Source organism: Lachnellula hyalina (genome assembly GCF_007821495.1).
Source record: "Lachnellula hyalina strain CBS 185.66 chromosome Unknown contig00181, whole genome shotgun sequence".
In the NCBI taxonomy this organism is placed as follows: Eukaryota; Fungi; Ascomycota; class Leotiomycetes; order Helotiales; family Lachnaceae; genus Lachnellula; species Lachnellula hyalina.
This window is the reverse complement of record NW_022157295.1, coordinates 1-60,137: the sequence shown is the minus strand read 5'-3', so window position 1 is coordinate 60,137 and position 60,137 is coordinate 1. Positions and strand designations below refer to the sequence as shown.

At 48.2% G+C, this 60,137-nt stretch overlaps 10 protein-coding genes across 10 annotated transcripts; 4 read left to right on the top strand and 6 right to left on the bottom strand.

The window, feature by feature from the left end:
• Positions 1-143: 143 nt before the first annotated feature.
• Positions 144-911, top strand: LHYA1_G008687 (uncharacterized protein; the record flags this gene model as incomplete). The annotated part of the gene is made up of 3 exons (XM_031153607.1): positions 144-342; positions 444-511; positions 582-911. Coding segments are annotated over 3 exons (597 nt in total), but the record flags the coding sequence as incomplete, so codon positions are not given.
• A 450-nt stretch (positions 912-1,361) lies between these two features.
• LHYA1_G008686 (uncharacterized protein) lies at positions 1,362-2,136 on the bottom strand (the record flags this gene model as incomplete). Its single annotated transcript, XM_031153606.1, has 2 exons — positions 1,362-1,848; positions 1,982-2,136. 2 exons carry the CDS (start codon positions 2,134-2,136, stop codon positions 1,362-1,364), a joined length of 642 nt encoding a protein of 213 aa, XP_031002220.1.
• A 4,416-nt stretch (positions 2,137-6,552) lies between these two features.
• PGA (Polygalacturonase) lies at positions 6,553-7,787 on the bottom strand (the record flags this gene model as incomplete). The annotated part of the gene is made up of 3 exons (XM_031153605.1): positions 6,553-6,915; positions 6,977-7,361; positions 7,411-7,787. The coding sequence occupies 3 exons, from the start codon at positions 7,785-7,787 to the stop codon at positions 6,553-6,555; spliced, it is 1,125 nt and encodes a 374-aa protein (XP_031002223.1).
• Positions 7,788-13,512: 5,725 nt separating this feature from the next.
• On the bottom strand, positions 13,513-14,498 carry ech-6 (putative enoyl-CoA hydratase, mitochondrial; the record flags this gene model as incomplete). Its single annotated transcript, XM_031153604.1, has 2 exons — positions 13,513-14,156; positions 14,288-14,498. 2 exons carry the CDS (start codon positions 14,496-14,498, stop codon positions 13,513-13,515), a joined length of 855 nt encoding a protein of 284 aa, XP_031002222.1.
• Positions 14,499-16,121: 1,623 nt separating this feature from the next.
• LHYA1_G008683 (uncharacterized protein) lies at positions 16,122-17,216 on the bottom strand (the record flags this gene model as incomplete). Its single annotated transcript, XM_031153603.1, has 2 exons — positions 16,122-16,198; positions 16,313-17,216. The coding sequence occupies 2 exons, from the start codon at positions 17,214-17,216 to the stop codon at positions 16,122-16,124; spliced, it is 981 nt and encodes a 326-aa protein (XP_031002225.1).
• A 3,517-nt stretch (positions 17,217-20,733) lies between these two features.
• Positions 20,734-21,978, top strand: ark1_1 (Serine/threonine-protein kinase; the record flags this gene model as incomplete). The annotated part of the gene is made up of 3 exons (XM_031153602.1): positions 20,734-20,823; positions 20,877-21,791; positions 21,856-21,978. 3 exons carry the CDS (start codon positions 20,734-20,736, stop codon positions 21,976-21,978), a joined length of 1,128 nt encoding a protein of 375 aa, XP_031002224.1.
• Positions 21,979-22,263: 285 nt separating this feature from the next.
• On the bottom strand, positions 22,264-23,974 carry LHYA1_G008681 (uncharacterized protein; the record flags this gene model as incomplete). Its single annotated transcript, XM_031153601.1, has 3 exons — positions 22,264-22,701; positions 22,789-23,121; positions 23,282-23,974. The coding sequence occupies 3 exons, from the start codon at positions 23,972-23,974 to the stop codon at positions 22,264-22,266; spliced, it is 1,464 nt and encodes a 487-aa protein (XP_031002227.1).
• Positions 23,975-50,073: 26,099 nt separating this feature from the next.
• On the bottom strand, positions 50,074-50,708 carry LHYA1_G008680 (uncharacterized protein; the record flags this gene model as incomplete). The annotated part of the gene is made up of 2 exons (XM_031153600.1): positions 50,074-50,581; positions 50,644-50,708. 2 exons carry the CDS (start codon positions 50,706-50,708, stop codon positions 50,074-50,076), a joined length of 573 nt encoding a protein of 190 aa, XP_031002226.1.
• A 1,657-nt stretch (positions 50,709-52,365) lies between these two features.
• LHYA1_G008679 (uncharacterized protein) lies at positions 52,366-53,211 on the top strand (the record flags this gene model as incomplete). The annotated part of the gene is made up of 1 exon (XM_031153599.1): positions 52,366-53,211. The coding sequence occupies one exon, from the start codon at positions 52,366-52,368 to the stop codon at positions 53,209-53,211; it is 846 nt and encodes a 281-aa protein (XP_031002218.1).
• A 1,036-nt stretch (positions 53,212-54,247) lies between these two features.
• Positions 54,248-58,865, top strand: rpn3 (putative 26S proteasome regulatory subunit; the record flags this gene model as incomplete). Its single annotated transcript, XM_031153598.1, has 5 exons — positions 54,248-55,870; positions 55,971-56,211; positions 56,975-57,298; positions 57,353-58,665; positions 58,722-58,865. 5 exons carry the CDS (start codon positions 54,248-54,250, stop codon positions 58,863-58,865), a joined length of 3,645 nt encoding a protein of 1,214 aa, XP_031002219.1.
• Positions 58,866-60,137: the final 1,272 nt, after the last annotated feature.

Here is a 60,137-nt window from a genome sequence, read left to right as displayed (position 1 = left end):
CCCAGCTCTCAATTCCCCCAAAACTCGTCGCCCAGCATTACATTACATCCTCCATGTCTCTTCAGCCTCATTACCACACTATGCCCGCACAAAACAGCCTCCCTCACCTCACAGCAAGCTAACCACGCACCGCCCCCACAGCGAAATTCGTCCCCCTCTCTCCTGCCGACGCAATCTTCACCTCCCCGGCCTACCTACGCAATAACCCCAACAAGAACCCCGCAAGCCAGGATCTGTGTGTGCGCCGGGTCCCATTATCAAAGATCAAGCCGCATCTGCTGGAGAAGGAGGCCGAGGGGAAGTTGACCGAGGCGTTTTGTCAGGGGCTTTGGAGTGGACTGGGTATGTATATACACAATCCTACACAATACGTCTGAGAGAGAAAGAGAAAGAGGGGGAGGACAGGAGAGAGGACACCAACGGCTAACACCCAACGCGCCTAGGCTACGCATACCAACGCCACTACCTATCCAAAAAATACCAAAACACCACCACAACAGCCCACCAACTCGTAAGTATAACTGGCTCTTTCATGTTACCCTACTCCCTTCTATCATGTAACTAACTCCCCCGTGATCTAGTGGACGCGCCCAGAGCTCGCCAGCTCCTCCTACGAGCCCGGCACACAGATAACAGACCATTTCGAAGTGGTATCCAAGACCCCCGAATCCATCGTCGTACGCTGCGGTGGGTCGCCGCTGGAACAGGGCGTGCGGGCCAGCGACGGCTTGTTTGAGATGGGCGTGCAGATTAAGAAGGATGAGGGTGTTGCGGAGTTCCGGTTGAAGAGTGTGTTTTACAAGGGCTTGGGGAAGGCGGATGGGCCGCCGATGCCGGCGCATGTGTTTTTTGCGCATAAGCTTTATACGAAGTTATGGATGGAGACGGCGGTTGGGAATGTGGTTATGTAAGTGAGGGAAGGAAGGAGATGCTGTGAAATAGATGCGTGAGGTGTGGTTGTATATGATGATTTTTATCTAGATACCCTTCTAAATCTACGAGTACGTCTTGACTCTGAATTTCAAACCTGACTCCTTGTCTGCTGATGCCATAAAGTGACCCGACTACTGTTTCTATCGCCTCTTGATGATTCCAACCCATATAATGCCATAACACCAAACGCCCCGCTCATCACTCGTATAATCTCAACACTTGAGCAGGTTTGAACAGATGCACCTACCATTTCAACTGCCGATGAGGCTCCATCGATAGCAGAAGAATGACCCTCGAGGTCTCAGGCCGTCAACGTTCTCTTTAAACCCAACCCCCCTGACCCCAAATTTTCCCCTGCTTTCTGAACGATCGTCGGTCTGCATTTCATTGCTATCAGTCCAAGTCCACTCATCTCATCCTAGGAAGACCTACGCTCTACTAAACCACTTATTCATCTCATTCACCGTATCCCCATCCCCATCCCCATCCCCACCCTCATCATCCGTCTCTTCCTCCCCAAACTGTTTCCCCGTACACCTACCCAACAGCCTATTCCACAGCGATTTGAAAATCCACCCCAGCGCCGCGAAAACCAGCACCGGCGTCCCCAACGCCACGCCCCACGGCGGCGTATCATGCTTCTGCATCACGATCCAGAACTGCACCATGACCCCCATAATCGCAATCAGGCTGCCCACCTGCACTACGGACCAGAAGCCCCAGTACAGCTGCATGAGGTCCTCGCCATCGCAGTACTGGATGTTGAAGAGCGCGAAGCATTCTAGCATGACGCAGGATATGGATATGAGGAAGCAGAGCGTTGCGATGCCGAGATAGCGACGTCGTAGGCGCTGCACGCCGTGGCGGTAGTGCCGTGCTGAGCAGCCGCGTTCTATGTCGGGGATAGTGTTTGATCTGTTGTTCAAGTGACGGATGTCAGTAGCTAGGTATGCTATCGTGATGTTTTGTCTTGGCTTACTGCGAACGAGATGAAAGGAAGGTAGGGGGAGGTAGTGGCTAAAGAGTATAAATGCGGAGGATATCTTACCTATGATGCTGGTACGCAGCGACGCACATCAAGACTAACACCACGATGAACAGTAGCCAGAAGACAATGTTTGCCTGGACTACCGTCAGATTCTGCATGAATCTAGCATAATGATGGCATCTCTGGATATCTTTGCTGGTGAAGTCGCTCGTCATGACGTCCGAATCTAAATACAAGACAAGTGGATCCAAAACATGTAGATATACGTATAAAACGAATTATATGACAGTGTAAAGGTGCCTATAACTACTGCTTACAGAAATATGCAAATATAGCACTGCAAATTTTCGAGGGTCTTGCTCCTTAAGACGTTATAAGATGTGTGGAGGAAACGGCATGACAGAATCAGCTAAACGCACCTGGTGATAGGGAGAAGTAGAAATCCGGGACCGAACACTCGCAAGTGTCCGCGACTCGAACACATCAAGCCCAAGTCCTACACTTGTTCGGAATCGCTCCCATCCTATTCTGCACCGCCGCGAAAAGCGCAACTACCAAGACGCTGTATAAATGCACTAGCCATCATATATCCCTCGTCGCTCACGCCAAGAAGATTCCAAGAGAAAAATCGCCTAAATTGCAAAACAAGAGCCAGCCCCGCCTGAAAGAATGACCGAAAGTGAGACTTCTAAGCTATTGCAACTCACGATAGCGGGACGGTGAGTAAATTCAAAGGTCGACGTCGTTGATGCCAAGGTGGATACCCGCAGGGCCAAGCAGATAGCCAAGGAGGGCGAAGTCACATGCCAAGAGACTTCATCTCATTGGGCGCTCAGCTCGGGAGTCCATTCCTCCTTATATCCCGTAGCCCTTCCTCTGGGAAGCTCCATTAGGAAACAGACACCCACTCAATTGAGGACTGATAACCTTGTGAGGCTTAGATAAACTCTAAATCGACGGACGGACCACACGAGCGCGGTAGTTGTAAGTCCGTAACTAGCGTTGCGGTACGGTACTGCCACACTTAGTGCCATGTGAGGTTCCCGTCGACCAGATTCCCCGCTGGGGTCTTGGAAGCCGGGGATCTGGGTCTGGAATTCAGGGGCCTACTCGCTACCGAAACTTTCTTTTCGTCATCCCGAAAGACCTGGACTTTAGACACGCGCAGTAGATCAAGCCTCAGCAGACCCTCTAAATGGTCATAATAGCAGGTAATTTGGAGCAAAAAGGGACCCAGTTTCAGACTCAAAAGAAATGCGAGTACTAGTGATGTAGTGCTTCCTTGGGTATATCTGTTATCTATTAACACAAAGGTAAGCACTAGTGCATTCAACTTCAAAAGAAATAATGAAATGTACTGCTTGATTGCCATGGCTTTCAGAACCGCATAGGCAGTAGGTAAGCAATCCAAATTCCCCTCCAAATGAAGGCTTGCAGTGTATTGTGTTAACGAAATCAGCTTTCGATGGCCACGAGAGATATGTGAAGACTCACGAGACCTGAAAGTTACCAGTCGGGTGAGTCTGACTCGGAATAATCCATCTGTAACGCAACTGCTATTTGAGTCCAGCTGAACCCGAAGTCGACGGGATCTTGAGAACTGAAGGTGGTACCAGATCGAATATCTGCAGTCATCTGAGACCAGCTAGTCTTGAAGAGCCAATGAGTTTCCACGTCCACATCAAGGGAGCAGTAAAAGTATGAAGACCGGATAACATTTCTTTTTCTGAAACTATCGACTCGAGGTAAGTATCTATTGATTTGGCAAGAGGCGCTCTATACTCGTACCGCCAAGATAAAGGCTTACGAAACTGCAGGGCATTTGCCACGGCATTGACAGGCAAGCCCATTCCACTCGTGTCTACGTTCCGTCTTTCCCCGGGAAACGCTGTCATAGCTCTTGCCCATAATAATCTTTCCCACTTGCTCTTCCTCTTTCGTCACCTGAAGTCTATATCCTTTATTTTGGATAGAAGGGTATCGAGGCCGATTGAAATGGAAGAATACGTCCTTCCAACCATGACCTGTCAAGGACTCACTCACTAGCCAAGCCACATTTCTCTCCTCTACACGTCTTTTTTTCGCTCGGTTTTGGGTCGAGAATGGATTATGCATGTAAAGGTTCGCAGAACTTCTCTGTGTCGAAGAGTCAATCGTAATGGTAAATTGTGATTTGTTCGGCTTCGAGCGTAGTATATTGACGACATTCAACCAATCGATATGTGCCTTGTTACTACAGACAAGGAGACTTTGCAGTGTTTCCAAGGGGATTAGCAGAGTTAGAGACCTACAAGACACAGCTAGTTAGCTTTACTTCTTCGTAAGCGCTTGAGAGTACGAATCAAAACACAGGGGCCGTAGAAAGATCTCATATCTCGCATAGCCTTCCGTTTAGCAGCGCCATGGCTCACGGACCCCAAGCCTGAAACATCCCCAAATAAAAGAAGTGGTAGGATCCCCATTGTTCATACCTGAGGTGTTGACGACCAAGCTCTGGTGTTCTTGTTAGGAATCGATATGTCTCCAAAGAGCTGTCTTGAGTTCGCATTCGCCCCATTTCTGGTTCAACTACAAAACTTTCTGGTATAACCACAAAAGTGTTCTTGGAGAAGAAGATTTCTGTTGCATACTTGCAAAATTGCTTGGAAACTAACAAGAATTCTGTGGGCAATCTCCAACATAAAGATGTTGTCGAGGCGGCAGCATATCGAGTCCAGCAACAACAAGCTTCCATGGTATCGGAACATGCCCGACAACAGAGAAACATGGTATCCGAAAATTGCTTCACAGCGTGGTATTCCACGACCCGACGTGCTATGGGAATACCCCGAGGAAGACAAGCGAGGTCCCGGAAACTGATAAGATCAGTATACATGAGAATCTGCAGTCGAATCTCTTCTGGAAGACCCATAAATCGAAATGGACGCTCAATGTGGCCGGTTGACTGTCTGGTAAATTTGTACACAGTTTCTGCAGCCAATTGCACCATTTCATGGTATTTGCGAGCTCCAAGACGAATGGAGCATTCCCTAAGTTGCGGAAGACTCATGAGAGGGCCAAGGAATTCTTTTGCAACAACATCGTCTGTGTTACATGCAACGCTTAACCTCAACCGATTCGGAACAATGGAGGCGGCGATGTGACTGCATAAGCATGACCACTCTGCCATAGTCCGTGTCTGCTCTTGATTGCGTGGATCTTTAGAATAATCGGAGGTCTGCAGAATGTCTTCACTGCGAGGAGCCTGACAAGTAGTGTAATCGCAAGCAGACCAATCATTTGTCAACATGGTATGCCCTATCTCTTTGTCCTCGGTGGGCGAGCAAATGTTAACACGGATAGTTAATGATGTTATCTGAGATAAAGCCTTCTTAGTAAACGAGAAAAGTCCCGACAGACCACCTAGTTCCGCTCGACAAGCGCAGAAGAAGCTCTCAGAGTAGAATAGCGATAGGACCTCATCGCGAATAACTTGAGAGATGAAAAGTAGCTGAAAAGGTAAGGGTTCGCAGCGACAATCCCAGGGATCGGCATGATTGATATAGTGGCACGCCGCGAGGAGCGGGATATGGAAATAGGCCCTCCAAGAAATATAACAAACTTTCGCTTCTCGAAAGCTTCCAAGGGGACGTGTCTGCGTAATCGTCTTCGTCGGGGTTGAGGTAGATTTTAGGACAATCATCCACAGAGGGCAAATAATTCAGACCATGGCGATATCCCCGAAGTGTTTGTGCGCATATATCTGTAGGTGGCCAGAAGTTGAGAGAGATGGAAAGTTCTTTCGGAAGACCTGCATATGTGTATATTCTCCTTCGAACATTGAAGGGGAGGTGGAGAAACGTGATCTGATAAGTGTCAGTATGCGATTCTGGTCATCTTGAAACCGTATCCTTCACCGGTTGTGGACTATTGTGATGGTGGAATTGGCGTTGCGAAGCGGATCTAAAGTACGTGTGGATTGTAGTCTGGACCATGGTGCATATCCAGCTGAGTGGGACTTTGGAGAGCGGTTGAAATGGGTTCGAGAACCAATATCAACGGGTGTTGCTGACTTCTAAGTTTGCCAAGGGAAGGCGCTGAGGGGGGAGGTACCCTTTGGCCTAAGGCCGCCCCCCACTCGTCTCCCCCTGACCACCATGGTAATCGTGTCCCTCTGCCCTATGTGAGTGGCGCTCCAAGTACTCCCCCCACTCTCTCCGGGAATGTCACTGTTCAGACTTTGACACGTATTTACAGTAGCAAAGTTTAACAGCTGACTAAGCATGCCGGTGTAGGTAGATAATGTCGTCGAATTGTTAGAGCATAATTACCCCTGACTTCGCTTACAGTAAATTCTTAAGCGGTCCACTTTCCACCCCTTTTACAACAAAGAAGGCTCCACTTTCTAGAGATACCACCTTTCGCTAGCCTTACTGCAATGTTTATATAAGATTCTTGAACTTCGAAGTTGTATACATCCTTCCCACGATCTTTGAAAGCGCTGTCCTTATTAGAACCTTCTTGGCTTAAGGATTGGAGATAGAGGGATAAGTGGAAGGAAGAGGCGTATTCCACAGCAGAAAAATACATCTGAACCCGACAAACCGGTCTTCATTTTGCATCACTCAAATCAAACTTACGCCCTCTATTTCTCAAACAGGACACCCACCAGCAGGAAAATTACAACTCGCCCCCTTCCCACCCCCCGTCACCTCCACCTCGTCGAAGACAAAATTCTCACAACTGCCACTGCCACACAACACATAATAATCATACGCGCTCTCCGTCGCCGTGCCCGTGACATTCTTGAACAGGACATTCTCAATACTCACACCATTGCTCGGATCGCCCGTTGGCCCGCCATTCAGATAATCTTGCTGTACGTCGATACCATAGCTCGAGATGTTGGAGAGGGAGATGGAGGAGTATGTTATGTTGGCGATGAAGCCAGTGGTGTTGTAGTTTGTTTTTATGCGCGCACCATTTTGCGAGTTTACTATTTGGCTGTTGCTGAACTTTGTGGCCCAGTTTATCAGTGATCTGTTCACGGGGGTGAGGGGGGAAAAGGAGACGTACGAGGACATTGGTCACGACGTTATTGGCCTTCCCGCCAACAGAACCGATACTCAACCCGTGTCCCCCGGAACAATACATACTATCCACGGTAACATTATTCCCGCTCGTGACAGCCACGCAGTCATCTTGATTGATGACCGTCGTGTTTGCGATGAGCGTGTTGTTGCAAGAACTGACATCGAAGCCATCTGAGTTGTGACCGGCTGCTAGACCGTTACTGCGGTTATTTGGCGCGTCGCCGGCGCTGTTGTCGAGGATCATGTCGCGCAGTGTGAGGTCTGAGGAGCCTGATATGCTGAAGAGATGGACGGGCCAGTTTTTGATGTGGAGGAGCTTGATAACTGAGCCTCCGGTCATCTTGCTGACGGTGATGAAATGGTTTGGTCTTTCGTTTTTAGCCCGAAGGCTATCTCAAATAGGAGGTTTAAGCTTACTTTGGCACTCCTCCATTTGAACCGAGTCCGTCCCAGTATGCCGGTCCATTACCATCAATTTGTGCTCCTTTAGCAGCCGTGATTGTCACGTTATCGCCACCGAAGATCATCGGCTCAAACGAGCTCGAGTTGGTGAACCCAAAAGTTGTGAGGCCCGAGAATGTAACTTTAGTATTATCTTTCAGTTTCGAGAGATCAATGCTGGAATTGTTTGGCGCTGCGATGTTTTCGAGTAGGATCTCAGTACATGATGCTACTGCGGTTGGAATCTGAGAATAATTGGTGCAATAACATGGTGAACCATATACTTGACGTTCAAGCTGGCCACCAGCCAGAGCCGTGGTTAGAAATGAAGAGATAAAGAATAAAGACAGCATGATGCCTATAGGAGAAAACAAATCCTCGTAACTCAGTTTATGATGTTGCTAAATAGAACCAAAGCCTCGCTTTTGATCTGAATAATTCGGAAGAACTTTTGATTAATCGTGGCAAATGCGGAGTAATCTGCATCGGGGAGATTTCGACTGCGGTAAACAAGCAGACTTACCCATCTGAAAACTTCTCCAGATTGTGTTTTTGGCAATTCTCCAGACTCCCAACAGGCTAGTGCAGGTCTGGCGTAGATGTTCTTGGGGATGTCCTCGGAGTGCTTCTCGGAATTGTCCACGAGTAATATTGCCCGGTGACAGAATAAACGAAAAGCCAAGACACACGATGTAATGAGGGGTATAATACATAGTTAAAGCAAAGAAAAAGACAATTTGGCCCTGTTTCTATTGAACGATAGACTGCCAGAGAGAAACCTGACACCAAGGGAGGACAATTGCATCACGTGAGATTCGCCTGAGACACCAAATCTCAACCTTTTAAGTTCTCACCCAAAGGATGTGTCTGGTTTGTTTGTCCGCATAATGCAACTTCACCCTCCACCACCAGCCGTGACTCAGATTCAAATGATTGGACATGTCGGACCTGATATTGACGCAGTGCAAGGGCACTTGCTGCACCTGCCGGAAACAAACACCTCCTTCCGTACCTCATATCTGACCCAAGGTGGTCGGATGCCTTGCTGTAGCAAACGGCGAATCCTCACCGTATCATCAAATCAATAGGTCTCTCGATGCCCATGGTGTTGTGGTCTTCATGTTGATTTTATACTTCTCGACGCCCTGAGAACTCGGTGAGCTTTTCAGCTCATGGGATGTGCATGTGCCCCCGCTTATTATGGGGGCGAAAGCACAACACCAATGTTACGGCAACTTCGGTTGGCAAAAAAGCAACGTTTGTAAGTTCAGGCTGGGATGCCTTCAGTAGCCTACAGCAAAGACCATTTGATTCGCTGAATGATGGCGCTGAGAAGCAGCCCTCAGACCGGTCTCGCGATCCTTTGCTTCTGCCTGTTTACCGCTGTCCCACCCCAGCACTGCGCCATCTCCGGTCCTTGCCATGCTGTCAGGCGGATCGGCGTACGAGCTGGGTACTACACTTGACTTCCAAGTAGTAGGCGAATCAGTGTTCGTTGTGCCTGCAACAACCCATTTCTATGTGGCACTCGCCCTTGTTAGAGTGACCTGAACCCTTGCTAAGTTCCCGGTGTTGCATTAACTCCACTTGTTTGAAGGAGATGGAAGAGAAAGGTATAAGTCGAAGGGCTGTCCGGAACAGAACACACACAAGTCGCTCGCACGCAACGTCGGCGCCCTCTCGAGTTGCGAGGAGCCGCAACTTATCTTTCGTCTTTTCTGTTTCCGCGCGCCGGCCAGTGAGTCTGCTTTTCAAAGCGTGCTATTCATGCAGACCGGTCCCGTACACCTCCCCTCACATCCAGGAGGCCCTTTTCTGAAGGATTGGACCCATAAAAACGCCATCCACGACCCCTGATTGGTCTTCCCCTCTTTCATACATACGATCTCACCGAAGCTCTCGAGACACGCACGCTCAGCACCAATGCCAAGGCCAATGAACAATCTGAACAAAGGAACAGCGTGACCGTGGAAGTTCACGAGAGCAAGTAATACGCTTCCATGAGCGGCATACCTCCCCTTCTTATCCCCATTGTGTTATTGCAGCAATGGATTGGGCTTGTCCCGATTTTGGTATGGTGTGTGTGCTGCGGTCACGGGGGCAGATGTAGGTTCTCTCTCACTCACTCGCTCGCTACGTTGGGTTCTCGCGTACCGCGAATTCAAAGTACGGTAGGTAGGTGGATTGATTCTCTCTCACTGGGCACTCGCCTCTCTACCCTGACCAGAAGCTCCCCTCCAACACCTTCTCGCGGTGACAATCCCCCACAATTCCTCTGTTCTCAACAACAGCATCATTTGAAGTCGTCGCCGCAAATAATTGTCGCTTTTTAATCACCATACTTTGTCCGCATCTTTTGGTACAAAAAGTAAGTCGCAACTCCTCACTGTTCCCGTTCATTCAAACATCACATTCTGACGTCGCTGCCTAAAAAGCTTCACTCAGTATGGCTTCCCGACACCAGGCCGCCGCGCGACAAGCTCAGGATATCACGATGAACCAAGATGACTCGAACAGCCAAGGGTTTGAAGGCAAATCTGCCTGTGCCTCTAAATATTCTGGCAACCACGATTTCCAGGTTGACGACCCCGCTGTACATGAAAATGACTTCGACGACAGCGGCTTCGTGGATGGTGCTGAATCCGCCCAACCAGTCAACAATTACAAAGACTTCATCCTCTTCCCGGACGATGAGCCATTTATTGACGAGGATGCGTCCATGGTATCAAACCATGGCTCCATCTACAACGGCATGAACAATGAGCGTGCCGCGTACATTGCAAAGTACACCTCGTTCAATTACGACGAGGAGAAACCAGTCACCAGCTTCCGCGAAGCAGTCATTGGTGCCATCGAACAGAGTGTGAGCGAGGCCGTTGAAGAAGGCCAGCAGCCTCCAGACCGACCTTCGTTATTCTCGAACTTCGAGTCCACTACGGGTCCGAGCATGCTCTCGCAGTGGGCAACGACCGACCACCGCCACGAAATAATCGCTTGCCGCTACGAGCAACCACCGTACCCTTCCGACCGTTTGCAATCACTTCCACAACCATCGCCAGTAAAACGGCGACGGACGACGTCTGGAAAAGGACTCCGCAGACATTGACGAATGACGAATGAATGAATGATTTTAATGTTCACTTGGTATTATTCTTTTGGTATAGGGATTATTTAGGATTGGGTTTCATAATGATACGTGCGGGCCACAGTACGAGTTACGATTTGATGTTCCCAGCTTGGGAAGGGAGTCATTCATGGCGTTGATATGATGGGAGCGCATACCAGTATTTGTCTTGTCGCTAGTGATAATACCCAAAAGTGTATTTGTTATTCATTACCATCCACAGAATGAAATCGATGGTTTTTTCCCTCCAACTGCATACTTATAAACTACTGCTCAACCCCCTCAATCTTCCTTCTTACTTCCTCGCCATGATCCTCACTCAATCCCAATCTCTCACATAAACCAAAATCCCCGCCCCATCGTCCGAACGCTTCAAGGGGTCTCGTGTGCAGTTGAAAGAAGCTCCCACCTGTCCAAGCATCCGGTCCAATGCACTTTATTCATCCCACAGCGAGCGATCCTTGCCCACGAACCAGCCGGGCCTCTCACAACGCACGCACACACGCCTCTCAACAATCCATTGCTTCCCCTCATTTCGCCACATCCCATCATCCTGGCGCTCATCCCCCACCACGCCAATTAACCTTAAATTTATCTACTGTATCTATCCTTATCGCTCCCGGCCCGTGACCGCAACTTGGCTAAAATAGCGGCCGCTGCGTGCGGCTCGGGCCATCACATCGCCTTAGGCGATACAATACAGTTAGTTACCTTTCTTTCTAGGCTTGTTTCCAATTTATTTTACGCTGCTTTTTTATAAGTAGGCGACTTTCTCTTCCATGCATGCGATGTTCTGTTTTCCACCCACGCTGTCGAATTACTCATATATAACACCTTTCTTCATTCCTGAGTTAATATCTTGAGAAGGAGCAAGGATTTATGGAGGTTTATTGTTTTCAACTTTGTTTCTTTATCAATAAGAGGCGCGTTTCTGGGTATCTGGGTTACTGGGGTTAATTAATTCAAGTAATATATGTATATCGAAATTAGCAGTTTATTGTTTTATTATAATAAGGCGTCGACCACTTTACATCGCGAAAAGGAAAAGGTGTCTTTCGTTTTTAAATCCCTGGTATAACTTTCGCTCTAAATGGCTTGCTTGTTCGGAGGTATGTGGATCACGTGACTGGCATCCTTTTCGTTCTTTCAAACAAGTGAAAAACTAAGTATTCGTTGATAAATGGAGGAATTAGCTGGAGGTTCAGAGTTAAACTTACGTCTTTCTTCAATATATTTGTGTACTATCACGATAGCGGCCTTTGTCATACCGCAGCATAGTACCGAAACCCAGCTTATTATCGATCTCAGCAAAAAGACATGTTACTGAGAGCTTGGGTCTATTTTCACATAGGTACGATACTTTGTTTTTCGGAATATTCGAAGATATCCTAGATCATGAACTTCTCCATAGAGCAGCGATAAGTGGTTCTACGTACCATAGGATACTGCCGCAGCCTCCAACCTGCCAAAGTATGGCTATGGCAGCAATTGTTCAAGAGAAACTAAGAGCAGCTTCGGAAAACTATGCATATCCTTTAAGGTTGGAAGATGTTATCCCTTCAATGGGTTACCGATAGGGGGCTCAAGTTTTGCATATGGAATAACTTCTTCTCAAGATATACACTGTGGATCATTTGGCATCTAGCCCACTCGCACCCCCTTTCCAATTCTTCAATTTCCAATACCCAGAATCTTCCACCCCTCGGAGTTTAAACATGCTCAGAACGCTGACAGCTTTGGGAACCAGCACTTCCTTTGGAAACAAGAGCCTGATTCTAGAAAACGAAGCGAAGGTAATTCAAGACGAGAGCCTTACTTTGACACAGAGCCAGTCGCTGAATGGTTCGTACTTACTTATATAACCTGCGAGTTCGATACTGATAAAGAACAGAGGCTCCTGGATTGATAATTCAGTAGGTTCACCGGCCTGGATTAATTGCATACTAATGAGACCAACGATCTTTGGTGGTCGAACCTAGGAATTCGGCGCTGTAAGGTGCCTCTTGTTTTTGCATCGAACTAAACCTTAGTTCAGTTTCGACTAACATATCTCAGGAGCTCTCGAGTTCAGGTAGCCCTGCTGGGGGAGCTTTCAAGTAAAATGGATACAGTGCTGCTTCTCTGTGGCGGCTAATACGGAACTACCAAGGTCCCTTGGCCATTAATCTTTGATCCCAACTTCACCTCCACTATAATAGGTAACAGATCTGGTAGAAGGAAACAACATACTAGACTTACTCACCGTACCGCCCGATAGTTCCATGGAGACCATTACCCAGTACCCTGTGAATTATTCATAAATGTCCGCCGCGATGCATTCTGGAACGGCCCTGCCCGAAAGTTAATAGATTCCATTTTCGGCGTGTGGAAGAAGATGCCGATTCAGGGACAGATACGGAAACTTAGGCGTACAAATGGGACCACTATTCTTAACAAGCAGAAAATCGTATCGTCCCACAAATACCCAGAGAAAACGAGTCCCAGCAAGTATTTAAGCACCCGCATTGGGACAACATGGATCGAACACATATCCCAATCAGCCCTACCGCTTCTCCCAACGAGATTGCAGAAATAGAAGTCGAGAATAGACGCAGGAAGCCGGCGGATCGGATTCAAATCGCCCTTAAATTGAAGCTTAGAGATACCGAGCTACTGTTAAACCATCCAGTTTCGCACAAAGCCAAGGAGCTTGCAGAGAAAGGACAGCCTCCAAAGGTCGGGCACGACTATCAACCTCTCCCGGGCGACAACTTCCGATACTATTCTCGATACACGGAAATCGAGGATTATCTCTTCAGGAACAGGCTTGCACTAGCGCTAGACACCCTGAATTCGAATGCCAGAGAAAACAATGTTTAGCTACATTATCGAAAACGGTGGGATCCAGATAGACAACTTATTTCAGACCAGACATGTGACGTACGTATTTGTAATTTTTGTGGGTTGCTTCACGGCTACTTGTCCTTGAATACAGGTTGTCTCTTTTCCACAAAAGCAGCCATTCCCTCCGTTTTATCTTCCAAGGCAAACGAACTATAGTACAGACTGCGTTCAAGCATGAGACCAGCTTCAAGGTGTGTTTCCTCGGCTTTGAAAGTCAGCAATGAAGACCCCGAGACGGCGAAGCGAAAGAAACACATACCATTCAATATTGCCTGCTTTGCAAGTTTCACGACAGGTGCCGAGCGCGACGCAATCTTATAAGCCGCAGCCAGTGTCGCAGGCACCAGCTCATCAGCAGTGAACACTTGTGCTACCAATCCAAATCCGTATAACTCTTTCCCGGTAACAGTAGCAGAAGTGAGGATCATATCCATAGCCTTTTGCTTCCCTAGGATCCGTGTAAGACGCTGAGTTCCGCCCGCTCCGGGAATCGTGCCGACTGTTAACTCGGGTAGACCGAACTTGGCATCCTCTGCAGCGTAGATAGTGTCGCACATCATGGCTAGCTCGAAGCCGCCGCCGAGGGCAAAGCCGGCGACGGCGGCGATGATGGGCTTGCGCATTGAAGTCACTGCTTCGTTTAGGTCCTTGAGGTATTGGATCTTGTGTGCTTCGGCGGTGGTGAGGTGCAGCATCTCGCTCAGATCAGCTCCGGCTGGTGTTCTGTTAGCAATCATCATGGATGGAAGGCATTGATTTAATTAGCAGCGACGGTGTTTCCATTGTTTCTAAAGTCTTATGAAAATATACTTTTGTTGCCTGTCGTGATTCGAGTCATGCACATACCTGAAAATGGGCCCGCGGCTCTGCTCCCAGTCAAGACAACGACCTTGACCGTATCATCTTTTTCCACCAGGTCAATAGCGGCGATTAAAGTGTCGATGAGCTTTTGGGATAAAGAGTTCCTCTTTTCTGGCCGGTTGATTTTCAAGAGAGCGACGCCACGTCCTTCATGAACCTCAACCTGGACAAGTGAAGTTGCTCTCCAGAAATCCATAATGATCTTGCTCCAGGTGGACAGTGCCAATTATTAACTAGGACACAGTGTTTGCAAATGAAGGTGTGATATGGGAGTTGATACGAGAGTTACCTAGGTACTTGACAAGTTGAGCTGGGCTTCGGATTGGCCTGTGAAAGTGGAAAGCAAGGGATACATACCCCTCCAACCCCGCACCTGCAGTTTCACCGGTGTCAGCATAGACAGCTCGGGAAAATATCCCTGTAACCACATTCGTACATACCATACTCGTAATACGGGACTGATGAGATGCCGAATTGGTTGCTCGTTAACGATACGTGCGTTTCTAAAGGGGAAGCAGAGCATGTCTGCTGTCTAGTAGTGGCTTCAGGGCACAGCACAGTCACAGCCCCCGAAGGAATACGCTGCAGTAGGGTACGGTAAGCGAGATGCGAGCTCCCCTCTCCCCTATCATCTCAGCTTGGGTCCCCCTTTTTCACGGTACTATAGGCCTGTTTAGCTTGCAAGTTTAAATGTTAAAACGAACGACACGGAGGATAATACTTTCTTTTAAGTACTAGTAATTGATGAATCCAATCTATAACAGTTGGGATTTTGGGATGTTCGTAGAAAGAAGCATCACATACCACGCTTGAACCTATTCATATTTGTACTTTGCAGTTCCTTAAAACAATATTAGTACCTACCGCATTAGCTATGTTTCTGAGGTAGTAATTGAAGAAAACCTCGAAACGGATAATAAGTACTAGGTACAGGTAAAATCAATGCCACACTAGCTTGAGATCTCACCCGATTCGATTTGCTGCAGCTATAGGTGCAGGTGGTGTGGTGTGGGTGGATGTGTCATTAGCGGCGCACCCAACTGCCCGGCGGCAACTGCAAGAAAATCTCTTCGCCGCGAGATTCCCAACGTCCATCTTTTTCTTTTCTGGTGGCAGATATAAGTATACTTCACCATGTCTAAGAGCGGTTCGTATCGTGTGTTATAGGGATACTCTCGGGAGTTATAAATGTTATTGTTTCCAGTGTTTGATTTTCAATGGCTGCGCTGCGTGGGCGGGAGAGGGTTGTGACAAGTGTAAGCAAGTAAGCGAATTCTGTCGTTCCAGGATGAATACTATATCCTAGGTGCTGTCCCTTCTTTTGCTTTATGAATTCATTTCGTCTCTCCTTCCCCTTTTTATCAAATTATACCTCATCCAGCCATGCAGTCGCAAGGAAAAGAAGCAAAGCAAAGTTGCTGCTTATAAGGTACTGCCTATTTGTTTCGTTTCGCGTTCTTAGGGTTGGTTTTGGGTAATCCTCGCCTCGCACCTCTTTTCATCTCAGCCAATATATATTTTCAAATAACACCATTTCTTCCGCAATACACCTGCGTGGCCGTGCCGAAGTACCGAACGATAAGGTAACTGAAGCAGACACGTACGGTTGAGCACTACGAACCGGTTTCCGTTGCGTAGAATTACGACGAGGTACGAATGAATGTTACGGGAAAGAATCGAAAGAAGAAGGATGTAGACCGCTGTTGCGTCGAACCTTTTGCTACTTCTATCTATGAATTGAATGTCTTTTTGTCTTTTTCTTTTGGAGATGTTTACAGATAGATAGAAGCGAAATTAAACCTTTCTTAGGAATAGTTCGTCATGTAAGGCGCTTGGACTTTGGCTTGAAGTTCTGTTCTCTCTTTATTATGATACCTTGATCCTTATTATATACCACTACCTAACTATTAGCCAGTTTAGCTAACTATTACAATTATCCCCTTTGTAACGTATTGTACCATTTTCACCACGAGAACGAATCGGCCGTCAAATTCGTTAACGCCCTCTCACATTCTGATTCTTCTAAATATCGCTGTGCACCAACCTCCATCAAAAACTCATACCACCAAAAGTCTTTTGGCAAAAATCGCAATGCGGTAGTGTATTCCCAGAACTCTGGATACCAACCAGCAGACTCCCAATCTAGAAATCCAGTAATGTGACCTTCCTCATCCACAAGTATGTTGTGATGTTTAATATCCCCATGTGTAAATTTGACGCCAGGTCGCTGTAGGAATTGAAGTTTTCTCGCGCTGCGTACTTTTTCTTCATATACAGCTTCTGATCCAAACGAGTTACGGGCAGGCGCGAGTAAATACTCGTGGAATTCTTGAGGCGTTTCGCAAGGGCCGATTTTATGATCTGGGACGCGGATGCTTCGGATTGCACCGCCTGTGATAGAGCAAACTCGTTCGTCGCCCCATGGACTTTTCCACCCCCGAATGGTTGATAGGTAAAGTTTAAACTCTGTAAGAGCTGTAGTTTTGGCTTTTGGGTTGAGCGATTCGTACGCTTGGCCAAGCTCACGGCCTGGTAGTCGTGTCATCAGGATTGATACTGGCGCATGCGGGGTATCTGGGTGTTCTCCGTAAGAGATGATTTTTGGTGTTGGTAATCCTGCGGCATGGCATACTTCGGTTGCGAGGACTTCTTCGAGTCGTGTTCCATCCGACCATTTCAAGAGCAGGCCAAATGGTAGCGGAATAATTTGATTGTCGAAAGGAATTTCGACCCAGCGACAATAGTAAATCGAGAATCGCTTCAGGAACGAATGTATGTATCCCCAAAATCGGCGAACGAGAGGATGGCTGGGTTCTGGTGTTGGAGGGATCTCGGCAGATAATCGAGTGGGGGATTTTCGAGGTGTCCACGTAAAGTTCGGTTGGAGAACCGCGGGGATCCAGGAATGGCGCATTATGAGACATGAGCTTGTTGAGTTGACACTATGAGCGAGTCTGCGAAACGGGGAAGAACATTGATGTATGAGAATATACGAAGGTAGAGGTCTACCTATTCCCTAAGGAATTTCAGATTGGGTGACAAGCCACCGCACAGCACATAACCAAAGCGGGTGAACCCCGGCCTAAAACTACAACCCTATATAAATAGAAATAGACCATAATCTGTCGCCAAATATCTAGCACCAGAGTAGCGTAAAGCTTTCAGCGTCATTTGAGCAAAATTGAGCGTGTGTGCAAGCCGCTCAATAAATTCGAAAGAATAATGAACTTAAAAACTCAGTTCAAAAATGACCACCTGTGGGACATTCTCGAGCGTTTTCGCCGAATTCACCCTCAATGTTAGCAAAAGCAGCTGATCGATGCACAGTTGAGTGCCGGCGCTGCTACTGCAGCATAAAGGGATGACATGAGGAGTAGGCAAACTTGCCGAACCTTTTTGCATTTCTCTTTGTTGTTGTAATTTATAATTTTGCGCTTTTCATTTAGGTCTAGCGCTGTGAGGATAAGCGAGCTGGCTTCGAAATAGAGGAAGTATAATATAAGAATTGGTATAGTTACCTGCTATTGCAAGCACCGAAGCTCCACTTCTCTGAAAATCGCGGATTCCACACTCCACACTCGACAACTACTCTCGGTCGGGTCTACGCTCTCTCTCGGTGGTCAAATATCATGGACCAGACCACAAATGCGACAAATGGCGCCCCTACGGTGTATTCTTTTTCTATGCAGGAGATGGTTATCCTTGAAGACTCCATCTCCTACACATTCATGACCCGCAACAAACGGTTCATTGTCGAAATCGCTGCTGAACGTCTGGAGGGAGAAGGGAGCCTGATCGATGAATTCTATGAGTTCAAGGATGATATTGACGACCCAGACATTTTTTGCGACTTCGAGACATGGGCTATTGGCCCGATCCATGAGCGGGTCAAACAATTGGTTCCTGTACCTATCTCCAAACCGACCACCCTGCTGGAATATTATGATCCCGAAACTTATGTTTTCGAGCTGTTCAACGAGGGCGGTAAAATAAAGGCAAACGAGCTTGCTTTCGATCAGAAAATCTTCGGAGATGCCAGCCCCAAAGTTGCCATTATTGAAAATGCACAAAGTCGACTTTCATCAAGCCACGAAGTACCTAGGGATGGCATCATATCTCGATCCGCCCTTCCTATTGTACCTTTGGTTCCGGCATCCCAGTTAGTGAGAGCAGCAGGTCTCGACTCCGTCGAAGAATTGATGTGTGAGACTCCGCGGATTGTGCGAAAGGTCAACACAACGGACGACTTCTTTTTCAAGGCAGGCGATAAACGACACGGGTTTCAGAGAGAAGTTGAGATTTTGGCCAAGCTACAAAAGATCTCTGAACACGATCTTAGCATCCGAACTTCGCGAATTGTGGGCCTTGTCAACTGGGACGGGCAAGACTCTCTTCTCATGGGTATGCTATTGAAGCGAATCGATGGAATGACGCTCCGTGATGCAATTCTAGACGCCTCGGTTCCTGAGAGACGGAAATGGATGGATCAGATTGATGAGACAGTCAAGAGGTTACACAAGTATGGGATTGTTTGGGGGGATGTGAAGCCGGACAATGTCATGATTGGCCCTTCTGGAGATGCGATATTGATCGACTTTGGTGGTGGATGTACGCTCGAGTATGTAGAGATGGAATTGCAGGAGACCAAAGAGGGAGACTTGCAAGGTCTAAAGAAACTAAGGTCAAGGCTGTTATCTTGATGAGCCGCTCGTAGAATACACAGATACCCCTGGATGCCAATTAATCTTTATTTAGCCTAGCGCCAACTGATGTCCCCCTCCTGCGACCCTAAACTTTTCTTAAGCCTAAAAGTTAGTTGGCATTCCCAGCACCAAAGCGGATTCAAACCAACTCAACTTCTACGTTTTCTTAAATGGGCTTGTCTCAAACGTGAGTGGCTTCTTGTTCACCCCACACCAAATCAACCTCCGTCGTCATCAAAATACATGTATCCCTCAACGCCGGCAGTCTCAACCGCCTATTAACATCCTGATACTTCTTATCACTCATCATATCCGCAAAATGGCCCAGACTTGCATACTGCGCCAGCACAACCTCATTCCATTCCCCCTTATCCTCGACCGGCCCTATCATCTTCACAACACCGCCTCTCTCCCTGCCCACGCTCGAGGTAAAGGCGCGAATGTACTCGCCGTAGCTGGCCTGTGCGGATGGGAAGGGCTGGAAGGAGATGAAGTTCAGCATGGAGACTGGGCCGGTGGGACAGAGGGGCGACGTGCTGAATGCTAACAGTGAGGGGGTGAGTTCTACATTCTGGGAGGAGGTGGCGAGGAGAGGGGTGCGGGGAAGGTTGGCGAGGGGTGGGATATCTGCTGGCTGTGGGGATAGCCGTTGGGGATTGAGGTCCTTGAATGTTAAGGCGAAGGTGGTGGATTCTTGGATTCGCCCTGTGTAGATGTCAGAGCAGAGGGAGGCAAGAAGTGCTGGTAAGGCTGTGGTTGTGGGGTCGAGGATTATCAGGAAGTCCCAGTTGTGAGCTGTGAGGTGGTTCGCGTGGGTTGGGGTGATGATCCACTACAACGAGAAGAATTATTTACTATGACCTCCGCAAAAGGCAAGACCTGAGAGGATGAAACGCTTTTCGGGAATCTCGATACGGCGGAATCAAAGAGGAAGGACAGAGAAAAGGGTTGAGTACTTGAACGACACGCGCGATGGTTACTGGCGTAAGCCCTGACGATTTGATCGCCTCGAGAAAAGCTAACGGGGACGTTGGGGGCGCAACTTGGACGATTAAGACTGTGATTGTGACCATGTCGACTGCTGGATTGCAGTAATGTTATCTTTCACGGGCTGAACTATCTAAAAGGTAGGGCCACTCTGGTTGGTACAAGGATCACGCGCTGTCATGCGGGCGCTGTTATGCATGCGGTAGTTGCAGTGGATCCAGATTTGCTGCCTTGCATGAGAGTGAGCAGCTTACTCGGTAAGCATCCTGGAATATGGAATTGACTATAGCTGTGCTGTATAATAGTAAGAAATTGCTATTGATTTTAATGTGAAATACAACGAAGTTTAAGTATGCAAGTGCATCTCTTTTTACCAAATATTACTAAAATCGATTCAGGTATAAACAGCTAACGCTGTCCTAATATGCAATAAATGCTGCTAAGTGCCCTGCTGCAGTGCTGCCTGATCTGTTGGAGCTATATGTTGGTTGCATGACTCAAGTGCAAGTAAAGAATATAGCTATTAAAGAGCTTGGATTGAACATAATCTCCTTTATCTCTTTATAGATTCTGTGTTTATGCTTATTATATTCCAGTTCTAGGTTTAACATACAAAGATCGCTCACCTGTGTCGAATTGGGAATCTTCCTTGGCTATTTGATCAGATCAATCGATCTCCTTTCAAAAACGGCAAATATTTATTCTAGAGGAAATCGTTATTAGGGATTCGCTGGCGTCAAAATGGAAAGTGCTCGGGACGTTGAAGCTGAAGCTGGATTGGCGAATACAACCCACGATCCAAATGCTGAACATAAGCTTCAGAATCACGAGGTACTTCAAACGTTCTCCGTGAAGACCGACTCTATGAGACTAACATCAATCAGGACCCGTCCTCGGCGCGAACGTCTCAGCCATCGCAAAACACGCATCCAACAAACACAGTTGACACAGCCTTGAAAACGCCAGATGCAGATAATGCAGAAGCCTCGAACAACCCCAGCCAACCCTCCACGCAGCCTCCTACCGCCCAGCCCAAGCAATTCAACCTCTCCATGTTGGAAATCGGCGAGCTCCTAGGAAACGGCGCATACGGCACTGTCCATCTCGCGCGCGAACGAGATTCGTCCCCGACACGTACATACGCGCTCAAAACGCTCTCCAAAGCAGCGCTCGCCCGGCTCCAGACCCAACATCCCTTAACCGAGTGGGAGCAGATCCAGCGGCAGATAGACATGCCCGGCACCTTGCACCAACGGAATATCATGAGATGCCACGGGCGCTTCGAAGACGCGACGAATGTGTATCTCGTGCTTGAACTCACGCAGAAGCGGGATCTGTATAAGCGGCTGCAGGAGCACAAGGCTTTCCCCGAGGCGGACGCAGCGCGCTATATCGCGGGTGTGGTGGCGGCGCTGCAGTACCTGCATAGCAGGCATGTCATCCATCGGGATCTGAAGCCGGAACACCTGCGTCTAGGCACGGATGGCGAGGTGAAGATCTCGGGGTTTAAGTGGGCTGTTTTTGCACGGCCGCCTGAGTATAGGAGACGTACGTTGTGCGGGACGTTGGATTATCTGCCGCCGGAGATGTTGAAGAGCGCTAGCGAAAGCGAAAGCAAAGACCATGATGCGTATACGAGTAAGGTTGATCTGTGGGGTTTGGGAGTGTTGGTGTATGAGTTTTTGGTGGGGGAAGCGCCGTTTAAAGATCTGCCTGCGGTGACGCAGAAGAGGATTGAGGGGTTGGATTTTACGGTGCCGGGTTCTGTGGGTGGTGAGGCTGGGGATTTGATACGCAAGGTAAGACAGACAGACATACCTACTAATATCCAAGAGTGTACGCGAGGATTCTAACACTGTTCAGCTCCTGGTTCTTGATCCTGATAAGCGGTTGTCTCTCGATGAGGTTCGGAAACATCCATGGATCACTAAATATACAGGCCCAGAGGCAGATCAATCTACTGTACAAGAGTGGGAGCTTGTATAGTTGAAACCGCGGATTCCGCCTCCTTAGAACGCAAAGACTGAACTAGGTACCGTTTTAGCAGATTCTTGGGTTTAGATGGAGGAGGTGAAGTGTAAATGCGAACATGATAAGCGATTAGTGAAATCGAAGCGATATTCAACTAGGAAGAGGGGACGAGTAGCATTAGCCGTAAGCTCCTGGACTTGATATCAATATTTTCTTCTCCCCGTCTATGTTACCGATACATACAACAAAGTACAATTAATCGTACACTCGATACCCAGCTTGCCTCCAGCTTGCCTCCAGCTAACCACCATCCTCCGCCTTTTCTTCCAACACAACCTCTGTAACCTTCTCGCCCCTCCTCTCCCCATCCGTCAACAAAAACTTATACCGACCCCCTAGCACCAAATCTTTCGCCACCAACTCCCGCGTGCGCCCCAGACTCTCAATATCGCTAATGCGCTGCAGCGTAGCCTCGAGATGTGCCTCGAAGCCCTCCTCGCAACAAATACTCCGAAACGCCCTTTGCATCGGCACCGAATCCGCCCGCACGAAGGCGCTGGAAGTTATGGTGAAGAGGTTGATATGATCATATTCCCGGATGAAATCTGCGCGCGTCATAATCTGCCGCGCAATGTGCAGCGGGATTTGCGGGATGTTGTGGGAGCCGTCTGGGTTGGGTTGCGAGGCGAGTTCGGATTCGCGTTTTACGAGGGCGAGGGCTAGGACCATTGCTGCGGCCTATGGGTTGTGTTACAGGTCTTGTTAGTCATATGGATGGTTTCTGGTTTGGGAAGTGAAGTGAAAGAGGGGAGGGGAGGGACGAACGGCGTATTTCTGCTGATCCATCACATCATCATCCATTTCCATGCCCAAAATCCAGCATTGGTTCAAAAACCACCGTCGCTCAACATCGATGATCTCGTCGCATGTCTTGATCATATCCTTTGATTTCGCAACTCGGTTTAGGTACGTGAGGCGGCCTCCGACGCGGCTGTAGACTTCGCCGAGGATCTCGGAGGTGGGGACTTCTTTGTGGTATTTTGCGCGGTATTTGGCGAGGGCGGTCAGGGCTTGGAGTCTGGGGAGATCCGTGACGGATGTGACTTCCATGCGTGTTGCTAGTACTTTTAGTCGTTCGTACACCCAGTAATCGTCGCTCTAGATCACGGAGGAGTTAGCTATTTCTCCTTCAGGAGTGTTTTGAGAGCAGAAGAATAGCATGTTCCCTTTTAGGAAGTATGTAAGGAGTAATTTGAGTACATGAGACGAAAAATTATAGAAGGGGGTAGGGTATAATCAAAGAACCACTTATCCTTACGTTAAAGACCATAGTCACGAGATTGCTGGCTGCCCATTGCTCGGCTCGTTGTTGTAGTAGCTCGATTAGGTCTCTTCCATCTTCATCGTCTCGAAGGAGGTGCACTGCATTAATGATGAGGACTAATGGCCTGCCGACTCTCCTTCGTCTTTTCAGGGCTACCTTTTCCAGCTTGTTGAAGGCACGTTCGATATCTAGAAGCGCTGTAGAATCCCTCGGACCCCTCTCGGAGAAGTACGAACCGATGTAGTCTTCGTGGAACTCGAAGTCCAATGCTTTCCCCAGCCGGACTCTAAAGATCTCCAGGTCTGCATGTGCTTCGAACATGCTGATTCCTTCGCCGTCGACCTTCTTCATAGCATCGAGCAGCATACTGGACTTCCCTGTCCCCTTCTCTCCTATTAGAAGATGATAGTGTCCGTGATCGGTGCCATTGACGATTGCGTCAATCTTGGTTTGCTCTTCCCGTAAGATCCAGTGGGCTTCTTGCTCTGGGCCTTGGCTGGCGATCGTGTTGGGGATTTGTTTGCCTATAGCTGCGAGCTCGAGGACTGGATCGCCTGGTTCGAAAGCACCTTCCATCTTGTGTAATACCAGCCATTTGTATGACTTGTGGTAGAGATAGCCACCAAGTCCGAATCCTGTTCCCAAGACGATGATGGATGCAAAGGCAGTGGCTGCTGATTCCAGCATTTTGGAAGGTAGTGAAGGCTCATCTCGAAACCTTGAATGATTTTGAGATTTTGGTCCATCTTTGGTTCTATCTGTTGTCTTCTCATCCTCTTGTGTTCAGTCAGCCATATACACTCCTCTGAGCACATGCCATCAAAAATTCCCGTGTCACGTGCTCCAGCATATTTCACTCCCTCACTTGAGTCAAGGCAAGCCCGCATGGCATTCCGTCCGCAATCTTGCGGTAGCCCATACGTCGCCGATGTATGTACTGTAACAGGAAAAATCAAGAGATCCCAGACCTTAGCAATCATATGCGGAAGAATGTCTGCAGATTCTGGGGTGCATGAAAATCTGGCCTGTTACGCGACGACCACCACAGCCAGAAAGCTAATAATAACAAGCAAAGCAAGAGCAAAAAGCAAAAAGCAAACCAGACCGCAGCGAGCATAATGCATTGAAAGATTCCATAGGTTGCACTTACTCAATTTCTCTTCTTCGCCATCTGTAGCAATATATCTTTGTTGTATACGTGTTACACTACGCGTTGCCACGGGTGGACGCGGTCTTGGCCGCACAGAGGGAATCTGGTATAATACGCGCCCCGGAAATGCAACGGCCCTCATAGTATGCGGTGCCTGTTGCAACAAAGGCTCGGGATTAAGCCGAAGGGCTATTGCGAGATGTACTGTAATAGGCACATGTGGGGACTTGGATGTTGTGGTGGAGAAAGAATCATGACAGCTCGGGAGTGCGCATTTGGAGCTTGGCGGTGGCTAGGAGTTAGCAGTTCACAGGATACGAGTAAGGTTAACGAATCATTATGATGAACGAGTTGATACCTATAGTAATTTATGATCTGTATGATATGAACATTATATTTGCTTTTAAATAGATCAGCATACTTAGCTGAGCTACCGTGTTTGCACACCAGACTGGATAATTATGTAGGGTGACCAGTCTCTTCGATTGAACACAACCCATTTTAAACGACGTTCCTTTAAGCTTGGCTATCATGGAATATACATTTGACATTCCCACCTACAAGCATCTGAATTAATCATACGAAGTACAAGCTTGGATTGTATATGTTCCGCCCTAGACGAGGTTCTCCAGGGATAAAGCGCTACCTTCTCTTGTCTTCATAATATCCCCGATAATGAAACGTCCCCAGCCTGGCGACTACTTTCCTCCAAACATCACCTCGCCCTCATCATCTACGCTCACATCCTCAAGCCCTCTCTTTACCCCTTCAAAAGATATCCTGCCCCCCTTTCCACCCAAAATCAACTCCACTATTCGTAGTCGGCGTAGTCGGCGCAGCAACATAATAAGTCTCATGAAGCCATAAACTCCCACAATTGCTCCCAACCGCCGGATTCCACTCATAAAATTGCACGAATGTAATACCGTATGCACTTTCAATGGTATCACAGCCGTCACCTGACTTGTTCACATAGTATTTTGTGCAAGCTGTTGAAATACCAGATTGAGATGGTGCTGCTCAAGGGGCATCTAGACTTACGCAACGGTCGTGATACCTGTCGTCTGAGCGGGAACCGTTGCAGGGAGAAGGCCGCCGACAGGACTGATGCATATCTCTGTATCTACCAATTGACCCAAATTTCCGCATCCGATCTTGATATTCGGATATCAAGAGGACAGTCGCGTTAGAGTAATGTCCCCAGATACGGCCGCAATGATATATCGACATGTCGCCGACGACGACTGTGTGATCGTCGCATTGGCCTGGAAGACAGACTGATAAGCCTACTGCGGGGATGTCGGCGCAGTATGCTTCCAAATTGTTCGTGTACATTGGAGAGAAAGTTGGAACATTTTCTGCTTTCGCAATTGGGTTACAGCTATCGCCTGCAAGGATAGTGTATGTATCCGTACATCGAGTTGCAGTGGCTGCCGTTGAAGAGGTAGCTGTTCCGTTTAGTGCCACGGTGGGGGAAAAGTGTGGGCATATCCAGTCGAGCCGCAGCTTTTCGTTGTGGATGGAAACTCTTCAGCTATTTCAGATAAGTACCCAAAATAGAGCTGAGCCACAGTTGCTGAGCACCACCCAATGCACAATCTGAGCATGACTGGAATGGGGGGAGGAAAGCTGGACAACACAGGTGGCTGGGAGCAGGATGGATTATGCGCTCGGGGGTAAAATAAGTCACCACAGAAATCACCTTCCTTGAAGTGAGAACAGCAACCTTATTTCATGACAAAGAACACATCGCGGCCCCCCTCCCCCCAAACCTCGCAAACTCTGTCACCCTCACTCATTTGTAATACAGAAGCCTTCTAGATGACGGACGGCTACATAGTCTATCCTCCAGATCTTTTGTCACGCAAACAGTCTGCCCGACGGAGGTGCACAGATAATTGAATTTAAGAAGAAGGCGCAGTGCGGTGCATGTGTCTTGTAACGTCGTACGACATCCTATACATTTCCAGCTCTATCTGGACATACGGAGTTCCTTTTCCAGGATATCCAAGCTGGCCATGCAAGGATATACAGTAACCTCAGCTAGATGAATCCCACATCCACTTCACCCTCTCGGATGTCGGAGAGCAGAGTCGCTGCTTCGAGTTGGTTGCAGGTAAGATTGCAACAAGATGCATCACAAAAAAAAAGTTGAACGCGGGGTATTTTACCCACCAACAAACGCATGTACTGTATCAGAAAGGCTATATGATGGCTTTTGACAATACGAAGTAATGATGCTGCAGTCCGTATTGCTTGTGTTGCAGAAGGACAGACGACTTGGAAAAGAAGAAAGAAGTGCACTGCATCACGGATTTAAGGCTTCAATGGATACAGTAACTCGCGTTAACTCATGTTTTGTCTTGGTTCTCTCGGTTCTGAGTGGCTCTGCTTTCACACACATGGCTCCAAATCCCCAAATAGTAGGGCTGAGGGCGCGCTCTGACCGAGCGTGGAAACATGTTTTCGTCTCGTCCCTGCATCATCAACGTCCAGCTTATGCAGGCAACCCCATCTCTGCTGCACATCATCCAGCCATGTTCCAACGGTATGCCCTGCATAAATCCTTCCTCACGTTCGACTTTCGGTAGATTTTGTCTGTGGAATCAATAGAAATAACATTGACGGGGGATGGTTTTCAGGTTCAAGGAGCCAACTGCTACTCAGCATATCAGGCCTGCATCATATGCATGATCGTCTCCCAGGAACAATATTCGACGTCACATACCTAGACAAGGTATAATAATATACCGGTACTGTATCAACAAAAAGAGATACCAACGATCTTACGCCTATCCAATAATCATAATGCATGAAGTCAATGCATTGGGACGACTCCACACTAATTGACCTATAGAACCCCCGACCCTGCTTTATCGGAGTAATACAAGTAATTCATACAGTACTGTAGGTTTGTCCAAGTGGACATTTCCTATACGAAAATTCCGAGCAGACGGAGAAGATAACGTCAAGAGTACCGCCGTACGTGGTCTGCTATGGTGTTTTCGTCGAGCCTCGGCCATCGTCCCTGACATTCGACTCTATCATTGATTAAAACCTTCGCCTTTCCCGTTTGCTTGTCGCGGATGTCTACATTCCATAACCGTTCGGTTCGGAGATACCCAAGAACTTTTAAAGTTTGTTACGGCCTCGTTGGTGGGAATCCCTACGGTTCTCCTGTGTCTCCGTGTTAGTAACCTGCATTCTAACAGTGTCTGACTTACAACAAGCCACCCCAAAGTCGTTATTGGTGGTACAGAAGCATAAAATATCAAGACTCAGGGGGAAGACTTCGGGCTCTTTCCCAGCTATCCGGTATAGTAGCATTTTTATATATGTCCAAGCTGCCGCTGGCCCAGAGCAAACCTCACCTATTTCCTCAAGACACTGCTTGTAACAGATTGGGGTGTAATAAGGTTTATTGATTATCAGGAGGACCCAAGTTACCTTTACTCAAGAGGAGACAAAAGGTTCTTAATGCGTACTTGACGCGTGGGACATTGGACTCTAGCCGCTCTTTGTTTTGATGGTGGATACCTCAGCTCGAAATGCCTTCAAAGATGCTATCTTCCGGGCCGATCCCAAAGACAATATTCACCGCCAAGCCGGACTCGGCATCACGCTCAACATCACGTTTGCCTACATCTGCATCTACCTTGTCTGGCGATAAACACTCGACATCTCTTCCATGGATCTTGCATCATATTCTTCATCGCCAGCTATCGAGCGAGCTACCTCTGCGCATCATGTTTTCCTTCAATGCCGGTAGGCTATATATATCTGTCGCCCATTGGCACGTCCATAGCTAACATTTCCAACCCAAGGCGAGAAACTCCCAACCTTACAGCAAGCGCATCAATGGTGGAACTATGACACCAAAGGAAAACTAATCATCGAGTTCCTTGCCTCGTTACCGCACAACACACCAGCCAACGACCTCGCGGCCGACAGTTCCCAGCTCGTGCAGTCCCAGAATTCTGACTGGGGCAATGTTGATCACATCAATGCTGTGCATGATCCGATTAACCAATGCTTAGATGTGAGCGAAGATCCTCTGTTTGATATCGATTGCACCAGTGCAAGCGAACCGCGCGGTCATTCTTTACTTTTGATTCGGAGGATATGTCTGGACCGTGCTTTCAAAGCGAATTATGAAGAAGCGCAATTCAATCAAGCGTTGCCTGCCTTGGATTACCTCCGAGACCTGGAATGTACGAGGCGGGCTGCGTTACGGGAAGCTGCCACGCAACTTGGTATCAGGAAGGACAATTGGAGAGATGCCCTGTCTCAAGATCAAGATGCATATCAATGGATAAAGAGGGTTCAAAAACAGGAGCTTGAGATTGCGTCCTACTATGCGCACTCATTTGTAGATCTTCGGATTTGGGTATGTCTTTATCTCAGCTATTAAAATTGATGAGTGCTGACCACAAGACAGACTATGGCCCACGAGTTACAATCAGAGCACTTTTACAAACCTAACGCCTTGGCCATGCTCAACACTCTCTTTCCGCCAAGTACGAAGGATATGCCAAATGACAAGATTGATGTCGAGGCATTGAAGAAATATCGCGCCACGTTCTATCAACACATTCTTGCTGTCGAGGCAAAAGGCACTGGTATCGTCAATGACTTTGTGCAACAGTTATTGAACCCCCAGGCGAAACATAGTTGGACATCAGCACGGCAGAGTTTGGTAGCCTATATTGAACTAGCGGACCTCATGATTCAGCAGGCCAATGCAGTTCAGAAAGAAGAGTGGTATTCCACGCCACATGCTAGTGCAATTAGCATAGATACTTCAACGTTCAGCGAGCGTCGATCTACAGTAAGCAGCGCGAACACCAGCCTTGATGGTCAGGTGCCATCTATATCGGGCCCGAACAGCCCCGCCATACCTACCACGAATATCATCACCAATCCTCGAATACCTAGCCGCACAAAGACAGCTAGCAAGTCGTCCGATGCGGCAATAACTTTCCAGACATATACCCAATCTCCAACCTTTGCACCAAAATCTATCCTGTCTGGTGGCACCAGTCTTAAAGGGAACCAGTCATTCAATGACCAAAATCGAAGAACACCAACGGTGTATCCGACGACATTTGACTCTACCATTGATGAACCTCCTTCAAGATCAATACCAGGTTTACCCGGTAGCAAGACAGATATCACCCCTACTCAACGACGATTCCTGGATTTACCACTGCGGAATCCAGATTCCTATCCATCTCTTCAACGAAAACGATCCGACTCACTTGTGAATCCTGATACGTTTCGCAATAAGAGCCACTCGATCCCGTCTCTTAAGCCCCTCACACATCCTCGAGTGGGAATGTCTGCACAACACCAGATGATTTCTACGAGCCCTCTCTCGTCTGAGTTTGTTCCTGATGAAGGGGGAGACCTTTACTCTCCACCCCAGCCAGCTACACCAAATGCTTCGTCGACCGAACTTAAATCCTCGCCATACAATTTTCTCAAACGTCCATATAAAGAGCCATCTGACCCTGAGCAGCCGACGATTAAGAAAAAGACAAGTATGCCGTCACTATTTTGGAAAAGGGAGCATGATACTACGAGTCCAAACCCGAACGAACCTACTCCTTCACTTCATACAGTGAAGAGTGCACAGCAAATTCACCCTTTCCCTCCATATTCCGAGGAAGGGCCAATGCAGTTTGGGAAAGTGAGCAAGCACATCAGCAAATTCAAGAAGAAGAGTGCAGATACTGCGATTTTCAACCCGGACAAATCTGCTACTTCACCCAATACCGCAAAGAGTCCACAGCAAGCCTACCCCTTTGAGGAATTCGAGAAAGATTACGAGATCGAGGTCATACAGTCCCGGGAAACGAGCAAGCACAGCAGCAAATCCTCAAAGAAGAATTTGGATTTTAAAAAAGTTATTGATAAGATAGCTCCCCCGAGCTTATCACTAGAGACTTGGACCAGTACCATAAAAGACGCCCAACGTCCCTTCTCAGGGCCAGATACGCACGGTGGCGCGTCACCTTTAGAAGTTAAACTTGCACGGCCCTCATTGAAGAAGAATCGGAGCGCGACGGCTGGTATAATAGGCAGTATTGGGAAAAAATGGAAAATTCGCAAATCTTCAAAAGAAAAGGCCGATTATTTGAAAGAGGAACACACTAGTCCATATGTCATGGCAGTCCCCGACGTAGCACCCCATCCACCCTCAGCACCAAGCTCGCCTACCGGAAAAATGTTCGCCAGCGCACTCAATCTCCCACCTCCCAAGAGCATCCGCCGAACCCAATCCTACGAGCATCGCCCAGTAGTCAAGCCAAGGAAAGCTTCTAAACCCAGCACCCCCAAGGAAATGGAAACTGAATGGACACTAATGAACGTCACCGGATTCCACAACCCCGCTACCTCCCACCGCCCTCCTGAAGACCACCGCAACATCCCCCTCGCCCGCCCTATCACCGCATCCAGTCTAGCCGAGCCCCTCCCCCCCACCTACATGTCCCCGCGCTATGCATTCCCCCTCGACCGCAAATACAACCTCACGCACCACCGCGAATACGTGCGTCAAGCGCTCATCGAAAAAGCACGCGAGGAAAAATACGATACGGAGTTTGAGAAGCCGAGACCGGCGCCTATGATACCGCATGTTCGGAAGAGGGGGCAGGAGTTTAGGGATCAGGCGCTTTGGGTTCCGTTCAAAGGGCCGAGGGCGATGGAGCAGAGACGGAGGAAAATGGAATCGAAGAGGAGGCCACCACCGCAGACGCCGACGCTGGTGGCGTAGGGTGAAGGGCGTACGGCATACGGAGCTGTTGATACTCGTCTGTATTTACGTGTATAGCTGTGGGATTTGACAAAGGATGTGACATGGGGGGAAGTGCGGATTGATATGGATATGGATATAGATGTGGAACAAATTTTCCTTCGGTGTGTTTGTTTGTCTGGATATGGATAGGAAGGTTGGGTTTTTCTGGAGTTAGGTTTTGTCTTTAACGTGGGATGTAGGATGCAAGATGTTATCATGTAGATATGAGATATGACGGCCAAAAAAGGGTGTAAGGATAAAGACACAAACAAGTAGTAGTTAGCTACAGTGTGAGGGGAAAGGAAAAGGAAAAAGAAAAGGAACAGGAAAAGACATAGGAAAGGGGAAAGGAAAGGAAAATAGTATGCGAAATGAAAGTCTTTATTTATTCTTATCTCTTATATTGTTTCATGGCCGTTCTAATAGAAAGAAGAAATCTCCTTGTAGATAGAAAGGCGGCATACAATTTATAACATGCTAGGTAGCGGAGATATTAAAAGTTGATGAGGGGAAGGTAAGTGCCGCTTTTTATGTCTACCTAGTTAGTATAGGGAAGCATAATAAAAAGCCCAAGCGTTCATAATTGACAGTCCTTTCCTTTTCTGGGGAAGGCTGTAAAGCACTATAGGAGTTATAAACGTTTAAATAAGCGAGTGACTTTGGAGCTTCTGTTCCTAAAGGGAACTTATGATATACGGGCAGATATCTAACGACTTAAGAGGAACATTTTAGTACTATTATAACCTCTAATAACCAAATTTAGCATCCTAAAACATCCCGTCCTATTTCATACTAAAAAGAAACGACCTATCCTGTACCATTCTACACGTGACACGGCTTGTATGCCCCTGCCCTGCCTTCCCCGCCCCGCTAAAAAAAACACCCGTGCTTTCGTTTCTCCACCTCTCGCGTCTCAAAAAATTAACATCGCGACTTCCTCCCCTCAACGCGTATCGCCCAATCCACAATCACCACCCCCTCAATCGGGGCGCGACTTTCAGCATGCTGAGCAGGCTTATGGGTCGCATGTCTTGGTCCTCGCAGCCGCCCCCTGCGACTATCAAAGATGAGCCGGCGTCGAGTGTTTATGGCGGTGGTGAGTCTTTCTGTAAATGAAGTTGCGATTGAGATTTTGGAGGGCAGATGGGGAGGGAAATAGGATGTTTGCTAATATCGGGGGTATGATAGATCGGGGTGTAGATGAAGATGGAGAAGGAGGGATGGAGGGATTGGAGTTCCAGGGTACGAATGCGAGTGCGGATGGGCAGGTGGGAGAGGAAGAAGAAGGGGATCCGAATTCGCAGCTCTCACCTCAGCTTGCGAGGCATGCTGCATTAGAGGATCCAGACCCCGAAGAGGACTTCGAAGATCCCAGTTCTCAGCTCGTACAACCACCGCCGCCCGCGTCCTCCAAACCTAAGAAGAAGCCAAAGAAGAAAGCCAAGAAAACAGCTACGTTACCGGAAGTTGAAGAAGACGAAGAGAATAGGCGAGGTTCCAGACTTTCTGTGGAGATCCCAATCGAACCAACTATGTCCGACGATAGGGACGTGGACAGACAAGTTAATAGGGCGTTAGAACCAATGCAGATGCGGGCAAAGAATGGGCGGTTTGGGAAGAAGTCGAAAGCTGCTGCGGACAAGGCACAGCGGGAAGCTGATGCGCAGATGTTGAACGGTATAGGTTCTTCGGAGAGTCTAGGGAAAGCCAAGAAGTCACGGAAGAGCAAGGCGGAAGCGGAGGTTGATGCGGAAAATCAGGTTGATCCTGAAAGTCAGCCTAAGGATTACTCTATTCATACGGATAATGCGCCCGTCCCACTGAAATCTACAAAGGGGAAGAGGAAGGCAAAGATGCCGAAAGTGAAACTGAAAAGAGCTACGGTCAATGGTGGAAACACCATCAATGGTGATGCAAATCAGGAGGAGAATTCACAGGAATATCTTCTTCAAGATTTGAACCAGCTCCGGAGTGACGCGCTCTCGTCTGCCCCTCAACCGGATGAAAACGAGGATGGGACACCGTCACGACCTTCGAATAAGGCTTTAGGAAAGAGGAAAGCAGTTGAGCCGATCACAGACACAGCCAAGAAATCTAAACGCCGCAAAACGACAGAACCAGCTGGTAGGGATCTCACGCAGTTCGGGTTCTCCCAAAGCAGATCAAGGTCAATCTCGAAAGATCATGGCTCGCTGTCTGGTCCCCATGAGTCTCTTAGTGCTGCTGAGTTAGAGAAGACAGCGCGAAGTCTTTACAGCCAGACGGTTAGGGATGAATCGGCACAGAAGGCTTCTACTACGGCTATTCTTCCTCATGGCTATGACCGGTCAGCCCCAGGGAGGAGATTTCCGACCCCTAAGAGGTATTCTACGCCTCATTTTACACCCGTCAATCGCGCACCTACAAGCATATCTGAACGGAGAATAGAAAGGGAGCCAGATAAGAGAGTCGAGCCGGTAAGAGACCAGTCTGAGCCTGTGGAAATTGATGAGATAGTGGAGGATGTGTGGTCTGTTCCACAGTCTCGATCTCCTGTCCCAAGCTCGAATGGAAGGAGGAAGAAGAAGCACGGCACTCTCGCTGAAGATCCAGATAACAGCGAGCCATCAGCAGTCGACGATGAACAAAACGACGATAAAGCAGAATCCGCTCGAGGGTCCCAATCGCCAGCACCAGCATCGGCACCTAGTGGCAAGCGGAAACGTCGAATGACCAGCTATGAAGCTGAGTCGTCAACCGCGAACTCAAAGAAATCTCCCCGCACACCTGGAAAATTCATTTCAAATGATAAGACACCAAAGAGTCCAAAACCCCCCAAAACCCCAAAACCGTCAAAAACCCCGAAAGCAACGGCTACACCTGGCCAACTTTCAAAAGATGACATAGAAACTATTTCAGATGCGATTGAAAATTACAGAGATATGCACGACATGACCGATTTCGAGATTAATGCAATGGTTCAAGGCAGCGCTGCTGTTGAAGGCAAAAATTTGTGGAAAGATGTCTACGACTTTGTCCCGCATATATCGAAGACCAAAATCCTCAATTCAGCTAGGAGAAAGTTTCACAATTTTGATGGCCGGGGAGTATGGACGAAAGAGCAAGATGAAGATCTCCGGGATGCTCACAAATTGTACCCGGGAAAATGGACTAAGATCAGCCAATTGATCAACAAGTTTCCCGAGGATTGTCGAGATCGATGGAGGAACTATCTGATCTGCGGCGATAAACAACGCAAAGATCTTTGGGATCAAGAGGAAGAAGTGAGGCTGAAAAGTGCCGTTAGGAAAAGTCTCAAAGCGATTCGTGACTTGCAAAAACACGACAAGACTACACGCGATAAGCCTGAAGAAACCTTGATTAATTGGGCCCACATCAGCGAAGCCATGAATCACACTAGAAGCCGGATACAATGCGCAGCTAAGTGGAAACAACTCAAGGAGCGACAAGATTCATCTGACTCAGAGGTTGCACCCCTCGACGCCCCCCTTGACGCAAACCCGTGGCGTGCCCATGAAGCTGAGCAAGCTTCCAGAGCGATGAGTCCTCCTAAGAAGCTAGAAGTTCTTCGCGCAATTCGCAACAGCGAAGCTGGCAATGAAAGAAGGGTTCCTTGGGTCAAAGTCAAAGAGGAGGTCAATTTCGGCGGCAAAGCGCTTGCTCTAAAGGCCCTCTTTAGAAATCTGAAGAAACACATACCCGAGAATAGGGAAATGCGGTTCCGCAAGATTCTCGATTTTCTGATTGAGAAGTTCGAAAATTCAATGCCAGATGAGCCTGAGGAATTTGCAGCACTGGAACCATTGCCAGAAAAGAAGCGGAGAAAAAGCATACAGAAGCGCAAGAGTATTGTATCGAGCGCCAGGGTCTCTGAAGATGAGAACGATAATGGTGAGGGACCTAGTGCTTCCTCCAGGAGACCTTCGAAGAGGACTTCGGAGTCTGCCAGTGAGGAAGTGCAAATTGAGGATCCCGAAGATGATAACTCTGGTAATGCCGAAGGCCCTAGTACTGCTTCCGAACCACCAATGACTTCAAAACTAAAGTTGAAATCCAAAGCGAAATCGAGATTACTTAGCCAGGAGCGTAGTGTGGAAAAGCCCAAGTCCAGGCCCGTTGTAGTGATACAGTCCCACAGAAAAGAAACGCCCAAGCCCGCTAGTGAGGAAGAAGTCGTTGATGAGGCCTCCCCTGAACCCGAAGAAACGCCAATGCCTTCGAGGAGGAAACACAAGTCTAAGTCTAAGAGTGACAAGTCGTCAAGAAACGAGAAAGGAAAGTTTAGGCCTACGAGTAACGAGGACCCTGCTGAAAGTGAAGACTACTTTGAAGTGCCAGACCCTACCCCAAGGGACAGGAATGGAATGTTTACGTCTAAAAGTCACAAAGCTCCTTCTGCAGATGGAGATGACTTCGAAGTGGAAGATGCTGTCCCAAGGAGCAATAATGGGAAGTTAAAGTCCAAGTCTAAGGAAGTTCGCAAGTTTATCTTAGACGAGGCTACAGTGGGTGCTGCGGAGGAATCCGAGGATGGTGGGTCTTCTGCTACCAAGAAACGCCGCCAATCCAAATCAAAGAAGACCAGCCCTGCTGAAGAGGAAGACATTGATGAAGAGCAATCTGACGGCCACGAGGTGCCCGCCACCTTGGAGCGATCGCACTCAAAATCCAAGAGTGCCGACTCCAGCGAGGAGCAAGGCATTAACGGGGCAAAATCTACACCGAAAACGACGAAGAAAAAATTTAGAGAACGCATGAAGCTCTCGGGTGAAAGTCAGAGCCAAGAATATACATCCGGAAATCAAACTTCAACTCAGGATACGAATAATGATTTCGAGATGGTTCTTTCGTCCCTCAAAAATGGCAAGGGAAAATCTGGGAAGGACAAGGGCCATGAACCAGATCGAATTGCGGAGATCGACGAAGAGCCAATGGCGGCAGTCAGCCATCACGAGTCTGACGAGAACGCTGATCAGATGGATGTTGATGATGACGAAGAAGAGAGCATCCTTGATCAAGAAGAACCTCTCAATACTCACGTATCCGATGCCAACGCGGACGAAATGGATTTAGACGAAGACTACGCAGTTGCCGAAGATATTCAAGTAAATTCGGATTCTATTTCTGAGCAAGAAGAGGAAGAAGTTAGAGACCGCTCCCCTAGTGTGGACCTCAATGCTTCAAAAACCGATGACTCTGACGCCGATGAATCTAGTAACGGTGATGCTAGAGAGCCGGCGAGCTTTGTCAACGGTATGGATCATGATTCTGAAGAAGTCGACGAGGATCGGGATCTTGCGAATAGATTTAGCGAAGAAGAGCTAGAAGACTTCGAAAGGCGACACCCCACAAGTGACTCGGATGAAGACGAGCTTGCAAACGGCGTTGGCCATGAAGAGTCGGATGAGGAGCTGGAGAAGCAATCAATGGGAAGTTACTCCAACGAGGCTGAGTTAGAACCAGATCTCGCAAACGGCGTTGGCCATGAAGAATCGGATGAGGACCTAGAGAAGCAATCAATCAGAAGTGACTCTAATGAAGCGGACATAGAGCCACATGGCGCAGGCGATATTGCCCAAGACGATGAAGACAATAAAGAGGAAGACGATGAAGATGAAGATGGCGATGAAGATCAAGACGTCGAAAATCAATCCCCAGTCGATGACTCAGATGAGGCAGAGATAGAGCAACCTCTTGCGAATGGCCACGAATCTCACGATGATCTCGAACCTCCCATCACTAACGGCGAAGACCTCGAAGATCCAACTTCCTCTAATGAAGAGCAGCCAGCGCAAGAACTCGATGATGAGACTTCAACGAGCGGCTCCGACAGTGATTCTGAACCTGAATCTGAATCCGATGACGAGACTTCAGAAAAACACTCCCCTGTGGTCACAAACGGCTTCCACCGCGGAAGCCCAAGTCCCGATATTCAACGCGAGAGTCGGAACCTCGATGCTGACCGGAAAGATGTCAATTCCCCACCCAGAGGCCCAAGTCCAAGTCCTGACCTCGATACACCCAAGGCAAACGATGGCCGACGACGGGCTACCCGCTCTCCTACTACATTTGGGCGATACAGGGGTAAGAGGAATCGCTTTGTTCGTTCACCGTCTGTTAGTTCGGGCTCAGATAGCAGCATTCCTGCAAGGGTATATAGAAGGAGGGACATTAGTCCCGAGGGGAGTGTTGAGTTGTGATTGCTAAATCTTGCTTGTGATACCCGTCTCGATATTCTATAGTGTATGGAGATTTTTCTGGGCTGAAGGGGAGCATGGGGCTGAATGTTAGCATGGAATAATAACGACATAGCATATACTGCTTGGAATGGAGGAGAACATAGCATTCACGGTCTATCGCCGAATTGACATATATGATCCGCTCGGAGCCCCTCTCTTCTACTACCTAAACATGTTTTTGCGTCGGCTAGAATCAATTGATGTAGGAAAGATTCAGTTCCTATATCGTTGGTATCGACGCCAAGATTGCGACTTTTCGCTGTTAAACTCCATGCTTCTATCTAATACGCGAAAGCGGCTTCTCCCTTGTCAGCTAGTTTCTGGCAATTGTTTGATGGAATGCATGGCGTGCCATATTTTCCGATTCTGTTTGCGATGCCGGAGAAGTTTTCTGAAGGCATTCTTAGTCTTGCGATGTTGATTCGGTACATCTGCCGACGCTACCTGCACGTTAGCTGAGATTACAACTAATTCAAGTTGGATCACATGAAATATACTTCCTAGTGCACCAGTCAGTGGCTCTTTCTCTTTTATGCGCATGAGGGTTCACCCAATTGAATCGCTTTTGCGCAGTATACGGCTGCGGGCGGTTGGTTGGTTGGTAGATATTGAGCCATTCATCGTTAGACACATTTTGGGTGTGAGGGGACTGGAATGGGGGGTATTGTGATATAGAGAAGGAGGGTTGCCCTGTAATGTCTTGTTGAAGGGTCTTTTCACGGCACTTTATCTTTGCGTTTTCTTGTCGCTGGCTATAATCCATTCCTGCTGAGCTGAATTTCCCTTTCCCTTTCTTTTTCTTTTTCTTTTGCTTTTCTTTTTTTTGGATTTTTAGGTTCTTGTTGGGTCATATGATAGCATGGTACAAAGCAAGGTCTTTTTGAGAGTTTTAAATATTAAGGTCAATCTGCTTATGTCTTACGGGTTGAATAGACTGCGGCTCCTGTGGTGTTGGTTTTTCTCAATGGATGGTGGGATTTTGGATTGGTGGGGATACTATATTAAGACCCTTGCGCTATCCGGCTACAAGGGCACCATTGATCTTTAGACCAACAATGTCACCAGTCAGAAGATATGGTCTCGAAGGCGGCCAATCCGTGTTTGTACACAAATATCAACTCTCGTTCCATTTGTCGGACAACGAGCACATTGACAGAAGTCAATGTGAAGTTATAGCACAACTTTTTTTTACAAAGCAGAATATCTTCGGATATGAGATCTATTTCACGACTATTGTCAAGGAGTCGAACGTTGGCTTGCTAAAAAAAAAAACAGCCTATTTGTCCTATGGGAAATCTCTCCAATTCCTTCGAATCTGACTGTTCTCGACGACATGCGGTTCCTCAGCATCGACAGCATATGCACCAAGAGTCGACAAGCGATTTGTCGCTTGGGACACTTCTGTGGACCCTGGTCAACTTCGGATCATGCTGTAAGCATGGCAAGTTCTGAATATATCCGGGGTGTTACACGACATCCTGCACAGTGGAATGGATGCGTTATTGTTGATGCCCAACACTCATCCCAACAAATTTAAAAGAAATTGGTTCTCGTAGCCCGTTCGAGGGTTCAGCGAGGTCATGAGGTCAAATCTCTTGTGAGACAACCATACGTGGAGCAGCTACGTGGAGCGGCTTCATCGTACCGCATCTAGTGTTATAGATTTACGGGGATACGATCCCCTTCAGGCTTTGGGATGCCTTAATTATCATGAACATTTGGACTTTCACTAGTGAGTAATTTCTATCGAGTATAACCGATTTGATCGGATGAGTACAAGCTAACTAACATACGGCTAGATGGTTACCAACACTTGTATTCTAAGAAAAGTAAATGAAACACAACTATGGGATGCCGCAACTCCGAGGAACCATGCGTCCTGTTTTGCCACACAGTCCATTGCACCTGTACCACTAATCATCCAACCTGTCCCAGACTCGATGATGCCCCCCGATGTTCTTTTTAACGAGCGCAAATACTACACCCCTCACTTATTTACGACCTCAATATCGCCCATTAGCATCAGTGCTAGCAACATCTTCGTGGGTCATTCGATTGCTCGCTTGATGAGTTTCGTTGGCCGTCCTCCACCTCCTCACTATCTTCGTCTGAGACTTGAATCTTGTGTTGTTGCTGTCGATGTGCCGCGGCTGGCGCGTCCTGTAAAATTACTGATGTTTTAGATTGGGTAGGCTGCTCAGATGCTGCTCCGTCTGCTTCCTGGGTCTTAGATGGCGAGGGTACGGGCTGCTGGGCATAAGCCATATCTCGGTATCGGTGAGAGTCGCCGATCTTTTGAGAAATTTCGGAATTGGAGAGATTTTGGAGGGTATCTGGAAAGAGGGTGAGAATGGTCGAGGCGTCTATTTCAGGGTCAACCGTCCTCGGGATTGCTGATCTTGGAACCAGAGAACCAGGGAACACGCTCTTGTACGAGCTCGAGGCGAGAGTGTAGTTCTGGTTGCTAGGATCCATCTTCTGCTCAAGACTTTCTTCCTTGATTTCGACCGGGCACAGTTGAGGATCGATGAAGGTAGTTCTCGATACGGTTGCCGATGACACAGGTGGATGTTCAAGTGGCGAGCTGCTATTTATTCTCAGTCTCTTTATGAGCCGTGTGATCAGCGAGACACTTACCGGTAACTACTAGATGTGGCGCCCTGTTGTCCACTCGTCAAGGTGGTGGCGCTTTCACAGCCTTCTTTCGTGAGGCTCCCTGCTTGCAAGGCTAGCAACCTTGACTCGCTCCTGCCTAGTGGCAACAGTTCGCATTTGATATCACCGTTGCTGGTCTTCAACTCAGTTGCGCGCATCCAGCCTTCCATTGAACTGTTGGATTTCCTTCTGCTCATTTTCCTTGGGTTTGGGGGGCAATGGCATGGGCGCTGACAGAAGCAAGGCTTCCGGGCATTATTTCACTATGATGTGCCGTGAAGAACTTCTTCCAAGAGACCAGGCGGGATGGCCAAAGAATATATACCATGAGAATTTTCTGGGCGTCACTGGAGGATCATGGGACTTGTGATCGGTCAAAAGGGGAGGAAGTTTACTTTGGTATTACCCAACAACTTAGCATCATTACACATCTTCATCAACACTTATTCCTACACCGAATTTACGAGGCTGCCTAACCGAATTTCCACGTTGCAACATTGCCGACAGGTACTGACCAGAGCACCCAGCCAAGTGTGACCATGGCCACTGATATGCTAGCCCTGGCTTCACGTCCGTTGACGCCATAACCACGTGTCGGTACTGCGTTGATCTTATAGATCTTCTCGATGCAAAGTGACCGGGGAAATCCTTGTGATATTTCCCCAAGATATTCTGGACCCTGGCTGGCGCAGGGGTATGTACCTCTTCTCCGGAACGAACTTACGCCACCCGAAAAAAGCAACTTCGCATCATCGCATGTCCAGAAAATATGGAGGCTTTCGCACTCTTGAAGTGCATTCCAGCCGGGGGTTGACACTTTGGGGACTTCTTGCTCTTTATGTGTACTTGATTTCCGGCAATTCTTGAAGATCAAGGAGCAAGGCGTCGAATTAGATTTACGAGGTGGTTTATTCAAGGTCCCGACGTTAGGTTTTGAGTCTAGCTTCAGTGAGGCGCGGAATTCGTTGGATGTATGATTTTCATCTCTACTCGGTGAAGTTGTCCCGTCGACCATCTCCAACTTGGTCTGCCTTGACTCTAGGCAGCAGTGATTCTACTCGCCAATCGTGTCTGACACCCCTTCAGCCTGACATCTCAGACGGGCGTTAATCAGATAAGATCGCCAAGTTTAATGCAAATAAAAGTTGCATTGCACCAAGCTAGCCCCGTATTCCCGCACTGCGCTCTATCCGAGATAGGTCCACCCCCCTTTTTAGAAAACAGCACGTGACACGCTCCCAACTGTTAGAAGCCAATTCCAATACGGGGTCTGTTATGTTTTAGCAAGGAGTCAAACATATTTAAAGGTAAGACTAGTCAATATTGTATATTTACGAACGATATTTTCTAATGAAGAACAAATACTTATCACGCAGTCTCGTTCCCCTTACCAAAGCCAACTCACAATTCAGCCTTCCGAAAGCAAACAGTCTAACCCTTTAAAGACCAAGGCTTCCTCGTCCTAAAAACTCCAATGCAGACATATCTGTGTCTAGCGGAGGAACGGTCCCCTCCACTGGATCAAAGTCATCCTCGGCGGCGAGCGCATGAGAAGATTCGTCTAGATCAAGCGCATAACAGAACCAGTGAGAAGCTCCGACTCGCCGAAAGCCAAGCGATCTGAAGAAAGGTATAGCTCTGTCCTCATTGGTCTTGAACAAGGCCTTCTTCTCTTAATCTTGAAAGGTGCTGTTATAAGATGAGTCCCGCGCCGCTGCTGCTTCTGTAGCCCATGCAAAAGCATACTGTATGTACATCAAAGGTCTCCTCTGCTGAACAGTGTTCGTGGGACAGCAATGCCCTGAGAAGACTCCTTCTAATACCCTGACGTCGAAAACCCATGGCTACACCTGTATCTTCGACCACAAAGAAATTCCCTTGACTCAGCAAGGGTGCCCCACACACCAGAGGCTTTCGTAGCTGGATTCGAGATCCATTTCGATTTTACATATCCGTTCGAGTTCAATAACGTATATGCGAGATTGGCACAGTCATCACTCGGCTCATCTATCACCTCACATAGCGAAGCCCCAAGAAATCCAATCTCCCGCCTATCCACGACCCTCCCGTTGACTTGTTTTGCTTAGTAAGTCCTGTCTAAGCCTTTATTGGTCTAGCTGGTCTCTTCGATATGTTAAGCGAAGCCCCTTTCTGCCCTGCTAAGGCCGCCCACATAAAGTAGGATGGACTTTGGGATCATATAGAGAGAGAGAGAGAGAGAAAGAGAGCATAGGTAATGCGTAGTACTATAACTATTATTTACATATATAGCACTGATTGGATAGGAATATTCATATGGGGAAGCTAGCTGGGAAAATCAAACGATAGGTGATTCTCAGGATTCTGCGCAACAATTTCCCGCTCTAGATTTGGCCCAACGCATCGCTCATCACGTCGAGGATCGGACACCTTCTTTTCCGTCTCTCCTCTATCACGCTAAGAAAATAAGATAATTGATCTAAATTTATAAATTCATTATTGTATTCCAATCAAAGTATCTATCTACCTACAAATGAAGGATTAAAAAACATGTATGTTACTTGATCATTCCATCTGTGATCGATTATAGACAATTGATCAGATTCCAAAACACCATCCATTATACCTTAACATAGTAGCAAGAGCTGATACAGCGTTTGTTCGATTTCAATTCGTTATCAGAAAGGCTGGTGTTTTCTTCTTAGAAAGCTTGGAAGTTTCTTCAGTCTGTTGCTGATCAGCATCAACATATCGACGTCTAGCCAATGTTTCATCGCCCGCGTTAATGTGTACCATGGAAGTTCCCGGGATTACTAACATCAGATGTGGATCTGATTAGTACAGCTCCAAACCCTCCATGTCTTCATCTTCGCTCGGTGGTGGACCATACATGTCCTTCACCGGCGCCTTTCCTTTGTCATTGTCCTTGGGAGGAACTGTCGCTTTGATGGTGAGCTTTCCTGACGGAAGCCTAGTAGGCGTGTGCGAAGAAGTCTCGGATGGGGTCTTATTGCTGTCTCTCCTATTCTGCGTGTAGGAATCACTGGATTCCCTGTACGGGTTCTGGACCTCCTGGTCGTCGTCTGAATCTAGCCTCGTCCGCCGTGGCCCCATCTGCTGTATTTTCGAGAAGCGCCGAGCCTTCCTGATCTGCGTGCTTGGTTCTGGGTATGGATCTGGGAGCTCTTCGTCATCTGATGATGAGAAGTCCGCTTCATCCTCACTGTCCCGCTTGCTCTTGAGAGATGAACTCTTATCGAAAGCTTCTCCGCCATCGGTATAGTTCCCGTTGACAGGGGCGCCGAATCCCGAGGTGATGAAATTATTGCTATGGTTGTTGTTGTCCTCTTCGGACTCGAGAGCAGAGTCTTCTTCAGTGGCTGCTTGTCTCGCATAGTTGAGCAGCTTTTTTGCTTCTGGCCATTTGGGTGCTGCGCCTTGGATTGCACTCGCGATTCGCCATGCTGCAGGACGGTCTTCATGCAATTGTCCGTACTTCTTTTTTCCGGGTTTCAGAATTCTCTCTCCGCGGCGTTCTAGGATTCAAAGTCAGCGTTATGTTCAAGAAGAAGGATTGTCCGGGAGGGAATAAGAATGTTTTATGGATGGAGGCATGGAAGGTCTGAGACTTACGGATCTTGCCAAAGTTATCTTGATTGAACTCATTGGCCAGTCTCTTCCACTTGATCGAGTTGGATTTCTTCAGCTGCTCCGCGATCATATGAGTGATCTTAGCACCTTCAATCTCCAGCCAGAAAGCACGCTCCTTCCGAGTGGGAGGGAACTTGCGGTATCGATGCTGACTTCGCCAACTGCTCAGTTTCGTAATGCTCTTCGGATTATTCCAGTCGAAGGCAGCGAGAGCTTTGGGGTCGTTCTCGTGGTAGTGGTACTCAAGGGGAGTAGAAGGAATCCACCGACCAAATTTTCTGGGACTGGGTACCTCTGTTGGAATGCGTAGGTGGAACTTCCACTCCTCTTTGACACCCAATCTTGCGGGTGAAAAGTCGACCCCGTCTTGGATCAGTCGCATTCCTTTGGGATTTTCCCTACTATTGAGTTTCCAGCTTTTATTTCTTGGTGGAGCTGGATTATCTTCCTAGAGTCATTTGTTAGCATCTACTTCTATCGTTGGTCGAGGAAGTAACGTACCCTCTTGACCGGCCTGGCACTTTCCTTGTGAGAGGCCTGAGGAGATAAATCAGACTGTACCATTTGATTTTGAAGATCCCAAGCTATTTTCTCATCGTATTCGATTTGTTGACTGCGCCAGTCTTCAACTTCATCATTCGCACCATCAAGACGAGAAGCCCTCTGTCTTGGTTGCTGAGCAGTCCAGTCACTAGTTGCCGATGATGATCCATTCTGCGGTGCGAATAAATCTGGTATACCAGCAAGGTGCCATGGCATGTGAGGAAACAGAGCTGGAATACTTGTAAAATCAGGAAGTTGAGGTGCAGGAGCTTTGCCATGGGACCTGGTAGGCTGATGAAAGGGAAAGCTGGATCCATGAGTACCAGCATTTGAAGTTCCTTTTAGAGGAGAGGAACTAGGGTTTCTAACACCAGTAGCGTGAGGAACCGCAGCGCGACGAGAGGAGCCTTTCTTTCCAGCACCAATAGCAGGAATAATCGGTAGGCGAGTAGAGTGTTCTTCGTTAGGACTGACACCTGACTGATCCGATCCATGACTAGAGCCAGGTCGGTGAGCTTCAAGACCCTCCATATCCATATGAAGAGGGATACAGTCATTCCATGCTATCGTAGCGGCTGCATAATCTTTGCTGGCTGGATCGAGGGCCTCTTCGGTCGCATAGCATGCAATTTCTTGCGCTATGTCGGAAAGGCTTATATCTTTGCTAGGAGGTCCTTCGATGCTTTCCATAAATTGAAGAATAATAGTCTTCATCAACGGGCTATATTCCATTTGTCCCAAGATTCTTTCCACGGTCGCAACCTGTGCATTAGTCAAAGGTGAAATTCCATTCTGGTTTCTGGCTAGGTCTTTCTTGCCCCTGAGATAGAGTCCTAGGACAGTGACGAGTAGTTGAACGTCAGTGTTGGAAGAGAGGTTGAAATGTTCAAAAATGCCGGCAGCTGTAGCAGCCATCTTTGCCGTTCGTAAATCTGGTATACCAATTAGTGAAAGTTTCACTCTTGACTTGGAGGAGAAAGCGCTGTGCTGTTTTAAAATAACCTGGTGATGAATGGTGAACTGATTGTGAAACCAATAAAGTGGAAGGGGAAACAAGCAGAATGAGTTAGGATATGCACCTTTTGTGGTGGGCCAGGTTCTCGTTTTCTTCTGGAGAGAGATCGCTGATTAACAAATAGCTAAACATTGGAAGATTAGCAGTTGTGCTTTGCGAGTTGAAGTGGTAGAGAAGTTTTCTGACGCCAGAACTCCAAACAGGATCAACGCAGCTGGACTTGCTAACTGCAGGTGAATACCTATGTAGGAACTGTTGGGCAAAAGATTTTGAAGTGTCAAGATAAGCGAGTCCAGCATCGACGGATTGAATTAACGAAGCAGGAACCACGAAGGAAAATTTGAGTACTTTGGAACTTCACCCCGTAGGTCTTTGAGAGCGTATGCAAACCCAGAGGAAGCAGGATCGAGGCAGATTGTGTAATAGAGGGGAGAGGGGAGCTGGGGTAGGAAAGTCGACTGTGAAGTGGATTCCCATAAGGACTGTTATGTGAGAAGAGAAGGGTGCAACTCACAGTACAAATATCCTGCAGATCTTTCCGTGCGTACTGTACACCAAAAGACACGCTCGATATCCTTCGTTATTTCCGTGTAACTCCAAGGGGAAGAGCAGGCGGGTATGGACGTGGATGTGAAGATAGAGGCAAGTGTAGTTTGGTCAAGATGGTGTTTGCTGAGGTGTTGTTGAAGAAGGATTGATGAGTAAGCCTGTCCAAAGGCGGCTGCGAAGTTTGTTTTGTACATGAAATCACAAGTACGCTAGTGTCCTGTTCTGCGCAAAACCGAGCGAAGACAGAAGCAGGACAGGGAAGTGTGATCTGCTGGCAGGTATGGAGGGAGGCTCTTTTACTGTCCCAGATTCATCTATCCGTCTCCTTCCTCGGCCTGTCAAGAGTGAACCAAAGCTTGCTTGTGATTGGATGTTAGGAGGTCCTTTTGTGTGATCTCTGAAATGAAGAGTCTTTTGGTCAGTGGATGAATGTGAGGTTTTTATTTTTGAAGTAAGTTGGCGTCGAATGCTACACTTCACCGGTGAATTATGGCAAATGGGTTTTTGTTCGGACAGACATCCATCCATGGTTTGTAAATTATGGATTATATCTAACTCATATTCATTCTTCGCTGGGGGTTTCGCGGTAGATCACGCGGGCTATCAATAGGCCGCTGAAAGGTTAAGTCCCAACAAACACAAATTCACAATAGATTAAGTTTTACATAGTAGAGAAGTAAAATACAATATTCTTATCGACTTTTAATGTCCCACGCTACCTGGCACACTGTGACTTGATTATCGTTTTTGTTATCTGTTCATGATTTCCCATATCCATTCGTCCATGCAGTGGAATAATCGCCGATTGTTCTTACAGCAACATGTCATCATCGGAATCGGTTATGCACTCGTCCATCCCCATCTCCATATCGTCGTCGTCGTCATCCTCTTGCTCGGATATACCTTCGGCTTCAACCTCCACCTTCTTAGCCTTAGACTTGGACTTGGACTTGGCCTTCCCCTTCCCCTGACCCCGATCTCTCGTCCCATAACTCCCGTACTTCCGTGGCGAAACACCAGGCTCGGGGTTCGGATTCGGGTCAGGATGTTCCTCTTCATCCGCACTATGATCCGCACCCTCACTCTCGCTGTCACTCTCCTCATACTCCAGCGTATTCTCCACACCCCACCCAGCCCTCTTCTCCGCCATCCTCAACAACGCCTTAACCTCCCGCCACTTATAAGCCATCCCCTGAATAGCAGCCGACGTACGCCACGGCGCCGGGCGCGCAGCCAGCAGGACACCCAAGTTCTGGCGGCCTGGCGCAAGTAGCTTCTCGCCCATACGTTGGCGCTTCCCTAAAAACCGCTCATTATACTCATTGGCGAGACGATTCCACTTGATGCATCCTCCCACCCCTTGTTGCAATTGTAAGCGCACTAAGTGTACTACATATTCCTTCTCGCCCTCCAGCCAGAAGGAACGCGTCTTGCGCTCCTTGGGGAAGTTGCGGCCAAATATCTGGCGGCGCCAGACGTTGATGCGCTTGATGTGCGCGGGGTCGTCAAAGTCGAAGATGGCGCCGTTGGTGATTTGGGTGAGGTCGTAGGATACGTCTTTGGACGGGATCCATTGATCTGTGCGGCCGGGCTTGAGCTTTACGGTTGCGAAGGAGATGAGGAGTTTGCTGCGGTCGTGGTGTCCGAGGATGGCGGGGGTGGTGTCGATGGGGCCGATGGCTTGGGCGCCTTTTTCTTTCTTGGGTCGGTGGATGAGCTAGGGGGGGATGTTAGTTAATGAATGGGTGGGAAAGGGGCTAGAGATTAGATTACCGTAGCAGCCTCCTTGCTTTTCTTGCTATTGCGTTTCTTGATGGGAGGGTCAAGTTTACCCTGATTCTTGCGAGTACCGTAAACTTCAGCTGTTGCCCTCTGTTGATTATCATTCTCCAAATCCTCCTCCATAAGGGCCTCTCCGATTTCTCGATCCAACTGCTCACGGGCCTCAGCAAACGCCGACTGAGATTTGGTACTGCGTTCTCTTTGAGGTAATTGTCCATCCCGATAGTCGATTATAGTATCCAAAGGAGCTGATTGCGAGGCAAACCGGTTGGAAGACATTCCCATTCCCATGGCCATACCATTTCCATTCAAGCTCGAACCAACCATAGTCATATCTCTGGGATGTCCATGGGGGCCAGGAAGGCGACCATTCCTTTCGGATCTGGACAGAGATATACTGGGGGACGGATCACCATTCGATACGTTCCGGTTGGCATCTGCTCTGGCTTGGTTTTGAAACCTGCGCAATTGCACACGCTCCAAGCCAGTCAGGGGCCTGGTCGGTGTGCGACCATAGGCATTTGGTATGCTACCACGCTGCTCCTCGTCGCCATCTATGACACTCGAGTTCTTTTCGGTGGCGGAATTGGTTGGGCTCTTGGTTGAGTTTGGGTTTTCAGGAACCATTTTGAAGACCTGAAAGTCATTAGCGGTTATTGATACGTGATAGTAGGACTAGAGTTTCCATGTTGGACATAAGGTAAATGAGAATGGAAGTTGAAAATCCATAAGTATGAAGTGAATAAACGAATGGAGCGAGGCAGAGAGATCCTTGACTCACAGTTTTCAGAAGCCTGTATTTCGGACGTGAAGTTTTCTGTTGAAGAGTGTTGACTATGTCAGTGTAAGCAAATCAGTGAAGAGAGTGGGAGGTTTTAAGGATGATATTGAGGGTTTTGTTTTAAGACTCGAGTGCGTGGCTTGGGAAAGAAAGAGGGGAGGATACATGTAGCTGAGTAGTAGGTAGACGTTACTTTAACTATCGAGAGGGCGTGTCGAAGAAGGTATTGCACAAGTACAGTGCAGTGGTGTACAGCGCAAGGTTTTGAAGGATGAGTCGATGACCTTGGGCGAATCTGAGTCTGCGCAAAGGGCGGGGGCATTTAAAAAGAAGGCGTGGTGAATCTCGAACTGCGGGCTGATGGTTGAAGACGGGCGAATGATTGCTCGCTTAACGTCTTGTGGGTTCTGAAGATAGCCGTGCTGAGTGAATGTGAAGAGGTTTTTCTGTCAAAGGGACCTTGGTATTAGTATTGTCTCAGAAGAGGAGGCGCGCCAGAGACCGCAAAATTGAGGAGAGGATGGAAGTCCAGGACTGCAGTTTGAAAGGATGTAAGGGGGGATAAATACCCACTCTCAGCGAGTCGGCGACGACACTTTGCGCAGGACGATCACAATACGCAAATGAATGTTGGAAAACAAGCTTTGGTGTGAAGATTGAAGAACAGTCCAAGTCGAACTGATGGTTGTTCTCAGGTTTGAAGAGGTAGACTCGTACCAACGGCCGAGAGGCTGGGAGTGGGATATATTATTTAGTCGTCGGTGTTGGAGGCCTTTTTGGTTTGAAAAGAAGGAGGCTTAATTCCTAGCTAGACATCCTACAAGAGTTGCAGAAAATAAGCTGAATGGAGAACAAGAATAAGACGCTAGAAGAGTCGATGGTGGGGCTGAAGGAAGATTGAATCAGCTTGAGTATTGAAGTAGAGTCGGATACAAGGAGGAAAGAAAACAAGTGAGACCCGAAAACTGGCTAACCAATCGAAGCTGATTGCTAATGCAAATCAGAAAATGTAAGTGTAGAAGACCCTGGAGAAGTGCTTATCTTCTAAAACCAACAAATATATAGACTATTCTGCGCTTGCATAGGATAGCTGCTTCCAGTATGATAGAGAATCGAAGCTGCTTTTGTATCTCAAAACCTGTAATGGAAGAAGAAAACTATGTTGCAAGAGGAGCAGAAATTGCAACTATCAGTCTAAGAATTATCACATACCTTCCCCTTCTAACTTCCACGTCCAAATCACTCATTCTACGCCAGGCGCTTCAATTCCTCGAATGTCCTGTACAGAGCGTACTTGTAAACATTGATGGCTGTAAATGAACATTCCGAAGCAAAGCGAAACAGAAACATTAGGGTGAAGAACTGCAACAACGGGGTGGGGATTACAATATATCCCCAATTGACTACGATGTGCCTTCACAAACTTCCCGGGTATCAAACGCCACACAACTCCCAACAAGACCTCCAAACCCTACCTCAACAACCCCCCTAGATCCCTTTCCATCCCACTAACTCTCTCCTCCAACTCTCTCTTCTTCCTTTCCAACTCCCTAATCTCTTCCTCCTCAGCTCTTAAATCCTCGTCCGTAACCTCTATCTCCACCTCCACCGGCCCAGTCCCTTCAAACTCCTCCTCTTCCTCCTCTTCATCCCACCGATCCCCCCCTGTTAATTCCCTCCAAGTCCCTGCCTAGTCTCTGCGCCTTCCTCTCATAAAATTCAACACTGTCCTTCAGCCTCCCATACTTCGACCTCACATTATGTACCCGTTCCGGCACTCCCCTCACCTCAAACACAGCATTAAGCTTCTCTACGCCCCTCAGCAACACCTCAATATCAATGTCCCCTTTCCCCTCGGTCTTCCTAACCTCCTGATGTAGCTCTGGTCCTAGCACAGCAGCAACAGCCGTGTTCCTGCGCGGGACACGTGAAGGGCCGGACGATGTCGTTACTTCTCCTCCCGAGGCAACGCTGAAGACTGTTTGGCGGCGCGAGGATTTATTGGTGTCGGGGAATGGGTTTGAAGAGGTGAGGTGCGGGGGCGGCGGAGGGACGGAGAAGAGGGCGCGTTCGTGGGGCTCGGTGTCGCGGATTAGAGAGGTTATGTCGGGGGTGGAGAGGAGGGCGTTGGTGAAGATTTTGGGTGGGGGGAAGCTTGGTGGGGGGTTAGAGAGGTGTGTTCGTGTTTATAAGGTAAAGGGGGGATTGAAGCGTACGGGAGGCTTGCTATTGATTCTGAGCAGAGGGAGATTTGCTCTAGATGCCGGGAGAGGAGAGACATTGTGGATGGGTTTGGTGGTGGTGGTGGTGGTGGTGGTGGTTGATTGAGGTGAGTTGAAGTGTTTACTACTTTACGCGTCGTTGATTGGAACCGCGATTAATTAATTACGGCTAGGAATAGCGACCTCAGGTCAAATATCTCTTCGATGCAAATATTAAATATAACCATATTATCTACACGTCCCAATTGGCTTCCGTATATTTTCAGTCTCCAGCTCCAGCCAAGAAAAGTGTAACTCAGTTACGAATGAGGATGAAGCGCAGAACATTTCTCTCACTTTTTTTTTCCGCCTTACCAACGCATCTCCTACATCTGCTCCCCACAATTGGTGAAGAAGCGCGGGAATTGCTGCATACCCATGCCATGGCATGCCACTCTTCCAGGGTTTTGCTTCTCTTCCGACTTTCTGCTGAACTCCTCTCTTCTCTTTTCTTCTCCGTCTCTCTCTTTCTTCACCTGTGCTGCCAACGCATCGAATCCTTCGCAATATAAAAAATCATGTCTTCAGCCAGGGGTCGCCAGTGGCATAGCATCTCTCCCGCACTCTGACTGATGGATTGATGAACGTGCCCAGGAAAATCTACCCCTCCAAACTTTTCTTTTCTTTGGGTCCGGCCCGCAGTACACATCAACATTTTCATTTTCGTTGGACTTGATTGTGCACTACTCGCGATTACTTTTCTATATTTTCAAGAAGAAGGAAGCATTTCCCATCCAATCCGCGTGCTCTTTCCATATTCGGCAACAAACAAGACTACGGCTTCAAATCAAGCGGCTATACAAGGGAGGACCCAGAACAATTGCTGCCCGACACAGGCTGAACCCGGGTTGTATTGGCCTACAGAAATCCATACGGCACCATAACAACTCAGATCACTTTCCGCTCAAATCAAAACGGTCCCGAATCCGCCGTGTCGTGCAGTCGTGCATGCGTGTTTCCCTCGGGACCAACCTACAGGTTGTTAGCTGCTTTTTGACTGGAGCATAGTTATTGGTTGGTGGTGAAGAGTATAAGTGCTCGGCTGGTCGCACTTTTTTGCATTCCCTCCCACCTCACCGTCATCCCAGAGATTAATACTCGCGGACAACTCACACCTCGTTACTCACCTCCCACAACAAGCACACCCTGCACTTGTTTTCACTCCGAAACGAGTCCAAATTTGCGCCTCTTTATTCCCAGCAGGCAACGCTGGCCCATTTATTCTACTTTAACCAAAAGCGAGCGTCGACAATTGGTCGCCCTGCATTTTTGTCGTCTAACGGTACTGGCGGCTTATCCTTGCACTCCCGCGAGAAAGGAAAGTTCAGAAGTCACTCTGGATTTCTGACACCCCTTTTTAAAGCCATAAGACGAGACCGTGGATTTAGATTGCGAAGCCCTCTGGCGTCCGAGCTTCTCTATTGCTTATCATGAACTGCAATCCTCCTCGTCTTCCTTCTCCTCGTTGGAGATACTTACCTCGGGCGTTGACGCCTTGACCTACAATACTTTCACCTCCCACCAGTGCCAAAGCGCATCTCGAATTACGAGAACGCCCGGTTCAATCAGCAGCCATGCGGCCTGCTACACCTAACTTCAATTTTGCCCAGCAGGAAGGGCCTTCATCTCCGCCGCAGACGCCTACAACTTCCTATGCGTTTGGGAACAACCGCCGTCATGGCATGCACTTCCACTCCACCATACCAACAAAAGATGGGAATATTATACCCAATGGCAAAGGACCTACCTTCAGCTTCATTCCCTCTTCCCGCTCGAATAATCTTTCACCGCGATCTTCAACCTCCTCCGTCCAATCCTCAACCAGCGGCAGTCCCCCACGCTCCCCTCGCCTCCTCCCCCGTTAACGAACCTCTCTCCTCATCATCTCCACCACCACCACCATTACGCTATAACAATCGCACAGTCATCAAAGACGCAAACTTCACACTCGAGGAATTCGGCGAGTCGGACTACGAGGATTTCGACAGCGACGACGAATCTGTAATCAGACCACATCAATACGAAGATGCCGAGTCTGACCGAGCACCCTCAATCAAAGCCTCTCCGCGCAACGACCTCCCAAATAAACTATACACCGGGATCCGCAACATGAATTGCGAGACACAGGATATCCTAGGCCCGGAACTAGACCGGGAGGCATGGTTGAAGAAAGTACAAGCCGAGAAGCGACGAAAACGGCGCAGCTCAGGCAGTGTGCAGAAACGGACCTTTAGTCAAAGCATTGGCAGCGATACGGATGAGGAAGACGTGCAACCTGTATTCGAGGGCGCGAATGAGGCTGGCTCGAGTGCGAGGAGATTGAGGCGGAAGGCGGATAATGAACGGATCAGCTTGATTTTTGATGATCCGCCGCCGAGGATCGATGAGTTGGAGGAGCCGGAGAGCTGCGAGGAGGTGGTGGAGGTCAAGGGGAGTGAGGATGAGGGGCAGGGGGTTGATTGCAACCTGCCTTATTATGTCCAGGATATGGATGTTGATTCGGATGACGAGGATTCAGAGTAGGGCAGGGGCTGGTCAGAAGTTTTTACGGCTGTGTAAGGGTGGAGGTCGAAATGGAGGTGGAAGGCTCAGCTGAATGATTTGATGATTATGATTATGATTGATGACTATAGATAGGCACGCATGGCTTGGGCCAAGAAATATATAAGGATGGGCGGGCATGGAACTCAGCATAGCGTTCGGTTTGGTTGGTTGTCTGCTTGGAAAATTTAGATAGCATCTTCAGGATACCATACTCTGCATAGGATTCATCAGTCAGTTTGTTGTATAACAAGTCTTCTACTGGTTGGAGTGAGACATACCCTTGTTCATCAGCTACTTTCATGAGTTCATCCACCCGCATTGCAGGTTGACCAGTCCAGTTCTCTGGCCTGTTCAATCCGACTCTGTGAATGAGTTCCATTCATGCTGTAGTACCTAAGTATTCACCAGCACGCTCTCCAGCCTTTTGGAATGATCAAGACTAGGTTCAACAAGGAAGGTAATATCGAGACAATCTTCACAACCAAACATGTGAGCCCTCTTGTCAAGATCTACCTACATAGCTCATATTATTTTAAAACCCTGCATTCTCCAAGAATATTAGATGAGAGCTCAGAGTTCCAACTTGGCCGCGCCACCAAACTTTCAAATATCTACATTTAGCTCAGCAATTAATTATCTATCCTATTTTGGCAATAATACAGTATATTTTCGAGTCACTGAGTTGCAGCGCCACCCCCGCAAACTATTACGACAAGTGCTTGATGCGGAATGGTGCGCAGCAAGGTAGCAAGAAGGAGGCTGAAAGAGCAAGATTAGCGTCGGAGCTCTACCTAAAAGCCGACTTCGTCTCGCACCATATTTAAGTCTTTTACACAAGTACATCATCACCGACTCAGATACCTACGCCCTCATAATCTAGACCGACGTACCGTTAATCTATCGAATCATTTGCAGCGATTTTCGAGTCTAGGCAGGCCAAAATATCATATCTATTGGCCATTCCAGGGGAATATTTCGGGCAATCTCTCCACTCAGCAATCACCACGACGCCGATATGAACAACGGAGGTGGTAGTGGGGGAGCGCCAACGGGACAGCAGCCTGCCCCGGGCGAGCAGCGAAGACCCAATATCCCGATGTTCAAGCCCGAGCAGATGCGCAGCCTACCTGATGCGTTTAGCAGCGATAAAGAGAAATGGGAGAACGGGCTGAGGTCGCTGTGGAACCAGCTGCAGAGCAATGGACCAGAGACTCAACAGCACCAGGAAGCCAAACGCAAGATATTCGAGTTCTCGAAGACCTTGACAGCGAAGATGCAGAACTATCGGGCGCAGCAGCAGCAGGCTCAGCAGGGAGGCGGGGCTGGAATTGGAGGTTCTGGTGCTGCTCGACCAGTTAGTCAGGGCCAGCCGCAGGCAGGACAGGCTGGGGAGAATAGTGCACCGAAGCCAAATCCTGAGCAGATACAGCAGCAGGCAAAGCCGCAGCCTAGAGTCTCGGCGAAGGTTATGGACCATGTCGCCAAGTTCCCCTATGTTGTACCTGCGAACGTGAACCCGAATAGCCCTGATGCCTTGAAGTGGATTGCGGAGGCCAAGAATAGGTACTTGAAGGGCCTGGTATCTATGGAAAATTCTAGTACTAGACTTACGCAGATGGATGCTATGGTACAGAAGAGGATGAATGACGGCAAACCCTTGAACCCAGAGGAAGACAAGGACTACAAGGAGAAGAAAGAGGCGTTACAGAAGGCACATTCCGAGGCCAAGGGGTTCGTGGATACATTCCGTCTTCAACAGACACAAGCCAAAGCTTCCAGAGATGCTAGAGATGCTTCCAATGGTGGTCAAGGAAGTCCTACACAGCCGCAAGTTGGTGGTGCGCTTGCAAATAATGGTCAAGCTGTTCGTCCTCAGATGAATCCTCAACAGCAGCCTCAAAACCCAGCTTTGCAAAACACCCAGACAGTGAATGCTGCGATTGAAGCCGCCAGAAACCAGCAGATGGGCGGTGCTCGACCGCAATTGCCACAGAATGGGCAAATGTCGCAACCAGGGCAGATGCCAAATTCCACCGCCCCTTCCATGCCACACCAACCCGCTGGCCAAAACCCTAACCCAAATATAAAAATGGAAGGCGGCGTCCCACCTCCAATAAACACGGCGATATCGCAAATGCAACAACGGCCGAATCTCAATTCTCCACAATCAGCGGTCCCTCAATCAGCCGGTCCGCCTCAATCAGCTACATCACAAGCGCAGCAAATCCCTCGTGCGTTAACTCACTCGGCTGCATTAACGCAGGCGGCGAGAAGCTATTCCAACGGAGGCGCACAGAATAATTCTCAACCGCACGTCATGGGTCACTCGCACCCCTCGCAACGCGAGACACAGAACATCGTCACCAACAAGATGCCCATTCCCAAGTATCTAGACGAGCGCTCTGCTGCACCGCCGCAACCAGTTGCGATCAACCAATCGCGTCCTACGTTCTCTGGCGGCCCTAGCAATAGTGGAAGTGGTGTTATGGCTCAGCCGGTCCTGCCCAAGACGCCGGGTTTCAATATGGCGAGTGACGATAATCGTGTGTTGAGTCGGAAGAAGTTGGATGAGCTTGTCAAGCAGGTTACGGGTGGTGGTCAGGGTGATGGGCCGAGTCTTATGCCGGAGGTTGAAGAGGTATGTTTGTTTTCTTCGGGCTGAAGATGTTTGTTTCGTCTTCAATCATCCAGCTTTTACATCTACTTCTACCTCCTGTCACATACTAACATATCCGCAGTCTATGCTCACAGTCGCCGACTCGTTTGTCGACCAAGTCCTGCACAACGCATGTAAGATGGCCAAGGAGCGCGGTAGCAAGGTCCTCGAGATCCGGGATATCCAACTCACTCTTGAACGCAACTACAATATCCGCATTCCCGGCTACGCCAGCGATGAGATTCGTACTGTCCGCAAGATTCAACCTGCTCCAGCTTGGATTGCGAAGATGTCTGCTGTGCAAGCTGCTAAAGTCACTGGGGGTAAGAACTCCGACTGAAGTACAGCTCCTACTGTTCCTACTGTAAAATGATATGGCTGTCGACTTGGGATGGTCAGATGGGTTGGAGTTCACAGGTGGAGGATTGGAGTTTGCAAGGTTTGGCGTTTAGAGGAAACCACGGCATGGAACTGGCATGGACAATTGGAATTCACTCGTTCAATGCACGAAAGCCGTACACCATGCAATATGACATCTACATTTACTTCCGATACTGCTTATATATGCACGTGATACTATGCAAGTGCCAGACGGCTCTGCGGACGTCGTCATAGGATCAAGTCATTCAGTTTAGCTATCAAACCGCCATTTCCCCTGATACGTACAAGAGAATCTAGTTGGTATTTTGTAAAAATATGAAGTTGAGCTGAAGATAATAATTGTGACATGAATTTAGAGTTTTACGGAAATTCAAATGCTGTTCATGCTTATTCATGTGCATGCGCATCTTCGCAGTCCGCTTTTCCAGGCCGCAAACACGACGTAAGATAGAATTGCCACTTTGGCCTATCGCGACTACCGTACACTACCTGTTCAAGCTTCAAGTCGTTGTAATCCCCAGAGCTCAAACGACTCTCTCCATTCCACCAACAACACACTTTTTGTAGTTGCATTAATTCCTAACCTTTGTATCTTCGCACTCCCAGAGAGCTGCCATCCACACTCCCTCCAGAATTTCCATCTCAGCCAACGACGAGCCCGTACCTGCACCCGACGCGACCTCCGAGCACCTAATTAACACAAAGGGCGCCTTGCGGATAGACGCCAAGTAGACGATATGCCCAGCAAGACACCTCACACTAACGGCTCCGATCCTGTCGGGAATGGTGTTAATGGAGCTAAAGACGTCGAGATGAAAGACGATGCGCCGACATCGATGAAGGGTGGAAAGGGCAAGAAGGCCAAGGAAGGCGACGAGGAGATGACGGTCGTTGTGCCGCCTTCAAAGGGCCAGAAGCTTGCTGGTCTGGGGAAGAAGGATGGTGAGGGTGATGTGGCTATGGATGGTGAGGAGGCTGTTGAGGAGGATGGTGCTGTGAAGGTTGATCCTGTAGCGAAGGCTGTAGCTGGTATGTACCTTGTCGCTTCTTCTCTGTTTATAGATGGCTAACTCTGGGGTATAGATATCAAGGGCAGTTTTCCATTACTGGAACGCGCTGTTATGTTGTTCGATGCAAGATTCTCCCTCCGAGCCCTTCGATCAATCTCCTCTATCCGCAAACGCCTTACACCCGATATCTTAGCGCAAGTCATCACAGAGACATATGCATCGAAAGGTCCTGCGGCAGAGTCACTTCTGTACGCCATTGGTAGAGAGAATGCCACCTTTGCAAAACCAAGCTCGACAGAGATGGAAATTGATTCAGAGGCCAAGGCAAACAAGGCTGGGAAGAAGGAAGTCAAAGAGATCATTCCCGAAATCGAGATCTTCCTTGGTATTTTGATTCAAATCTACTACCTAGACAACAAGACCAACCAGAAGGGCGCCGATGTTTCACAGTACCTGGCTGAGCGGATACACACTCTGAACCGCCGAACTCTGGATTCTCTTTCTGCCCGTGTATACTTTTACTACTCCCTCTTCTGTGAACAGATGGCACCATTGCCTCCATCGCCTTCATCACCTGTTGTTTCCATCCGACCTGCTCTTCTCTCTGCTCTTCGGACAGCGGTTCTACGAAAGGATGTTGATACTCAATCTACGATTATCGTTCTGCTTCTACGAAATTACCTATCTACCTCACATATCAGCCAAGCCGATCTTCTCGTATCACACACAAGACTCCCTGACAGCGCATCGAATAACCAGGTTGCGAGATATCTGTACTACTTGGGTCGAATCCGTGCTATTCAGTTGCGATATACCGAGGCTCATGAGCACTTTACTGCTGCAACAAGAAAGGCGCCATCAAGCCCCAGCGCGGCAGGTTTCTCGCAGAGCGCAACCAAGTTGTTGCTTGTGGTTAAGCTGTTGATGGGTGATATTCCTGAGCGTGCTACTTTCCGTGACCAAAGCATGGAGCGCACTCTGCAGCCATACCTCCAACTTGTACAAGCCGTACGAGTTGGCCTTCTAGGTGAGTTCGAGACTACCATTAAGCAATATGGCGAGACTTTCCGACGAGATGGCACATATACTCTTATCCTCCGCCTTCGACAAAACGTCATCAGGACTGGTATTCGCATGATGTCCCTGTCCTACTCCCGAATCTCCCTTCGCGATATATGCATACGATTGAAGTTGGAGAGTGAGGAGTCTGCGGAGTACATTGTTGCCAAGGCTATTAGGGATGGTGTTATAGAGGCTTCTTTGGACCGCGAAAAGGGGTTCATGAAGAGTAAGGAGGTTGGAGATGTATACGCTACGAGGGAGCCGGGTGAGGCGTTCCATGACCGTATCCAAGCTTGTCTTGCGCTTCATGATGAGAGTGTCAAGGTATGTACTCTTCCTGACTTGTAAATGGACATTTGCTGATGATTTCATTGTGACAGGCTATGCGATTCCCAATGAACCAACATAGACTCGAGCTGAAGAACGCCCAAGAAGCACGGGAACGCGAACGTGAGATGGCAAAGGAGATTCAGGACGGGGATTTGGATGAAGATGATCTTGGAGGCGAGTTTGAGGGAATGTAAGATGGATCGAATGACTGGGGGAGGGGGAGGGGGAGATGTATACAGAGTGGATGGGGAAGAACGAACTTTGGGTTTGGTGGCAACTCTTCATAACATTGTCTTGCTACTACACTACACCACTACACTACTACACACCTATGATCTTCTCTGGCATGGGAGAGAATGGAAGGAAGGTGATTGCTACAGTATATTATTTTTTGCGTCAGGTGGGGGAAGGGGGTTATACTGTGCATGAATGCGTAAGTGCATGCATGGCTGTAGGTAGTAATTGATAGATGTATTTTCTTTGATTGAGATTGGTATAATACGTGTATGTGGAGTGAATGAGTGAATTACAGTAATAAAATAAACAGCTTGAGAATAGAATTACGTACCCACCCACCAAGCAACTAAACTAAAATAAAAAAGGGGGGATTAAACATGACTAGGTAGCTACGCATATAGATATCAAAAGTAAGAGTTTTCATTCTAATCTAATAGATTACATGCATTGTGTATTGCACAAACCCTATACTGTATGTACTGTATGTAGTGAGAGGAGAAAATGGTTTCAACGTGTACAGCTACTACGAGACGCGATGATGGCGATAAGGACGACGCGGCGAGGAGCGAGAGCGAACCCCACTACACCTCACCCCAAGCTCTCGAAACGTCAGCTTCAGCGCCCACACCCACGCCCACGAATACGAATGCGTATGCGTCTATATCCAGTGGTGCTGCGCATATACAACGGTTAAATGCAGAAGCAGACGAAGAATTAAATGCAGAGGAATTGAAGGAGGAAGAAGAAGAAGAAGAAGAAGAAGAAAGAGAGCAATCGAGGCCGAAACTGAAACCGAAACCGAAGATTAAGATAAAATTAACGGTTAATCGTACACGAGAGGGAGGGAACCTAGGGGAAGGAGAACAGCTAGTGAAAGGGCAAAGGGGAGAAAGGGGAGAGGAACTACGGAAGGGTGGGAATCTAGGGAAGGAAGGCAAGGAGAAAATGCCAGGAATCCGAAGTAGACCCCGTCGGGGGTCTCCTACTTCTACTGCTACTGCTGCATCCGCTGCCGCTGCCGCTTCTACTACTGTTACGAAATCGAAATGGCAATCGAATCCAAGACAGAAAGGGAATGGAAACGAGGATGTCGAGATGAGTAGGGATAAGGATGCAAAGGGGGGTAAAAGTGAAGACACGGAACGCAATATCGAGAATGTGATATTCGCATCTCTTTCTTTTCGGGCTTGGTATCCTTCATGGTATCCTAGGTTAGGTAAAGATGGGGG